The 60948-nt window shown below is 47.3% G+C and overlaps 6 protein-coding genes and 1 long non-coding RNA gene across 10 annotated transcripts; 2 read left to right on the top strand and 5 right to left on the bottom strand.

The window, feature by feature from the left end:
- Nucleotides 1-3486: 3486 nt before the first annotated feature.
- On the top strand, nucleotides 3487-6144 carry LOC112889967 (acid phosphatase 1-like). Of its 2 annotated transcripts, none has more exons than XM_025956779.1 (3): nucleotides 3487-4487; nucleotides 4695-4904; nucleotides 5783-6144. In XM_025956779.1, the coding sequence occupies exons 1-3, from the start codon at nucleotides 3805-3807 to the stop codon at nucleotides 5958-5960; spliced, it is 1071 nt and encodes a 356-aa protein (XP_025812564.1). In that variant the 5' UTR covers nucleotides 3487-3804; the 3' UTR covers nucleotides 5961-6144. The 2 variants fall into 2 exon arrangements, with proteins under 2 accessions (XP_025812564.1, XP_025812563.1); XM_025956778.1 differs by having other exon boundaries at nucleotides 3487-4493; nucleotides 5783-6142.
- A 1955-nt stretch (nucleotides 6145-8099) lies between these two features.
- Nucleotides 8100-11580, bottom strand: LOC112890739 (proteasome subunit beta type-6-like). The gene is made up of 8 exons (XM_025957589.1): nucleotides 11306-11580; nucleotides 10347-10423; nucleotides 9897-9952; nucleotides 9665-9737; nucleotides 9440-9551; nucleotides 9143-9216; nucleotides 8971-9045; nucleotides 8100-8388 (listed from the first exon to the last, which is right to left on the bottom strand). The coding sequence occupies exons 1-8, from the start codon at nucleotides 11442-11444 to the stop codon at nucleotides 8257-8259; spliced, it is 738 nt and encodes a 245-aa protein (XP_025813374.1). The 5' UTR covers nucleotides 11445-11580; the 3' UTR covers nucleotides 8100-8256.
- A 92-nt stretch (nucleotides 11581-11672) lies between these two features.
- LOC112890740 (receptor-like protein EIX2) lies at nucleotides 11673-14577 on the bottom strand (the record flags this gene model as incomplete). Its single annotated transcript, XM_025957590.1, has 3 exons — nucleotides 11673-11804; nucleotides 11947-12042; nucleotides 12143-14577. A coding segment is annotated over one exon (1140 nt), but the record flags the coding sequence as incomplete, so codon positions are not given.
- A 4786-nt stretch (nucleotides 14578-19363) lies between these two features.
- On the bottom strand, nucleotides 19364-25597 carry LOC112888527 (receptor-like protein EIX2). Of its 2 annotated transcripts, none has more exons than XR_003227832.1 (4): nucleotides 25517-25597; nucleotides 24370-25375; nucleotides 20071-24226; nucleotides 19364-19986 (listed from the first exon to the last, which is right to left on the bottom strand). XR_003227832.1 is itself a non-coding variant. In XM_025954751.1 (4 exons), the coding sequence occupies exon 4, from the start codon at nucleotides 22699-22701 to the stop codon at nucleotides 20317-20319; it is 2385 nt and encodes a 794-aa protein (XP_025810536.1). In that variant the 5' UTR covers nucleotides 22702-22766; nucleotides 23392-24226; nucleotides 24370-25375; nucleotides 25517-25597; the 3' UTR covers nucleotides 19364-20316. The 2 variants fall into 2 exon arrangements, 1 of the variants encoding a protein (XP_025810536.1); XM_025954751.1 differs by having other exon boundaries at nucleotides 19364-22766; nucleotides 23392-24226.
- A 1724-nt stretch (nucleotides 25598-27321) lies between these two features.
- LOC112889440 (leucine carboxyl methyltransferase 1 homolog) lies at nucleotides 27322-31696 on the bottom strand. 2 transcript variants are annotated; one of them, XM_025956079.1, is made up of 13 exons: nucleotides 31492-31696; nucleotides 30586-30674; nucleotides 30353-30489; nucleotides 30209-30256; nucleotides 29992-30073; nucleotides 29356-29458; nucleotides 29039-29159; nucleotides 28915-28962; nucleotides 28576-28659; nucleotides 28259-28323; nucleotides 27900-27951; nucleotides 27777-27815; nucleotides 27322-27685 (listed from the first exon to the last, which is right to left on the bottom strand). In XM_025956079.1, the coding sequence occupies exons 1-13, from the start codon at nucleotides 31599-31601 to the stop codon at nucleotides 27650-27652; spliced, it is 1014 nt and encodes a 337-aa protein (XP_025811864.1). In that variant the 5' UTR covers nucleotides 31602-31696; the 3' UTR covers nucleotides 27322-27649. The 2 variants fall into 2 exon arrangements, with proteins under 2 accessions (XP_025811864.1, XP_025811865.1); XM_025956080.1 differs by having other exon boundaries at nucleotides 27546-27685; nucleotides 31487-31617.
- Nucleotides 31697-34863: 3167 nt separating this feature from the next.
- LOC112890900 lies at nucleotides 34864-36040 on the bottom strand. Its single transcript, XR_003228355.1, has 2 exons — nucleotides 35864-36040; nucleotides 34864-35723 (listed from the first exon to the last, which is right to left on the bottom strand). It is a non-coding gene; the product is annotated as an uncharacterized LOC112890900 (long non-coding RNA).
- Nucleotides 36041-41766: 5726 nt separating this feature from the next.
- Nucleotides 41767-43191, top strand: LOC112890074 (homeobox-leucine zipper protein HOX28-like). Its single transcript, XM_025956920.1, has 3 exons — nucleotides 41767-41925; nucleotides 41957-42319; nucleotides 42437-43191. The coding sequence occupies exons 2-3, from the start codon at nucleotides 41975-41977 to the stop codon at nucleotides 42902-42904; spliced, it is 813 nt and encodes a 270-aa protein (XP_025812705.1). The 5' UTR covers nucleotides 41767-41925; nucleotides 41957-41974; the 3' UTR covers nucleotides 42905-43191.
- Nucleotides 43192-60948: the final 17757 nt, after the last annotated feature.

Raw genomic sequence — 60948 nt, 5'->3', positions numbered from 1 at the left:
AATAATTTAGAAGGGAAAATGAACATAGAATGACATGTAATTAATTTGGTAACTCTCGCATCCACGCACGCTACGAAAAGCAGAGTAGATCGCTCGATCGGGCTACGCCGTGGTGATTCTCGACCCCTACCCGACCTGCAAAGCGCTACAACACCCTCCGCGTGCACCGCGAGAAGACCGGGCGGTGGCGCAGGAAGATGGTGTCAGCTCCACCAAGGTGGTCGATCGGGCTCCGCGGATCCACCGTCGCCTGGGCCGACCTCCGATCCGGGGCGCCGTCCTCCTCGACGCGGTCGCCGACGACCCCGTCGCGCACTACGTCCCGCTGCCGGCCGGATCGGAGCCGCTGACCGACCGCGACAGGGAGCGCCTTGCATGCAGATCACACGCAAACTCGATCACACAGCAGCCATGACACGACGACGAAGCCATTCATAAGTATTCTCGCCATGGATCGGAGCCCACAGCAGCTGATCAGCTCCATTTCTATCTACAGCGTGAACCTGCTGCATATATGTGAACGAAGCACACACTGGAGAATAAATAAAATGGATACAACTCATAAGAAATTATTCTTTTAAGTCAAAAGCATTATGCTGCATGGGAAGAATAATCAAAATCAATAGAAGATGGTCCGGCCGGTCCTCTATATATGCATTGATGATTTTAATCATCAAGATATATTATATGAGAGGACTATCACTACTACTGCAGAAAGGATCTTTTGTTTTTCACATTTGTCCCGGTCAGCTTTTGACCCGGGACTAATAAAGGCTTTAGTCCCAGATCTAACGGCGGCAGGGAGCTTTAGTTCCAGTTGGAGCAACCAACCAAGACTAAAAGTCACCCTGTGCCACCAACTAGGACAAACATTTAGTCCCGGGTGGTAACACCAACCAAGACTAAACGATGACCATTTAATCCTGGTTGGTGACTCCGACCGAACTAAAAGGGTCCTTAGTCCCGGTTGGTGGCCCCGTCCGGATCCTTCACGGGTTAGTTTAAAAGGAAAGCATCTCATTTAAAGTTACATGTGCTATGTAGGTAGGGTGGTAAAGAAGTTGTGCGCGAGATAAGATGTTTTGAGTTCGAATCCTATGGACCGCAGGGTTGATTGTGCCTGCGCCAATTAATTTTTTACGCTGGCAGATCCTTTAGTCCCGGTTGCCAGACCCGGGACCTTTAATCCCTGATTCTTAGTTGCGGTTAAGGAATCGGGACTAAAGAGCTTTAAGAATTTTGTAGAAAATAGGGCAGAGTTGACTTGGATACAAGTTTCATACCGTCCGTTTGTGACATTTTGTAGCTACGCTAAAAGTTGCATGCATGTTCTGATTGGTACCTTGACTTGAATTTACAACAGGGCACAATGCATGATTTTACAAGACTGTCATAACAGAACAAGTATAAATCACATCGTCATTGGTGCGAGTAGTTGTTAACTATGTAACTTATCTTAAAGAGTGTAATGGCCAACTACTAAGAAGCTTCATTATTTAGCCTTTTGACTACTCCCTCCCATCCGGTTTGGTGCATTGGGCGCCGAGGCCATGTATACAGATACCAAGAAGTAATTGATTGATTAGCCATAATTATCTGGCCAGCAGATTAATCACACGCGGAGCATCGTACTACTTGACTAGCCTCGCGCCTGATTGGCTTAGCGTCCTCTGCATGCATGCAAGAGGAGCGCTTGATTTAGTTGCTGCTAGCCATGCCTAACATATCGGTCTTTCTACAAAATGCTGACAAACCGGATGGGAGGGAGGGAGTATTTCATTGTACACATTGTTTTTGCAAATATGAGTTTTGACCTTGCTTGTTGCGCCATTAATTCAGGGGTTCTATGTAAACTCAATGGCAACTTGGAAGTCTTATTCTTTATTTGGAGTATTATTTCTTTTAATTATTTGAAAGTCTTAACATTTTTGATTTGACCTATGCTGCTGCTGTACGTATCTGTCTGTCTCTAAAAATCAGAATAAAAAGTGCCTTTTAGCACTCATTCACTGCACTTCATGCATCTTTTACCAGATTGCATTGCTTGCTTGTCATATATAGATGCATGAAAGAGGCTCACGTACAATTTGCTTTTCATCAATATATCCTTTGCTAAAAGATGAAGTCCGATTGTGTTTCTGGATTGTGTCTAGCTCCTTGTGGGACATGCCCTTTGTATTTGTGTTTATTTTACTTTACTTTTGAACAAAGCTTAAAAATAAATGAATACATAACCTCCGCCTAGCTCATTGAGCCTAAAGAAACAAACCTGCTGGGCTCACTTATGTACTGATGAACAGTATCAGCTCTCCGCTGTTTCAGATATCTGCTAGCTTTTGTGTGTGTCAGGTGTCTGTCCGGCTCGGCAGGCAGCTCGGGGAATGTGGCCGGCCGTGCGTTATACTCCCGTTTCAAATCAAATGATATTGTCCTAATAGAAAAACATAATAAACACGTAGGATAGATACTAAACAAATGCACTATAACCCACGTGATAGGCGGCGCAGGAGTTCCAAATGGATGATGTGTGTTGTTTCAATCTTTCAATGGTGCAGTTTTTCACACTCTTTCTGTGGATGAGAAACATCTGCAGCTTGTGGTTAAACTATCCAATTTAACTCCGAGTATCTGTTTATATATAGTTGACACCCATCAAATAGGCTGGCAGATAGAATAGTGGAACGAAAACACATCCACTTCACGATGTTATGTTATTCACGATTTTTTTTCTTAAATTTATTGGATGCAAAATTGAGCTGAGCATATATCAGGGGCAAAAACGTGAATTAAATTTGGATGTAGTGTCAAATAGAGAAGATCCAAATTTTGAGGGTTAAGAAAGGAATTCGCAACTTTGGTAGTATTAAGGAAGAAATTTTCTCATATTTGTAACCTGCTAGGTGAAACTCATGTTTTACTTAGCCTGCTAAAAGGCTCCAATAATATATTGGTGGGGATTCTCTTCCGCGTTACCCCTTGAAAAAAATATGATGAATATAAGCTTGGTTAGTGGGAAAATGAAGTTTATATGGTGCACAGCTCAACGTGGCGTCACCCCTGTCCCCGAAGCAACCTTACAAAAAGATTGGAGGTTGCTCCCATTCACCGTAGGTAAAAAAGAGACGGTCAAGTCATCGGAGGAGAACTGCCGAAAAATCTCAAATCGAACGTTCAGATCCATGTGAAATTTCTCAAATCAAGCCGATTTTGGCCGGTAGTAGGCATAGCGTCGGTTTCCAACACGCGAGCGAGCCTGGAGGTCATCCAATGGACGCGGCGGTGGAAAACCAATGGCCACGTCAGCGGCACGGCTGGTCCACCGCGCCGGCGCGCCGCAACCGGCCAACGAGACCTCGCCCCGGCCGACGCGCGCGCACAACCAACCCGTGGCCGCCACGTAACCACCGACCGCGCACGGGTTGCCTCACTCAGATTCGAATCCGCTCGCCTCCCCGTCTTCCTCTTTCCCCTCCGCCACCCACCCTGCCCGCCTCGGCCTTGCCTTCCCTCCCCCTCCAGCGCGAAACGAGAAGCACGCCTCCCCTATTTAACCTACCGGTCGGCGCCCTCCCGCTCCCTCCCCCTCGACTCCCGCCGAAGCCGCCGGAGCCACGCATTCCCCGCCCCCTCCTCCTTCCCAGCTTCGCTGCCAACCGGGACGCGCCCGACGTGACCAGCCACCGCCCCCGGCCTTCGCCCCGCGTTCCGCCCGTCCCCCGACACCGGGGGGGGGGGGGGGGTGGTGGCCCACGCGACGCCGCATCGACGACGCGCGCGTGGCCGAGCGGTAACGGCGAGCGCGTCATGGCGCGCCGCGGCGGCCTCGTCCGCCTGCTCGTCACGCTGATCCTCCTGCTGCTGGCGATGCTCCTCGCCGCGGCCTCCGCCGTGGCCGAGGCTGCGACGGCGACGGCGGAGGTCGAGGTGGAGCTGGCGCCGGCCACGCCGGCGCAGAACGCGTCCGAGGAGGCGGAGCAGCCGCAGCACCTCCTGCCGCGCCCCCTCATCATCGAGCCCCCGTCCTCGGCAGCCGGCGCGGAGGAGATGCTGGGCGAGGTGCCGGCGGATGCCGTCGCGGCGTCGCTGGAGGTCCTGGTGCCGGCCGCGCCAGCGCAGGACGCGTCCGAGGAGGTGGCGGCGGACGCGCAGCAGCACCTGCCGCGCCCGCTCGTCATCGACCTCCCGTCGTCCTCGGCGGCGGGGCCGCGGGACGGGGACGACGTGCCGGTGGACGTGCGCTGCGCCAGCTGGCGCCTCGCGGCGGAGGCCAACAACCTCGCGCCGTGGAAGGCCGTGCAGGCGGAGTGCGCGGCGCACGTGCAGGACTACGTCACGGGCGTCGCCTACCGCTCCGACCTCGAGCTCGTCGCGCGGGAGTCCGCCGCCTACGCGCGTGCCGCGCCGCTCCGGGGCGACGGCCGCGACGCCTGGGTGTTCGACGTCGATGAGACGCTGCTCTCCAACCTCCCCTACTACGCCGACCACGGGTACGGGTGAGTGCTCTCGCCTCACGCATTCCCGTCGTGAAAAGGAGCAGAAATTTAGGCATGAGATCCCCAATTTGTTAGGCGACGAAATCCATCGCGGAATCAAATCCTTTGTTGACGCATCTCACCCAAAATGGCAAAACGTTATGCAGGACAGGACAAAAATTAGGCATGAACTCACATGGTGCTCTTGATTTCGAACCGCAGGCTTGAATTGTTCGACCACCAGAAGTTCGACAGGTGGGTGGAGAGGGGCGAGGCGCGTGCGATCCCCTCCAGCTTGAAGCTGTACAATGAGGTTCGTGAACTTGGGTTCAAGACCTTCTTGCTCACGGGCAGAAGCGAGGGGCACCAGGGCGTCACCATGGAGAACCTCAAGAAACAGGGGTTCCACGATTGGGACAAGCTCATACTCAGGTATACCTCGCACATTACTTTCAGTCGACTGCTTACTATTGCAAGTGCACACATCAATCTTGCTTGCTAGCTGCCCTGCTCTAGTACCGAGGTTGCGTTTGGTTCACCTTTCTGAATCTGAATCTGCTTCTGCTTTCAGAAAGCAGAAGAATCAAAGGGATTTAGCTTCTCTGCAGCTGCTTTGAAAAAGCTGTTTTTCTGTAGGATAAATTTGAAAGCAGATTATACCCTACTTTTGCTGCTTTTCCGAATCTGTAAAAACTACACACCTACTATTGGTCACATATATATCCTTTCAATTCTTTTTTATATATAAAAAAATAAAGATTTTCATATATAGGAAAGTAAAAATAAAAAAGAATACAAAAAATTTAACTTCAAATATTTTCATATATATATAAAAATAAAGATTTATTGGAAAAAATTTTGATCATCACAAAGAAATATTGTATACTGTCAATTTGCATAAAGACAATATATAAATTTTTCACAGTCGACAACTCACAGCAGTTTGAACCAAATGACTTTCAGCTTTTTCATAGCAGTCATCTCACAGCAGACATCTGACAGCAGCTTTTTCACAGCTCATGGCTGAACCAAACGCACCCTGAATAGTGAAGGAGGTGCTTGAGATCCAAATGTTTTACCACTATGCTGTTGATGTCCCTGTCCAACAATCCATTTGATATTATCGCTACCATGAAGTAGCTACTGTTAGTTAGGGGTCAAAATCCTTTTGATTGAATGCTGAACTTGACATCTTCTAAGCTCAGTCAAATTTGTCGCCTTGGCACTTTGTATGAACTCCAATGGACTCCAATGTTCATTGTTCATGCAATCATGCTGGAACTCTGAAATGTGTCTTTCCCAATTTCCAGGGCGGCATGTGACCGCGAGAAAACTGCAACAGTCTACAAGTCAGAAAAGAGGAAAGAAATGGAAGAAGAGGGGTACAGGATTCTAGGCAACTCTGGTGACCAATGGAGCGATTTGCTGGGATCGCCCATGAGTGTTCGCTCCTTCAAGCTCCCCAATCCAATGTATTATATCTTATGACAAATACTGAAAAAAGGGCGGGTGAAAGATGCAGTGTTTTATTTGATGCATTTTGCACCAGACCCAATTGAGAAACTGAGAATAATCTGGCAATGGAATTTCAATTGTACAAAAGCTTCACTAGCTCAATGTAGTATACTGCATACATTACCTGTAAGTTCGAATGTAATGGTTGAAATGCGAAGAGTTACTCTATGGATAATTGGGGGTTCTGGGATTGCCCTTCACTGAAAAGTCAAAACTACAGGGTGACAGTTTCCGCGGAGCTTGCAGCTAGGGATGAAAGTAGTCGGGAGAAGGGTCTAACCACTTTCGTTTACGTATTTTTATAGGGGAACGGGAACGAAATCGGTAAAGCTCGGTCGGAAATATGAAATTGGATATACAGGATATCAGAAACAAACGATTCGATCGGAAGCATGTCGGTAACGGTTGGGAACCGATAATCAAAAGTGGGAACAACAAACTAATAAGTACAACTCAGAATAAAGAATACAACTAAAAAGGGCACAACAAAGATATTACCAACTACCAAGTGCATAATAGATACCGCAATACACCTAGCAAATATCTATATATTTTTAACCAGTTATCTAGTTAATCCTTATTTTAAAACATTAACTAAAATCAAGAAACGGTTTTGAGAAAGAAATAAAAGAGCTAGAAAAAAAAAGAAACACTCACCGGAACTTCTCTCACCTTGAATCTCACTAGGCCGTTGTTTGCCTTCTTACGGGTTGTATTGGGCCTGCAGCAGCAGCATGCAGGTCTGCAGCTCGCATGCGTTCGTGTTTAGTCCCATACTGGAACAGGAGGTGGCATCAAGGGTGACTATATAAAATGGCTTCACTGCTCCGCAGCGAAATGCGGTGGATGCCTTTGGCACATCCCGGAAATGTAAACAGAAACATCTTGAGAAAAAAACGGGATCCGCTGGGAAAACCATCCAACCCATTCCGCTCCCCATTTTTCCGGATTTCTTCCAAATTTTTGAATTTTTCTGTAAATATGATATTTGATCGGTATATATGGGATACGGTGCCGCGGTTCAGCTGCTCGTCGAGCTTCCATCTAGCACTATTGCCTCCGGTAGCTGTCAGAGGCTTTCCTATCCTCTAGGCCTCACTGCCCTTTGTAAATTGACCATGTGAATTTGTCTTGATACTTTAATAAAATTCAGGCAACCCCAGCATTGCCGTAGTTTTCCAAAAAAAAAAACAAGAATACTTTTTATCACTATATGAGCTATTGGGCACCAGCTGGCCGTGCCGATGTCTGCCTCCGCCGTGCAACTAGCGACAGTGCAAGTGGAGAGCGAAACCACGTAACGCGTGCTGCTTGTGTCCACACAACAGAGCTACGATGGTTCAGGAGCTGTCGCAGCCAACCAATTTTGCCGGTTTGCTCGATCACATTTTCAGTTTCAGGGAGTAGAGCTATGATTCCTGTTGCATCTCACTCCCAGGAACAATATGACCCGCTGCTCCCATTCTCGGCTTGGCAGCCTGAGATGTTGGAGACAAACAGAAAAAGAATTAGTTTCCTTTGTACTAGCTAGCAGTCGCTGCTGATACGCGCACAGCTTTCCAGTATCGGCTGACTTGCAGCTGCCACTGCCAGAAAGGGAGCTTATGTTTCTTGATGCATCTCTTCTAAGGAAAGCCTATACTGAAAATGCTGCTGTCAGTCCCTCTATATCTTCAGTGTATACACAGCTCTCATGCATATTTGAGAAAAAATATATATACACAGCAGTGAGTGAATTTTCAGTATTTGCAATTTGGTCATGTCTCGTAATGGTCAGGTCATCCCTGTTTCTAAATTCGCACGGCTGCATCATTTTCGCTCTAGTGTTTCAACGAGCAGGGTTGCGTCCTAAAACTTTGAACGGTGACACAGCAATGGTAACTAGCACCATTGCATAGGTGTAGCAGATGTGCTGCACGTACACACTAAGCAAAGCTGCCCAGCACCAGAAAGCGATTTTCAGATTTTGAGGGTAATTTAGTCAGAACGCGCCTCACCATATGGCTGCTAATAGGGAAGGCACCGTTGATACCAATAGGCTCATACGCAGCACCCATATGCAATTCCGCATCACCCACCTTACATGACCGCTGGGCAGACCACAGGATGGTATTCTCATCACAGTAAACAGCTAACCATTTAACTAAAGTCACAAGTCACAACAGTCTGATTTACCAGCAGGAATTGTTTCAAATTCTTCACTTAAAATCTTGAACAAGTCATACAGTAGGAAATTTCACAAAGGTGTGTGTGAGACTGGAGAGCAAATTCACTGCACCATGGGGTCAGGGTTCCCAGCAGCGAGAATATCAAGCAATGAGTTCTGGGCCTCCAACTCTTCGTGCCACAGCGGAAGCTTGTCACCAGGGTAAAAGTTCCTCTTGACACCATCCGCATTTATCTGTGGCATAACCAAGTCAGTTAGTTTTGAGCTTAGAGAAAATCAGTTTAAAATATCTGCGCCCACCAGACACAGAACAGTAGCAAAAATTTGAGAGAATAAATGAAAAAGAAAAGACACTACTTTCAAGTCCCTGCATTCTTACAAATGGAGCATAATTTTTTGCAAGGCAAAACCTCAAAAGAATATTAAAAGAGCTTACAGAGAGAATTCATTGAATGGATGTTATAAGTGAATCAAGTAACAACAGTGTAAAAAGGATGCAGCACTTAGATAAAGCATTCCAATTTCCCTTGTAACACCATTCAAACACATTTCGGAAAATGCTACCAACACACATCAATTTTACATGATAAAGGACAGTATATCGCACCATGCAAGATGTTGAATGAACAGTTACAATTTTCAATTAGAGTTCATTAAGTTTTTACTTTTGAAAGATATCACAAGACCCATTGTGCTAGATACAAGTGCCAAAAATAACATGAAAGAAGAAAATCCATGGCATCAAGTTTAGGTGTTTCACTGTTTTGTGATGTTTCAGTATTTCTCAACAAAGGTTACTACAATCTGAGAACTTACAGTAACTGTACGAACAACTCCTCCACTAGCACCATCACGGGCCATAGCAAGGGAAACTACCTTCACCACAAATTTCTGTAAATATGAAGATAAAGAAAGATCAGTTAGAAAAATAGGTCCAAATTTTGTTCTATTACCTTGTATTATTCAGACAAGGAACTCATGGACATACCTCTGCCTCTTCCTGGCTCATTCCCTCTCTCCATTCATGATCAAGAAGCGCATATAGGTAACTGGAACCCGAACCTGCAAGGAGTCAGAGATAACATCATAATAGTCAAAAACAGTACCCGATATAACACACAATAAAGAGGATTAGTAAAATAATATTGTTCATATTTCTCGGCAAAGCAAGGTTTTTCTTAACAAGATTTGGAGTATGAAGATTCAAATTAATGCAAAAATGCAAACAGTAAGTGATTTGGGAGAAAATGGTAAGGCACATCAAGGGTGCTTGCTGGAAATATACCTCCAATTGCAAATGGTTGCCGCAGAATTGTTCCGCCAAGGGGAACTGAAAAAATTTGGCCTCCCTCATACTTGTCCCATCCTCCAATAATCATGCCAGCTTGCAACATGTTCTGGACATTGATAACAAATATTCATAGTGAAATTCAATGAGAACTTAACATCAAACGGACAAATGATGCCTAGCATTTTAATAATCTGTGTGCTAGAAAGCTATGAAGCATACCTTGTTCTGATAAGCTAGCAACCTAATCAAGTTGGCTGCAACTTTAACAGTAGCTGGTTGCCCAAGCTGAATTCTGCACAGGGAGGCAACTTTATCATCAGCTACCTTGCAAGTCAAATTTCAAGAACAGCATACCATGTATTTATCAAAGAGATTAAGTCTTGTTCAGTTTATTAAATTATTCAACAAGAAAATTAAACAATATTAGGTTATGTACGAAGAACAAACTTACGTGTGTTGGTGGAGGAAATAACGCACATAGTCGGAAATAACTTGTGTATCAGCAGCCTGTGAGAAAATGAAAATACTAAGAATTTTACATGTGAAATGAACAATTTACAAACAGAAATGTGCCATCTCTGGCCCTACGCAGGGGACCGTGGATGACGAATTCCTTTCTACTATGATAATAAAAGACAACACAGGATAAAAAACATCAATATGAATAACTACTATCTTAATGTTGCTTGACTGGGTCAGACCAACAATCAAATATAAGCAACTGTCCTGAACTTGGTGCCATCTAAGAACGTGCTAACGTGTTAAAGGGACCTAAGCAAAAAGGTCCTACTCGGACATATTAATATGACAGTTAAAGTTTCTTCTCAAACATCTAAATGACAATAACATGATAAAAGAACAAGTAAAAGGATTCAATCTAGAAAATAACATGGGCACTTACAGATCCAGAGCGGCAGACATAAACATTGTCTGTCAGCTGAGTAATCTTGTCTGAAGCACGGTTGGCCACATACATTCCTATACATTCAAGCAGGAAACAAAAAGATGTTAACATGATGCTAAAAAAACAAGAATACAGCATCTTATTATTGAACTTATTCTGTGTAAACAGGAGCAAAAGCATTTCTCGGAATTACTTAAGACACCACATGAACTTACAGAAGCATCTTCCCAGTAAACACTACCTAAGTTAAATTGCAAGAATACATGACACAAAACACCAAAGGTGTTCTTGAAGCCAAAGTAGCATATAATCTCATCTTTCATTATCACAACTACTACTATCATGGAACGATGGACATTTATTTGAGTGAATCACCAAATTCATCCCTGAAACAAAAGTGAGCACATCATCTCACCGTTCGTTGTCACAACAAATAATATCACAGCAAAAAAAAGTTAATTGTAACCGTGGATGTCATTTTTAGTAATACAACAAGTCAACAAGGTACTATTCAGAGACTCCGATTTGGACTATTCGACAAGGTTTTTCTTAGGAACACCAAAATTCTTCAATCAACAATGGATGTTTAGTTTAAGTTTAATCACAGATGCAATACAACAAGGTACTGCTCAGAGTTAGGCTACTCAATAAAAAATTCCTCAGAAACAAAGAGCAAAACTCTTCCACCAATGATCTGACGACTCAAACAGGCTGCAGAGAACAGCCAACTACCCCTCAGCATAGCCTACTACTAGCACCAAAACTCCTCTAATCTCGCAAGTGGAAACTAACAGTGAACCTAACAGTCCAAGTATAAAGGAAGCACACATCGCCTGAATTCGCAAACGATCCAAGCGAAAACCTAGGCCCGCAACGCAATCCCCACGTCAAATCTACCCCCCATCCGCGGCAGGTCCTCCTGCGGCATACCCAGATCGATAGGAATCAGTACGTACCAGTGCTAGTCCTGGAGTCGGCGCCGAGGACGACGCCGCCCTCGTAGCAGACCCCGACGATGGTGGTCCCCATCCGGTGCTCCCCGGTGGTCGGGGCCTCGCCGGCGGCGGCGGAGGAGCCCGAGTGCTCGGCATCCATGGCGGCGCGGCGAGATCCGCGGCGGCGAAAAGCTAGCCGGCGAGGCGACGCGGAGCGGTGGCGGTCAGGTCTGGTTCGATTCAGCAGGGCAGAGGTTGAGAACTTGAGACGCCCCCTCGGCTTCTGCCTCCCTCGCAAGAAAGAAACCGAGACGAAGACGAGGACGTGTTTGGTGTGTGGCGCGGCCTGTTGGGCCGGGCCCAAGCATCAGCTCATGTGCTAGTCGGGCTCGGCTGGGCTGAGCCGCGCTCGTTTGCAGCCTCCTGAGACTGGAGGAGATTGGGCTATATATGACGCGGCCTAGGAAGAGGACTGGGCTCAGGAGGACTGGAATCATTCTCTGCGCCTCGTAACTGAAAACTGCCAACACAAGTTAGAACACTGACACTGACAATTGTTACTGAAACAATGGTAACCAGGAAGAGATTGGTGGTTACATAGGAGGACTGAAACAATTGGGATTGACGGAATCGCAATTTCTTTCCAACAATTTCCTGCTCACCTTCATAGCCATCTGCGTGATCTTCATCATCAACTGGATTCTCCTTGTGTTCAGAACAGCTCTCAGGAACAAGAGGGCTGCAGAGGTGTCTGTTGCCTGCCAATACATATGGATCTTTATCACCAAGAGTTTGAAGCTGAGAACCTGGGGATATCTTCCCAGAAAGATTGTTCCAGGATATGTTAAGGTGGCTTACCAGGTACAGTGATGCCATGCTCCGAGGAATTACTCCAGAAAGTTGGTTCCATCTTCCATGAGAGATCAAGGGACTCCAACAAACAGTGCAATTTGTGTCCGTTGAAGACCAGAAAGAATAAGGACTGCATGAGAAACACAACTCCTCTTTTTTTTCTTTTCTCAAAACATATCACAATAGTCCATAGCACAAGCCAAACTCTGAATCAGATGTTCAGAATCTGATCAAAACATTATGTAACTGAACATACGTAATACTTGGAGTTGACTGAATATGTAAATCGATCTTCATGCTTTATCCACACAACAGTACACCACCAATCATGTGTATTTGCTTTGCAGTAGTAGGAATCTCTAATACTTTTTTCTCGTGGAGGAAAAAGTAACACTGCCAGATCACATGGTACAAAGTCAGCAACAATCAACTGATATCAGCATCGGAATGGTTCCTGATTGAAACTGAAATACCATTCAAGTCCACAATCCTATGCTTAGTCTAATCCAACCAGTCACCACGTATCAATCTTTAAGGGTGTGTTTTATAATCCACAAAGTTATTACACCGTACAGAATGCATAGAATTGTTACTAGACGATGTTGGCAACATGGAGTTTTTTAGTCAGATAAATGGATGGAATGAACACAAGCCAAAGCCATCTGTCTACTCTGTGTTCTGATCGAGTGGTTTGCAATCTATAATTATATGCACAAGGAGCTAACCATTTGATCTAGAGACGGGAACATGCACGGATTCTGCTGTATGGTAGTGTGGTTGAAGTTTGAAGCGGGTGGACCTGAAACAACGGAAGGTGCTGCTGGCTGCACATCGACGCAATCGTCGCCACCACCTATCGATGATTCCTCTGCGATGATGTGGCCATACAAGTAGTCAGTAGTCCCTGTTTCCTCTTCCATCAATATAACTGCTCAAGGCTTCCAGAATTTCTTGTTTGAACCTTTACAACAAATGCCACTGCTAACCACAGCACAACTGCAAATCACATATTAAGAAGCATCGAGTAGTCCGACTGCTATCAGTGCATCATCATATCTATAGTTCAGACTTTGCGCAACATAGTTCTTTTGCACACAGGCGATACAAAGATTCAACACTCCACGCAGAAAATAATTTGAGACCGAAGAAAACTGCACATCGTACATGGACACTGTCAGCTTCCATCTTGATCATGCATGGCACCTTCTTGCCTAACCATCACGGATGCATAGGCTCTGCATATTGAGAAGCAATCATCACTGCATCACTCCACTTCTTGCCAGTAGTTCAAGCAAGTTCAATCACCTTGGTTCTGGGCTCTGGTTTCTTCCCATCAATTTCACGTTCACCTTTATCTTCAGTAGGATCATCCAATCACAGATTTTCTCACATATGGAGTCGATGAACTGGAAGTAGCCCATGCTCACTGCCTTGCTGAATATAAGTACCCACCATACAGCTGCCAATCTAACTCCGAAGCCGAGTCCTGAAAATACATACAATAAGACATCGTGGATATCTGTGTGTTCTTCATGACCAGCTTGTTTCTCCTTGTTCCCAGCACAGCTCTCAGAAACAAGAGGGCTACAGAGGTCGCTGTTGCCTGCATATATGTATGGATCTTCATCACCGAGAGTTTGAAGCTGAGAACCCGGAGGTATATTCCCGGAGAGATTGTTGTAAGACATGTTGAGATGGCTTAGTAGATGTAGTGATGCCATGCTCTGAGGAATCACACCAGAAAGCTGGTTCCATGAGAGATCCAGGGACTCCAACGAACCCATTCGGCTAACTGTCTCCGGGATATGTCCGCTGAGGCGGTTTCTTGATAGATTCAGGTTCTTGAGTTCCACAAGAGCTCCAATTTCAATAGGAATTTCTCCAGTTAGTTCATTGCCAGAAAGGTCAACGCTCTTCATCAGATAAAGGATCCTAGAATATATTCTTTCTTCTCCTTTGGTTGCAATGTATAGACTCTCATTATAATAGGCAACACCATAAGAACCAAAAGCAAAAACCATCAATGGTAGAATAGGTTCTTGTTTCTTTGAAGCCATTCCGGTGAAGTTTCCAATACTTCGCGGGAGGGGCCCTGAGAGCTTGTTATTGGCAAGATCCAACACCTGAAGTTCTTGGAGTTGTGACAATCCAACCGGAATATTTCCAGAGAACTGATTTGATCGCAGCCTAAGCATTTCAAGTAATTTTAGACTATTTCCTATCCATGCAGGTATAGAACCCTTGAAAAGATTCTCTCCAAGATCAAGTAAGCACAATTGGGTGCAAGAGCTTAGAGAGGTGGGTATCACTCCAGATAACCTGTTCTTGTTTAAATGCAATGAAAGAAGTGAAGTAAGAGAGCCGAAGCTGGATGGTATTTCTCCCTCAAGGTTGTTGTTCGAGAAGTCCAGCCAACTATTCTTGAGCTCTGCTTCCAGCAGTTAGGGAGTTTACCTGATAAAATGTTGTCTGACAGGTATAATACCTGCAACCATGCCATGTTGCAGAAGTACGAAGGTATGCTTCCATTTAGATGATTATTTGACAAGAAAGCGAAGCGTAAGCTGTTCCCTAAATTATGGGGCAATGGTCCTGAGAAAGAATTGTTGGAGAGATCCAGCACGTCAATACTTCTTGGCATATCAGGAATCTGACCTTCTAATTGGTTTGAATCCAGCCTCAAGAAACGAAGTGACTTCATATGCACTACAGAGGCTGGTAGCTTGCCTGTAAGCAGATTGTTGGACAGATCCAAGCTAGAGAGAGACATCAATGAAGTCCCAAGCCAATCAGGCAATGGGCCTATAGTTCCTGTGTTGTGCAAATCTATAGTCTCCACTCTGGTCTGCGTCCGGAGCCACCTTGGGAACTGAGATTCTAGTGGACAAGAATGTAGTTTGAGTTCATACAGCTGAAAGGGTGGCACCCAGTTTGCACCCACAGAAATTTTAAAGGAATTAGAGGACATAACAAGGCTAGACAGATCGAATAGATTGTCTAGGTGTTCTTCAGATAAGACGCCTTGGAGAAAATTGTGAGAAATGTCCAGCTCATTTAAGCGTACAAGCTGACTAATATTGGAAGGTACAGAACCTGTCAATGAATTATGGCTGAGGTCAATTGACAAGAGTCTGCTGAAGGGCCCCAACCATCCAGACAGACTTCCAGATAGATTATTACTCCCAAAGTCGATCACAATTAGTTTCTTCATGCAGCCTACCATGGCCTTCCCCAAGTTGTCGATATCACCAACAAGATTGTTATCGGACAAAGATAGGATCTGCAAGTTGCACAATCGACCTATTGATTCTGGAATTGCCCCTTCCAAACTGTTCTTGTACAAAAGGAGGTCTGTGAGGGCAGTTAAATTTCCCACAGCTTTAGGAATCGACCCATGAAGTCCACAATAGGCCAAGTTGATCTCTGAGACAGTTTGTATACTAGTTAACCAATATGGAAAGGTAGAATTGAAGCTGTTGCTTGACAAATCAATTTTATCTAGAACTGTGAAGTTGGACTGGGATAGAGAATTCAGGTCGGTAGGCTGAAGATTGCAGAAACGCAAGCGAACCTCCTGAAGGGAAGCAAGCATGTTCAGTGACTCCAACCAGTCCAAAGCAGCCGAAAGATTCCACCATGACAAGTCAAGGTAAGTCAATGATGAAAGCCCAGAGAGCCATTGAAGACTGTCAACAGAGCTACTAGAACTAATTTCGTAATTTGGAAAGTTAATATCAAGGTAATTCAACTTCGACAAGTTTCCAAGTTGAGGGGGGATTTTCCTGCCAAAGCCAGCACCATGCAAGTCAAGATGCCTCAGGTTCTTCAATGATCCTATGAACTTAGGGATACTTGCACCACCAAAATCATTCCTACGAAGATCAAGGTACTCCAGATGAGTCAAGTGAGTCAACGATGGGCTGATGTCACCTGTAAGAGCAGATTCCTTGCTGAAGTTATTGTTGCCAAGGTCGAGCTTGATAATGTGCCCAGTCTTTTTGTGACATGTCACACTATACCAGCTGCAACAATTTAGACCCCTCCATGATTGCAGTAGGCCCTCAGAGTCTTTAAGGGTGGCCTTCAAGTCGAATAGGGCATCTCTTTCCTTCTCAATACACCTGCTTAGTGCTGTGGTTTTGGTGGCTACTAGCAAAAGGAGCAACAATGGAAGCAGTGAAAGGCGCATGATGCTCTTCATGTTGGAAGTGTTGCAACTTTGGGGGTTTATATGTGAAACCAGTCTGGAGAAGACACCTGCCCCCACATTAGCAAGAAAAATGGTCCACATTCCAAAATAGCCAGCTCCATCGTATGATAATATTCAAAATAGTAACGAACCATTAACCTGCGGATGCATTGTAATTGAGGCCTAGTGCTACAAGATAAGATTCTTTTTTGGATGAGGCCAACTACCATAAGAAAGTTGGTACTACAAAATTTTCATGGTTGAAGTTCATGACAGTTCAATAGCTTTGAAGGCTATGGCCTAGTAGACAACATGATTTAATTACCCCAGAAGGAATAAAGAGGAAAAACTTGCTCTTCCTAATACTGGACCCTTCACTCCTAACTGAAAGCTCAGGATAGGCAAAATGAAAAGAGGAGGCTATAGTATTCCATTGATGTCGCTTCTTATATGCCTCCTGAATCAATGCAACTTTACTTGGTCACCTCACTTGATGGAACACTATAATATTTGATCTTCGTTTGTGTCTAAAATTCTTCTTAAGTAAATGATGCGGCATCATCAGCAAAATTAAGAAAACAAAAACTTACGCGGCTTTGGTGTGAAGTGTAGAGGATGGTGTACAAATATTAGCAACTGGTTCGGACGACGTCCCTGAGCTCCATCCAGTCAAAATAATCATAGTGCCACCGCTCAAAGCCATATGTTCCCAAATTTTAAAACATCTGGCAAGACTAATGGAATTAGGCATGAAGAAAAAGGAAAAAATAAAATTACATCGATATTGATTCAAGCCCAGCACCGTACTATGGAAAAAAACAAGTAGTTAAGCGTCCTACCTGAAGGGCCTGAACAGAATAAGAACCACATGATAAACATAACTCCGTCTCACCAGAGCTCAAGTACCCCTCCGTTTAAGACTTTTAGAGTAGATTGGTACATATATAATGTACCTGAAAAGACTTATACTTCCAGTTGATTGAACTTGTTTATCGATCTACAAACATATACACAACCAGCCATGTGATGTTTAATTCACAGTTATTGCAATCTAAAAAACACAGCCATACCACATGGTTTGAAGCCAGCAGTAATCAACTGATATCAGCTGTGTGCTGACGATTCCTTGATTAAATACTGAACATTGTCCAGGTCCCCAACCCCAATCCTCTGGTTAGTCTGATCTGACCATGTATCGTTCCTTACTAGTGTGTTTCATCCATAATAAACTCAGCATAATATATCATGCAGTATGATTGTTGTACCCACCCATCGGGTGGTGGTAGCGATGTCAAGATTTATATCAGACAAATGGATGGAACGAACACAGACCCACCTGTATGAATTGCTGTCCTGATCGACCCGTCAGAAATCTATACACGGAAGGCAACACTTGATCTACAATCCCGTCAAATCATTAAGATAGTAACGATGCACCGCACTGCAACAGAAACGGTAACATTTGATTCGTGGGAGCTTAGTTTAAGATAGCGGGGAGACCTGAAACAGCGGAAGGCAAGGCAACGGCGCGGCGCATCCGCGGCTAGGTTCGCCGCTCGTCGTCTCCATCCGCGGCTCCGCGCGTCCTCCTCCGCAGAAAAATGCCACGCCTTGCAGCGCAGCCACGGCCCCGACCTCCCCGGAGCGTAGGGGTGGCTCCGCGCCGCCGAACACTTTGACTGAGGAGTGCTGCGGCCTTAGAGTCTCCTTGGCCTCTTGCCGGAACAGGGAGAGGAAGAGGATACTATGCGGATGCACATTCCCTAGTCCAATCCCATGGCCACCTCGCACGGGAGGCAGGCTCGCCGGAGCTCCGACACCGTGTTCATGGGGAGGGGACGAGAGAGAAAAGAAGGGGCCCAATACAAAATAAATAGTACTAAAGCCTATTCTGCAAATTTCTACCTGTTGACTGCCTCAGACCTCCATCTGAGCCGCACAGATCGATCGAACGGTCAGAAAATATTAAAAACCGTTTCGCGATCCAACATTTTAAAAAACAACCCTAATTTAGATTGCGATTATTAATTGCGGTCCAATATTTTACATCCAGGACCCTGATTCGTATCGCGATTATTAATCGTGATCCAAAATTATGCAAATTTTTATAAAGAAAAAAATTATGCAAATTACCCCTTATCTCGGTCGTGATTTTCGCGGTTTAGTCCTCCATTGTGCGGGCACCTCTCTGGCCGGCGCCGGCGCCACTGCTTCGTCGCGGACGGACTCCTGGCTTCTGGAGGAATCCCCTCGCCGACACAGCGACAGCGTTGATTGAGCGTCGACGGCGAGCGGTCCAGTTCGATCCGCGACGGCCGCCACCCTGCCCACCCTGTCCTGCCGGAGCACTTCACAGGCAGCAGTGAAGCACGAAGGTCATCGTCGTCGTTCTCCATTGTCAATTTTATCGCCGGGGCTAGAGCACCGAGAAGCTTGAGCGGTAACTGGTGTGTGCGGCCGTCGCCGCCAATTCTGCCCATCGGATTTGGCTGGTTGTCCTTCGGCGAGGTAGCCGAGATAGGCACAGCTGACCCTCGCCGTGCACGCGGCACGCGCGCCCCAAGCAGCTGTGCAATCAATTCATTCGTTTTAATAAGCCATATAGTCATGGGCATATAAGGACATTTCACCTTCACATCCATTTTAAATAATCCATTTTACAAAATATAGAAGAAACTGTTTTGCCAAACAATTTCCAAACAACTTCAGGTCTCGAGGAGCCCTGCCAAACAGCACAGAAAAGATGCGCCCCTCATGCCATGCACTGATGCGTCAGCCCTCAGCCGCCATGGCTGCGCAGCACACGACCACCACCATTGGCCCATTCCTCTGAAAATGGGTGTTGCAAGACTTCCGCTTTCGCATTGCACAGCACATCAAACTCAAAATTCTGAATTTTGTGATCACAATTTCGAGGCTACAGTTCTGAACTTTGTGCAAACACTTCAGTAATAAATTAGTAACACGGTTTAGGCTCCAACAGGGCAAAAGGGTACATGGCACATGCATCAAAAGCATAAAGCTTTTTCGAAACACCGTTCCATTCTTGCCAAAAGACACTTACAGTTACAGTACACATAGAACAACACTGTTCAAATCAACCATGACCTTGCACACACACATTATGTACAGTATAGTAGGCTCCGTTCCTTCTTCCTTGGAAAATGCTAAAACTTCAAGCACAGAAGACTTCAGAATTTCTAGCTTAAATCGTCAGTGACAACAAGTACCACTGCCATCCACAGTACAATTGCGATGACACTAACAAGCATGTTTCAACACAGGGCAATATAAAGGTTCAAGACTCCATGCAAAAAGAATTAAAAAAGAAGGATTACACATCATACATGTGGAACTCTCAACATATCCATCTTGACCATGCAATGCACAATGTTGCTTAACCAGGGCAGATGGTCTCTGCAGATAAGAAGCAAGAGTATCACTGCATCAGTCCACGTCTGACCAGTAGTTCGAACAAGTTTAACCACCTGGATTCTGGTTTGCTCCCATCAATTTCATGTCCATATTTATCTTCAGTAGATCATCCGGTCACAGATTTTCTTACATATTGAGTCAACAGACTGGAAGTAGCCTGTGCTCACTGCCTTGCTGAATATAAGTAGCCACCATACAGCTGCGAATCCGATTCCGAAGCCGAGTCCTGAAAATACATACAACAAGACATCGTGGCCAACTTTGAGTTCGTCATGATCAACTGGATTTCCATTCCGTTCAGAACAGCTACCTGGAACAAGAGGGCTGCAGAGGTAGCTGTTGCCCGCATATATGTATGGATCTTCATCTCCAAGGGTTTGAAGTTGAGAACCAGGAGGTATCTTTCCAGAAAGATTGTTGTAGGACAGGCTTAGCAGGTGCAGCGATGCCATGCTTTGAGGAATCGCACCAGAAAGCTGGTTCCATGATAGATCAAGGGACTCCAATGAACCCATATGGCCAACTGTCTCTGGGATAGGTCCACTGAGGCGATTTCTCATAGATTCAGATTCTTGAGTTCCACAAGAGCTCCAATTTCAACAGGAATTTCTCCTGATAGGTCATTGTCAGAAAGGTCAATGCTCTTCATAAGATAAAGGATCCTAGAATAGATTCTTTCTTCTCCTTTCATTGTAATGTATAGACTAACATTGATACTCACGATATAACCACCATTAGTGACAGTCATGAATGACGATGTACTGTATTTTGACTGATGTGAAGCCATCTTAGTGAAGTTTCCAATACTTTGTGGCAGGGGCCCTGAAAGGTTGTTGTTAGCAAGATCCAACACTCGAAGGCCTTGGAGTAGTGACAATTCAGCAGGAATATTTCCAGAGAACTGATTTGATCGAAGTCTAAGGATTATGAGGAGTTGCAGATTATCTCCTATCCATGCAGGTATGGAACCCTCCAACTGATTCTCTCCAAGATCAAGTAAAACTAAACGGCTGCATGAGCTTAGAGAGAAGGGTAACACCCCAGAGAGTTTGTTCCTGTTCAAATTCAAGGAACCAAGTGAATTAAGAGAGCCAATGGTTGAGGGTATTTCTCCCTCGAGGTGATTGTTTGAGAAGTCCAGCATAAATAATCTTGTGTCATGCTTCCAGCAATTAGGGAGTCCACCTGATAATCTGTTGTTTGAAAGGTCAATTATTGATAACAGTTCCATCTCACAGAAGTACAAAGGTATGCTTCCATTTAGACTATTCTCTGACAAGAAAACAAAGCGTGAGTCATTGCCTCCTAAACTGTGGGGCAGTGGTCCAGAGAAAGAATTTCTCGAGAGATCCAGCAATCTAATACTTCTTGGCATATTAGGGACTTGACCTTCTAATTTGTTGGAATCCAGCTTCAAGTAATAAAGTGACTTCATATGCACTAGAGTGGCTGGTAGCGTGCCTGTGAGCAGGTTGTTGGAGAGATCCAATCTAACGAGAGATGTCAACGAAGCCCAAAGCCAATCAGGCAAAGGGCCTATAGTTCCTGTGTCGTGCAAATCTAAAGTGTGCAACTTGGTCTGAGTCCGAAGCCACTGTGGGAGCTGCAACTCTAGTGGGCAGGAATGTAAACTAAGTTCAAACAGCTGAAATGGTGGAAGCCAGTTTGTGCCAACAGAAATCTTCAAAGAGTTAGACGATAGAACAAGGGTAGACAGCTCGGATAGATTGGCTAGGTGCTCTTCAGACAAGACTCCTTGGAGAAAATTGTAAGAAATGTCCAGTTTATCTAATCTTTTGAGCTGACCAATATTGGAAGGAACAGGACCTGACAGCGAATTATTGCTTAGGTCAACTGAGAAGAGTTCTTTTAAGGATCCGAGCCATCCAGGTATACTTCCAGATAGATTATTATTCCTCAAGTTCATCAAATATAGTTGATTCAAGCATCCGTCCGTGGCCTTCCCCAGATTATCAATATCACCAGCAAGATTGTTGTTGGACAAATCCAGCACCTGCAAGTTGCACAATCTACCAATCGATACTGGAATTGCTCCTTCCAGACTGTTCTGGTACAAAAGGAGCTCAGTTAGGGCAGTTAAATTCCCCACAGCTTCAGGAATTGATCCATGAAGTCCACAGCGACCCAAGCTAATATATGACACAGTTTGTTTGCTGGTTAACCAATATGGGAAGGTAGAGTTGAGGTTGTTGTCTGACAGGTCAATTTTATTAAGAACTGTGAACTTGGGCTGGGATAGAGAATTGAGTTCAATGGGAGGAATACTAGTATTAATCAAACGAAGCTCCTGAATGGAGGTAAGCATGTTTAGTGACTCGAGCCAGTCTGAAGCAGCAGAAAGGTTCCACCATGACATGTCAAGAAAAGCCAGTGAAGAAAGCCGAGACAGCCAAAGAAGGTTGTCAACAGAGCTATTGGAACGAACAATAAAGGTTCCATTAGGGAAACTAATATCAAGGTAATTCAGCTTCAACAAGTTTCCAAGCCGTGGGGGAATTTTCCCACCAAAGCCAGCAAAGGACAAGTCAAGATGCCTAAGGTTCATTAATGATCCAATGAACTCAGGGATACTTGCACCACCAAAATCATTACCATGAAGATCAAAGTACTCTAGGTGAGTCAAATTAACCAATGATGGGCTGATGTCACCTGTAAGAGCATACTCATTGCTGAAGTTATTGTTGTGGAGGTCGAGCTTGATGATGTGTCCAGTCTTGTTGTCACATGTTACACCATACCAGCTGCAACAATTTAGACCCCTCCATGATTGCAGTAGACCATGAGGATCTTTGAAGGTGGCCTTCAAGTCGAGTAGCACGCTCCTTTCTTTTACAATACACCTGCTTGCTGCTGTGGTTTCGGTGGCTACTAGCAAAAGGAGCAACAATGGAAGCAGTGAAAGGCGCATGATGCTCTCCATGCTGGCAATGTTGCAACTTTCGGGGATTTATATGAGAAACAAGGTCAGGAGAAGACAGAAGACACCTGCCCAACATTAGCGAGAAAATATGGTCGGCAATAGCCAGCTATATCTGATCATATTCAAATTAGTAGTGAATCATTAACTTGTTGATGCATTTAATTGAGGCTTAGTGTGATCAGGATAAGTTTATTTTCTGGAGGATACCAATTGACCAAAGACCCGAGAAAAGTTTGTCCTAGAAATATTTCAAGGTTGAAGTTTCTCACAGTTCACTAGATTTGAAGATAATGGTCTAGTAGACAAGTTAAAAAGAGGAAAACGTGCTCTAGCTAACAGTAGGTCTTCCCTACAAACCTTTTCTTTCTCAAATAAGGAGTCAAGGAGAGCCACACATAATTGCATTAAGAACTATTCATCCCAACTCAAAGTGAAAATGCTGATCGATATTCTGGTTTTGTTTGACTAAACACCTGCCATGTTTGTTATTGGTGCTTAAGCCATTCCTCCTGAACGAATGCAACTTGGTCATCTCCCGTGATGGGGTAACATATTATGTGAATAATATGATCTTCGTTCTTATCTAGGATGCTAGTTAAGTAAATGATGCTGCCTCAATAGTGAAATAAAGGGGGGAAAATATGCACAGCTTTGATGTGAAATACAGAGGCAGATATGGAGGATGCATACAAATACTAGCAACTGGCTCCAATGACGTCTCCTGGACTCCATCCATGCAACAATCATAGTGCCACGACTCAAGGCCACTGGCTTGGAGACGCTGGCGCATGCTAGCTTGATTCTGTAACGTTCTATTCACAAATCTGAAAACAGCAAGTGAGACGAATTCATTAGGCTCATCAGAGACTCGTCTCTACGATCAATGAACAAAGTTTAAGTTCAGGTGAAATACCGTACTATTTGTATAAACATCCTATAATGCAAGCTGTGAAGACTGAAAAGAATAATACATGTAAACACAATTCATCCTGTTTCTTTTCTCAAAAAACATGTCACTAGAGCACAAGTTTCCCTTTGACTACGAGTTCTGGAATAGCTGGGTACAAATAAAATGTAACTGAGAAGACTTACTTCCAGTTGACTTAATATGTTAACCGATCTTCAAATATATATATACGCCATCAGAATTCAGACATATGATGTTTGCTTCGCAAATCGGAATCTAAAATTATTTTGCTGAGGGAGGGGGAAAAAATAACACATCTAGATCACAGGGTATGAAGTCAGAAATAATCAACTGATGTCAGCAGTGCGCTGACGATTCCTCGCTAGATACTGAAATCCAAGTCTCCGCCCTTTTGCTCATTCTGATGACATCATGTATATTATTCTTTAGTTTATGGGTGTGTTCCGTAACTACTCTAGCTAATTATCAGTTTATCACTCAATAAGGTTCTTGAACCCGATGGTAGTTCTGGTGATGCAAAAAAGTTTCAGATAGATGGGTGGAATGAACGCAAGCCCTTTGTCTGCAGTCTGTTCTGATCCTGAACCCGTCTGTAACCTGCAATCCAATTCAACAGGAGGTTACCTTTTGCTCTACGCCCTTATCTGCCATCACAGTCCCGGCAAATCAACAAGAGAATGAACGACGGGAATATCAGAGGATTTTGATTTGTGGGAGCGTGCCTGAAGTTCAGAGCGGACCTGAAAGCTGAAACAATGGAAGGCGACGGTGCTGCGTACCCAAGTCAACTCTCGCCGCTTGCCGTCTTCATCCGCATCTCGACGTGCAGTCCTCCGAAACAAATGCCGCGCCTGTGAAGCGCGGCCACAGCCCCGATCTTTTCGGAGCGTAGGGGGAGGTCCGCTGCTGAAAAGGCGAACACTTGCCTGAGGAATGCCGCGGCCGTAGGGTTCTCCTTGCTGAAGCTGCGGTGGCCATCTTCCGGAAGCGGTAGAAGAAGAGGAACCTACGCAGATACGCATTTCCTAGTGCAATCCCGTAGCCTCCTCGGGCGGGGGCGGCGCTCGCCGGAGCTCTCCGCAGCCGCGACGAGGGGAGGAGGGTGAAAAGAAGAGGAACTGCTGCAAAACCAAATATCATTACCAAGGCCTATTCTGCAAATTTGTACCTGTTGACTGCTTTGCAGCCACTGATTTGGTGTTGGTTTTATTCGATGCTTGAGTTTTCTTTCTTCCAGACTTTGGAGCCTTCCCTGATCTTGATGCAGTTCGTACAGCAGTAGAATTTGATTCAATAATTTCAACTTCTTCACCCTCTGCAACTGGCCCTTCCAAGTTCTCAGTAACCAAGTTCTTTGCATTTGCATTTTTCATCAAGTAGTCATTCATCTCTTTCCTAACTATAGCAGATGCTTCTACACCACTGGATATCCACCAGCAAGATGCATTTTGAATCTTAAAACCCCACCATGTGGCTGCTTTCCACAGAATATGCACTGTATCTTATCCTTTTTCCCTATTTCTGGCCAAAAACCATACTTCCATCCTGGGTCTTTGGAGGAAGCCTTCCTCTTTGGATCCTCAGCTTGGGCTCTAACATCTGGTGTCAGAAGAGTGATTGCTTTAGCAATCAGGGATGCAGCAGCATCCTGGTTAGTTCCAGTACCACTAACAACAGAGGCTGCAGTTTCTTCCACTCCCATCTCTGCCATGTTACAATTACCGCTTCGAGGCAGAGTTCCTACTTCTGCAAGTTAAAATTGGGAAATACAAGCAGTCAGGTAGAGCACCAAGGCACTATGCTGTATAAACAAAGATATAGGATCCAAGTAGTAGGCTAAATCGAATGGAGGCGTGGTGTCTGGTATTCATGCACTCAGTCACTCACCACCAGAAGAGGAGGAAGACTGGCTCATCTTTGTCGCGCTTCCACTTTTGAAGTCTTCCACCTGAGAGCAGAGGACAGCGGCAGCGCAGAGTGGGAGGGAGGTGACGTCGCGAGAGGGAGGCGGAAATGCTAGAGGCATGGCGCGCTGCAGGCAGAGGCAACGGGCGGGAGAAATTTTCCTCTCCCGCTCGTGCTCAGCAGCTGTAAATCAGGCTAGGTCAAAACTGAAGATATGCTTTTAAAAAGCCACATGTTGAAAAATTTTATTTTTCATGTTGTTAATATGAGATATCCTATTTCATTTTTCATAATGATATGTGAATGGTTGGTATAGATTCAAACTAGTGTTGGGTGTAGTTCGTAATCCATAGATATGCTTTTAAAAAATTTGATATTGAGAAAAATTTCCTTTCTTTCCTGTTGATATGTGACATCCTCTCGACTCTCGTTCACTTTATTTCATTCAACTGATTTACAGGTGGCCTGTGCCCATGCCATGTTGGCGCCATCCTGACTATTCGGATGAGGATAATCTGATGACGACGACGATGACGACTGACTTTAAATACACCTGCCAAAATGGAGAGAAATTCATGCTCCGTTAGATGCAGTCACACACTTATGTCTCGCAATCTCCATGTTGCTGCTGGTTTGAGGTGGCAGAAGTAACTTGTGGCTACATGTTGCCGAAGTCTTGTAATATGTGCTGCGTCTCTAGTGCTACGTTGTGGAATTGCATGGATCGGCAGTTCCAAGTTACACTGTCGTGCCCACTAATTAATTAGCTGCTTTGAGTGCTGCTTGACGAATGCTGCTTTGGGTACAAAACAATGTTTCGCGTTGGAAGCCTCTGCCTGATACTATTGGCCTCCGGATCCTTTGCAAGAGATGCAAAGCAAGTTGTTTGGTTCCTTATCATCTAGGCATTTTCTACGGGTGCATCCTTTTAGCATGTTTATGGCTCAGCTTGGTGTAGGCAAGCACAAGTTGCACAGCAGCAGCTTGTTTGGTTTGTTTGCTCAGAGAGTAAAGTGCTGGAAAGTTGAGCAGAGACTCGAACGAAGCGATTCAAGATTCGATCGATGAAAATCTAGAGATTACCAAATGGAACAATTGAGAAAAACATTTGTGTACGAAGGCTCGTTGTGCAGACAACATGAAAGAGACATTGCGATCCCAATTCACCCACAAGCATACATGGGAGGCATGGCTGCAGTCTCTGACTCTCTGCACTCTGCTGAAACGCTTTCAGGCAAGGAAGCCTATGCTCCAGCAAGGCACATGCCAACCATGCGCACCTGTAGTTTTCCAACAGAATATTTATAATGCTTGGCACAGTTGCTTCTTCCATGGAAAATATGAAAAGTTCAGACAAAAATTGCCACATATGAGCCGTTGCAGAAATAACAAACTAATATTAGACACTTATGAACAAACCTAGTACCATAAAATATTTTTATAAGATGAATGTTTTCTGCTTATTTATATTGTATTGTACCGGTTATTTCAATATTTCTCTATATTTTTCTAGTAACTCAATTAGTGCACACCTCCTGTATGGCTTGTAATAAGTGCCATGTGTACAGAGTTGATCATGTTGTCTACCTTAATTTGTTACGAACTACTCCTTTTCATTGGATTATGTCTAATGAGCTCCACGAGTGAGAAGAATTATGAAGTACTTTGGCTCATTTTGGAAGAACATACAGTAGTAAGATTTTTGAACCCAATGGAGCTAACCCTATTGTCTGACAAAATTGTTTGCATATCCGAACAAATTAAAAAAATCAAAAATTAAGCCTATGGGATCACACAAACTTGCAAATTACAAAATTGATAAAACGTGCACAGCATAGTATATATTACAGGCATCATCATCACAAACTTGAGATGGAGTTCCTCAGACCAAACACCATACCAAGTGTCATAAAAGGCTAAATAAGCACAACGTTGAGAAGCTATCAGGCAAGCCACGACATTAATAGTTGTAGGTACCCTGTTCCTAATTTTTCTGGAATGATTCACACTTCATTCACAGCAAAGTTCCTCTGATGTACGCTAACGACGTCTAGCTTAGAACGTATCAGTTTACAACTGCCGCGGCTACCAACAAAAGAAGGTGCATAAAAGACATTATTCCTTGCCGAACCCAAAATTGTGAAATATGCCCTAAAAATGAGTAAATTTAGCTTGAAACACAATTATAAACAGAAGGGTTGAACTGTTCAAATGCAATTTGATTCCATAAGAATGCAATTACCTCAGAATCATTGATTCCATAAGCCACACAGTAGTGTTCCTGCAAGTTAGAGCACAGATCATTTACTTTAACTACTTCTGGTATTCCTTAACCACCAAACACGCCTTCAGAAATAATTCTCACCTGCATCATATGCCACTCTTCAAACTCATCAAACAATTCTAATCGTTCAATCCTGCATCCAGAGCAGGCAGTCTTGTGAGTTGTGACATAAATGAAAGGTGCAACGTAGCACAAGCTGGAAACTGCTTCATCCAGGAAGCTCAAAATTCAAAACTCTAGAGCACTTAGAACATTGCTCAATGGAGGTGAAAATTCATTAAATAGGTAACATGCTTTTCAGTTCACATAATCATACCAGTTGGGATCACCCAACCAAAATATTTTAAATAAACAAAAAACGTTAATCCTACTTTAGATTCAGAATTCGGAACATTATTTTTGTATCTCAGTACATTTTCAGATATTACCAGAAATATTACCTGCGTCTTTCTTGGCTGTCAATGAAGTCATTATAGATTCTCAGCATATCCCATGCAACGGCTCTCTGAAAAAATTACCATAAGAACCCCAGCAACTAATGTTTTGACATGTTAATATTTTATTCATGTTATAGATACAAAAAAGTAGTTATTGTAATCGTAATATATTTTCCTAAACCACCCATAATAATCATATTCTGATTTTTATGAGTTTATCTGGTGAATATTCAACAAGAGGTTCCATTGAATGAATAGCAGATCCGGATCCTAAGAACAATAACAGCTTTCGAATAAGTATGAGTGATCAAATGGAATACCTGCCATCCATTGTCAAGGAAAAGTTTCTCTTTGCGACTCAGGGTCGGTGTAGCATTTATACCGAGGAGGGGGCATCCTCTACTCTGCGTCAGAAGGACAAAAGATGGCATCAGGTGATATACTAATGCTATGAATAAAAAGGTAGCCCCGTAGCTATACTGAACAGTGCAGATAAGAACAGAAGCTAATCAAATACAAGTACCAACTGTGTAAAATATCATGAAGGGATCATGCAAATTTAACCCAAAGCTTCAAATGAACCTCAAGCCAAATGGTTCATGTGCCACTGCGAAATAAAGTTCAAAATGATGTGTGGAAATACAGATTTAAACAGGTACCTCAAGATTTCTAATCATTTGCTCCCCAAATGCATCATCAGGATGAATCTGCATCAAAACATAGTCAGCAATTCCAAAAGGCTACATATAGGAGGCAAAATAGAGCACTATGGAATGATTTGACCTGCTCATATAAGAAAAAGACGGCAGTGGAGAACTTTTCAGAAGCCCAACTAACAATGGCACCCGTGGCAGTTGGGTCCAGGTAAATAAGTACACACTCTGCAATTATAAAGGTCGGCAAGCTGATGACAACAGAAAGTTATATCAAACATTTGAAAGTTTGGTTTACATTAAACTATATAAGAGACAAACAAATGCATAATGCCAGTATCCTACTTGATGGTGCCCCTATATCATGCAGCATAATTTCTAGTTCAACATATTTTCATATCAGATGAGTTGAGTTAAAGATATACATTGTGTAGAAAAGAAGCTCACCTAGGATCCATTTCAGCCATGCGAATAACTGAATCCAGTTTTGGTATGTCACGAATATCAGCAGGAAATAGCTTGTAGTGCGTACTTATCACTTCACCTTTTTCTGAAACAGATGGATCAGTTATTGCACAGGCTACAGTCAGATTGGGGGGGGGGGGGGGTGATGCTGAATTCTGTAACATGAAATCATCACTTCAAGTTGCAATTCTGGCTGAAGTCTGAACCGGTATTTGGAAAAACCCATTGTCCCTTCAGTTTAACTTCTAAACTTCTAGCGAAGAGCCAAAGAGAGTTTTCTTCCAAAAAGGATGGAACGGCTGCATCTTAATCCAAATGAAATGGAAACTTTTCTACTATGACAACATGGCATGCTTATCCAAGAACCCTTACTTGCAACAAATCAATGTAACATGTCAGCCAATGGCCATTACAACAGATCCAAGAGCTTCGACAGGAATGATGAGAAGAAGCTATAGAAAACATGACAAAAAGTTGACCTTTCTGTAAGGAATGTAAGACTTGATTATTACTACTAATCGGTAAACACCTCTTTGCTTTAAACACAGATCAATTCCATTACAAACAGACCCAAAAAGTAAAATGTGGTGGTACAAATATAGTAAGTGAGAGAATTACCGATCGAAATTGAAGCTTCTGAGCCTAACTTTTCCTTCATTTCACTGTAGTGATTAATGATGGCGGCTTTTTTGCTGGTTACCTGCCAAACATTAAAAGTTAAGAGACATTACTAGCGTGCACAAAGGCAAGAGATGCGTGTGGGGAAGATTCTAAATAACTAGCATTCTGAACCTCAACACAGGCATTACATTTCAGAAATGAGAAATTCCATTACCTCCTTGAAATCCAGCTCTACGTAAAGGTGTGGAGCAATCCCTTCATCCTACAAAAAGAAATACAACACAAGAACGAAAAAGTGATCAATCAATCACCAATCAAAATTTATGATCTGAGAGAGTAATGTAACTAAAAGACTAACTTGCAACTGGAAGAATGTCGTATCAAAGCCTGCACCAAAAGACAATATTTGCTTTGGCTTCTCTTCATTACTATTCTTCCCCGCATTAAGAAACTGATGCAGAAGCTTCCTAAGAACAGACCAACGTGCATAGTACCCTTTGCAGTAATTTGGACAGGAAAAGGTTCAGATTTCCCAGATACTTGGTATTTCGGAGCACCAGACTAAAGAAAATACACAGAGACAGTCCCTACCACGATTGATTATTGGTGCCCTCCTTGTTGCACGCCTGACAAAAAAGCGCACGTAATCATCCTTCATGTATCCTTTGTTAACACAAGACCTGCAAAGTAAATCAATATGTCTTGTTAGTAGCTGGCAAATACCAAATCTGCAACTAGAATGGCATCTAAGTTTAGAACCAAATATCCCACATTTTGCTGCATAGGTTGCAGATGATTTGCAGGGTTCTCTAAGATTGATTTCATCTCATTATCTAAATAGCAACAGCTACAGCCGCAAATTAGCCTGCTGAAGTGTTCATGGTCTACATTGTAGTCACTTCGCATATCAAGTATCAAGGCCAAAGCCAGCTCACATAAGTACTTAAAGCTTTGGTTTTAGCTCGCTATCCACTAGCTACTATGCAGAACATAAATTCACTCAGAAACTTATTATAAGCAGTCAACCAGCCACATCACGAGATAGTTCAGTTGGCAAAAAAAAAAACCATAATTCGGGCATAACTCTTTCTTACATTTACATTCGTTTCTTGAGGAGAAAAGAATTGTATTGTTTCTATGACACCGTGTGATCTATTGCAGCAAAGAGACATAGAACTTCATACGAAATTTGGATTCACAAGCAAGCCTACTTCGTCTTCTTAAGAAGAGAACCGCGCATCGTGCTACGTGTTTAGTAACCCTGCCCTAGTGCTTTTCTAGTTTTCACCTCGATTCATTACAACAGAAAAAGAAGAAGAAGCATATGAGTACTTAACACACGAATCGGCACAATTAACCAGCCGCGCGTCTTGTACGCACCAGCCAGTTGCAACGGAGAAAACAAAACGAAACGAAACAAGCGCACAACGGAAACCGGCCCTCGCGGAGAGGGGGGAGAGATGCGGGTGTCGGGGAGGAGGAAAAGGGGGGCCTCACAGCTTGCTGGCCGCGGCGTCGTCGTTGGTGGCCTGCACGGCGGCAGGGCTGCTCCGTGCAGCGGCGGCGCCTCCCCCACCTCCTCCTGCTGCTGCTGACGCCTCCTCCATCCGGCCGGGGCACGGCGCTGGTCGATCGGTCAGGGCGCCGGCGGCCGCACGCACGGACGGGGCGGGCACGAGGTGATGGGGGTGTGTCTGGGACAGGAGAGCCGGTCCCGGGGGCCTGGACGCGAGAGCACCGAGCACGACACGGTGCCGCCGCATCGAACAGAAACGGGCCGTTGGGCCTCGAACCCAACAGCCCAAACCTCCTCCTAATGGATCAGACAAAGGCTGTACAGCCCAAGAACCGAGCGAAATGCAGGCCGAAAAGATGACCCCAGCCCAGGATCCGAGCGAAATGCGGGCCGAAAAGATGAGCCTGCTAAACGACCCACTCCAGGCAGCAAGTTGCTTCACACTTCACAGTGAGCTAATCCGAAATGTACTCAACATTAAATATTTTTTGGACCTTTTTTTTATAATAATTTTTTGGACCTTAGATTGATCAAATATTTGCAGTATCGATACCACTCTGTTCATCTTAAAACCAATGGTTCAAATGTGTTTATGATTGAACTATTAGTTAGAGATACAGAGTTTAATTTGAATCGAGTAAATAATCACAACAGCTATTTCGTGAGCTGAAGACATGGGCTTTTATTTATCTCCTTTTTTTCACATTTTGAAAAGCTTGCACTTTAATGTTTCAGAGAGCACGGCCGTGCTCTTAGGGAATTCACGGGGCTTTGTGCAACAGATGACCAACCATCCTTTACTGAGGTGCTTGTACTCTATGGTCATCTATTTTTGTGTCTTGCTACGCAAACGCCAACGGATATATAAATATTTTTTGGATCTTAGATTGATCAAATATTTGCAGTATCGATACCACTCTGATCATCTTAAAAGCAACGCTTCAAATGTCTTTCTAATTGAACTATTGGTTACAGAGACATCTTAAAAGATACAAAGTTGGTGACATTATCGAACTGTCATTGGGCCACGTCGCCTACCTATTTCCTCCATCAGATCTCGAGCAATGCGAATCTCAACCGTCCATAGTGAGTGTCAGAGTTTCGCGACCCTTCGCTGAGCTCATCGATTTTCCGATCGTTTTGCCATTCGCGTCGTGTACTCCCATGCACCAACGCCATCGCTAGTCACCACGGTCACGGCCGCCATTGAGCTCGGAATTGCCGGTGCTGGTGCTCCATCCACGGCTAGAATCGAATCGGCCATGTCATCTGACCGCCGCAACAGCGTGCTGCTCAAAGAGCCCTCCGCCGTTGCCGCCATGTGTCCATTCGTGGCGGCATCGTCCAGTCGCCCGCCTCCTAGCCCCGTGCACCATTCTGACATCTCCGCCTCTGCCTCACTCAAACATGACGCCGGCAGCATTGAGACCGCAGGCCGTCTCATCGATGATGCGCTCGGCTGTTTGGCCGATGCCGAAGCCCCGCTCTTCTGCCCCTCACGGCCATCCGTCGTTGGCTACTCTATCCAACATGTGGCGAGCGACAGTCGAGGAGAAGATAAGTGTGCGATGGGGTCACAGCCACGGCCTACCAGACCACGGAAATTTGGTGATTGACTACGATTTGTGAATTTAGAGGTAAGTTAGAACTGAGAAATTTTAGTTTAATTGAATTTTCACGGGTTCTTGATTTGTTTAGAGATGAAAATGCAGATACAGAGACTCACATGGAACAAGTTGGAGCTCAAGTGGCCAAAGAGCAAGAACAAATTACAGTAGATGGAGCTCCGAATGTTTTAAACCAAAAACGATGGTTGCTTGTATTGTATGTGCCTATGCCTGCACCAGCAGTAGATGGAGCTCCGACTGTTTTAAACCAAAAACGATGGTTGCTTGTATTGTATGTGCTTATGCCTGCACCAGCGCTTGCCAGAATGCCAACCCAGAGATGAGCCCCAACTTCAGTCGCCCAATGACCCAATAGCTGGAACTGTCATAATTTTCCGTGTTGTCACTACCATCTTGTCACGGGAACGTGGTGATGACCCTATGGTCATATATGTTGTGCCGAAGGAACACGTTAAGAGTATTTTGCTCTAGAAACAATGCAGGTAGCTCCATCCAGTTGACTCTACTTTTCTCAAATTGATTTAAAGAATCAAGTAGCTCATGATTTGTAAGGAGCTAGAAACTAAATTCTGCTTTCATATTACGGGAAATCGTGTAAACTTGTTGCTTTGTTTGAACCCATCCGATATCGACTCTCATTATTGTGGAACAACTGGATTACTCATTTGTTTTCTATGGTTACCTTTCAACGTCGGGTGATCTCAGTTATTTTTTTCTTCTTGTAACCAATGGCAAATTGTAAATAGCTTCTTTCCTTATGCCAATATAGAAGATTAAACATATCTTATGATTTCTATAAGAATTAGAGATATATGATTTCACCTAACTACGTAAAGCAAATTTTGCTATTGTAATAAAACTCCAGTGTGCACGTATATCTGCTATCTATTTATTTCGTCATCGATATTGTTCATGTGAACTGCAATATTCAAATTTTTGTCATCCCAATTGCTCTTTAATTTTTTGGTGCATTTTTTTTGCTAATTGGTATAAATCATGTGATATGCTTTGTTTGGGTTTCATTTTCTATAACTTCAAAGGTTCAAATTTCTCAAAACCACATGAAAAAAATAGATGACTTTCTAAGAAAGTAAACTTGCCAATGCTACAAAAGCGCGCGGTAAAAGCGGCGCCAGGATTTCTAGTACTAGAGTTTAATTTGAATCGAGTAAACAATAGCGAGAACCATTTCGTGTGCTGAAGATATGGGCTTTTATTTATCTCCTTTTTTTCACATTTTGAAAAGCTTGCACTTTAATGCTTCAGAGAGCAGCACGGCCGCGCTCTTTGTGAATTCACGGGGTTTTGTGCAACAGATGACCAACCATCCTTTTACTGAGGTGCTTGTACTCTATGGTCATCTGTTTTTGTGTCTTGCTACGCCAACAGATGTATTTGAAGCATTTGATTCATAGTTTGAATTATGTATTTTGATCTTAATAAAAAGGCTGTTTTGAAATTATGTAATAAGCTTCCACTTCCCCTACTAAAAAAGAGTGACGTTGTGGGCATCCATGCTGTTACCTAGAATACAGCTATGACCCCCTGCTTCTTCCCTACCATGATAAACAAGTAAAATCTATAATATTGTAATATTGTGAGAGTAGATTAGAGTACTCCTCGAGAAAAGTTCATGCGCCTGAGTTTCATATGTCCAACTTTAATAATATTAAGATTAAGATATCAGTAGGTAAATACCAAAATTGTTCCCCACAACACAGAAAATTGTTCCAAAATGTCAATCTTCATTGGTAAGGCCATAAAATGAGTAGAACATTGATACTCGCACAGGAAAACTAGAGTTTACAAAGAAAGAAGACATCTTGTTATACATGGCCCATCCTTCTCCATCCCCGGGTACCATTTTTACTTAGACGACGGCTAGCCTGGCTTGGTTACAGAGAGGGCATCACAGGCTTCGGATCTGAAGGCTCCATGGAGCACTTTTAGTGACATGGAGCTGGGGACCCAAATTCCAACTCGTAGCAAGTGATTGAGTTCTGGTTGCAAACACGCCTTGCGTCGGATTGGTCTCTTCCTGCCTTGGCTCTATTGAGCTCAATCTGAACTACAGCTCGAAATTCATCCAATTTACTGTCTGTGAACTGAAAGTGTGTCTTTCTTGAATTTGTGCTGAACAGGAGAATGACGGAAACAATGGATAGTCCGTACGCAAGCCCTAGCATCGCACATAAGTATGTCCCCCTGTCAATCTTGTGTTGATGACTGATCTTGTGCTGAGAACATTTTATAGGTAGTGGAGGCCCACAAAGATCTGCATTACCCAAATAACAGTCCTCCACGAGAGTTGAAAGTTGTGTGCTTGTGTGGGTATCCTACCTGACAGACCGTTCGTAGGACAAATTTAGGATCGACAGATAACTCAAGTTTCCGAAACTCAGAGGAATTGAACCTGACAAAGCGTTCCATGAGAGATCAAGTCCTCTAAAGACCCTAGGTTCCCAATTTCCTCAGGGATGCTCCCATCTATGTGGTTTCCTGAGAGGTTCAAGGCTTTTAGTGAAGACAGAGCTCCTATTTCTTTGGGGATATTTCCAGTAAGTTGATTCCTTGAAAGATCAATACTGTTAAAGAGGTAGAGTAAAATACCATCAGAAATTAAACTACCTGTGAAAGTGGACCATCATAAACTGTAGTGAATTTGATCGTTGGAAATTTGGCAGCATATTGCCGAAAATCCTCCAGATATAAATGCCAAACTAACTCTGGTGGATGCCGTGAAGGAAGGGGCGGAATGGGGGCGACGGACGAGACGGGCGAGACGGGGAGACTTTTCATGCTTACTGGACGCGGCGTCACTGATGGTCTGCGCGGCCGCACCGCGTCCGTGCTTCTCCGAGCGGCGGCTCCCCCTCCAGCCCCACCCCACCTCGGCACCTTCCTGTCCTCCTCCTGCCGCCGCCATTCGCTGGCCGGGGGCACGGTGCGAGCCGACGACGAAACCGGTGGTGGCCTCGCCGCCTCGCACGCGCGACGCGAGGGGACCGACGAGGAGGGAGGAAATAATGGGCCATGGCCGCCCGAGCGGTGGGAACGGTCGGGCCGGAACGCGCTCGTGCGGGAGGCCCAAACTCCACGGCTAACAAGGAAGCCCGTTTGTGTGTGTGCTTTGGACATGCGGAGGAGGACTTGAGCCGCGGCCCGGTGCAGGGGACAAGGGCGAAATGAACCAGAATGGACAGGATGTCCAAACTCGTGAGCTCTCGCTCAGGGACGAAACAAGAAGGTTTGGTTGTGTCAACACTACAGGGGACGAAAAAAAGCAAGAAATTTTGCTTTTTCTAATAAGCGAGAAATTCTCTTCATACCCAAAATCGGTGAAGAATTACACTGCTGTGCTGGTGCCGCAGATCACGAGCACGTAAGGGTGAGGCCGGTGGGAAACCGCAGTGGGGGAGCAAAGCAAAGCCTGCCAACAACGCCAGAAAATTTCAAAGCCGCCGACGTCGAGCGACCGCCGCGCATCCATGGCCGCCGGCTGGCCGGCGCGCTGAAGAACCGGCCTCGCCTCGGAACTGGGAAGCCGGGCCCCGTAGAGCGGAGTATCGACAGAGTCCCGTCGTCCTCGGCGATCGACACAATATTCTTCTTCTTCTTCTTTTCTCGTTTTGCGATGCTGTCTACACAAGTGACAAGCCTAGCTATGACTAGGTGAAGCAGTAGGAGAGATGGAGGGAGGGAGTGACTGACCAACTCTAATCTCCCGTGATACGGAGATCACCCGCCAAATCTTCGGAAAGCTTACATTACGAGTATCGAACCCCCCTTTTCGCGGGGAGAGATCATCAGCCAGCCAGTAGAGACTAGAGAGAAAGCTAGCAAAATCCTCGGCGAAAAAAGAAACAGATCGACGGATCGGAGATGCCTCTGAGTCTGACCGCACGCACGGGGAGATCGAGATGGTGGTCGTACGACCGCCCACCTGGCATGTCGGGCGATCCCGCCCCCCGCCCACATGCGCCAATCACGGAGGCCCGCCCCTCCGTCGATCGCCGTCACGGCTTGCCCCGTGCGGCAGGCGGCCGGCGGCCGGCCACCGCTGCGCCTTCACCGCCTCCTCCGGTGTCACTGAACCGCGGCGGGCAGACAGATCAGATCGGCCGCGCGCGCGCGCCCCACATGAGCTGATTGGGGGAACCGCGCGCTGTGCTCCGTGGGCGCCCTGCCTCCCTGTCCGCGCGCGCGCCTTTTATCGTCTTGCACTCTTGCTGGCTGGGACTAACTGCCTACTAGCTAGCACCATCTGAGATGCGGAATCCATCGTGCTCCAAAGTGCGCAGACCTCCAAGTTTAGCTGCTAGACACATACTTCAATAATACTATGTTTTCGGATTTCGGCCACATTATTATGCAGCGTGGTTTTATCTTGGATGAAATTAAATCCTTTCTCCTTAGAAAAGAATTCTTTTATACATACGTGGCTACTCACATCGCATGCATGCACGCACACACCTCCGGAAGACTGGATCGACAGATTTTTAAGATTGTCGAAGTTATGCCAAATGCTATGCCAATTGCCATTGGCAAAACAGAAGTACCATGCAAGGTCCACCGCATCATCCCTTTTCTTTAGCCATAGAGGGAGAACTCCTGAAAGAAAAAAAGCATCAAGTTGCCAAGACGACCTCCTCTCCGATCCATTTCGCAACAACACGGTTGTGTGGGCATTTTGGGGAGTCGTTCATGCAAGTACGCAGCAGCAGCACAATCATGAGCAGCCACCGGAAAGCCATGTGCGGCCGCAGCGCATGATTCAGCAGTTAGCTCTCGCGCTAGCGAAGGCGAAGCTGCTGCGAGCGATCGATCGATCGATCAGCTGGTAAAGCCTGCTGCCAGACCCGACCCTGCCGCCCTGCTGATCGGATGAGTTAGTTTGTTAGTTAGTTACAGGGCTGGCCTGATGATAAGCAAATTATATATTAATAAACTGTATTTGCCCGCACCGTTGCCATGATTTGGATAACATGCCCCTGTCGGCCGGCCCAAATGATAACTTGGCATACTAGTAAATACCAAGTAGTAGATCGATACCGGCCATCAAGGTTAGGTAGGCAGGGAATGAAGCTTCTAGGATTGCTACCTAAATTACTAGCATATCGCGTCAGATGGATCGGAGCTGATAATTAATAATTTATAATGCAGTGGCCTACCACTAATCAACTGTGTGTTCGTGCAACTTGCAACTGAAAACCTACTTGCTTTCAGGTATCTTAACGGCGGCTGCTAGTATGATGCTCTCTCCAGACGCTTCATCATCAGCTGATAGAGCCATAACGTACATGCAGTTACAAGCTGGACCAGAGGATCAGGATATTGATCAAGTGATGATGATGAACACGCATCTAATTAATCAGCCGTAAACAGTAAATCCAGGCCGAAACGTCACATTTTTTTTTGGCAGATGGAAATCGATCTGCTAATAGTTTCAGAGCATCTTCTCATCATCGCACCAAGCTCGAGTGTCATCTGATCCAACGGTCGTGATAGCTCGAAATGGCTCCGGGTCATCAGATACGCAAAGTTAACCTCGCTCGTTCAACAGTATTTTTTTTGGAAGAATCATTTTACAGGTTTCTTTTTAGCAGCATTTTTTTTGAAATAAAGCATGAGCACTGCTATGGCTTTTTTTCAGCAGCATTTAACGGTTATGACCAACCAACCATTCGTTCACCCAGACGTAGGAATAGGAGGGCTCCAGACCTCTGCTGCGCCAAGATTCGGGGGCTTCCCGGGCCGGCGGCCGCGCGATCGACGTTGACAGGCGACCGGGCTCGCGAGGCGCGGGGCCCGCTGACCAGCCGGGTTGGGCCTGCACGTGCGCGCGACGCGGCCGTACGCCCGTCCGCGCTGGCGTGCCCCGGGATTCCCCGGCGCGCGCCACGCCGGAGCCACGTACCATGATCGAGCTCGTAGCCGCAGCCATGGCGTGCACGTACGGACACGTCAGGTACCCGCTGGCCGCTCACCTAGCTCACTGGCGCAGTGGCATGGCACGGCTCCGTCGCCGCCAATAATTGCTCATCAGCAGCAGCTACTAGCGGAGGGAGGGAGGCAGGCAGGAACGACGACGAGCAATGATTAGAGCTAGAAGAAGAGGAGGGGGGAAATAGCTAGCGTGTCCTTGGCTGTCGCGCCTTCCATTGATTGAATACCCCTGCTGTCCTCTCCAGATCTGGACCGTGGATTAATGCATGGATCCATCGGAGGCCCAGTCCAATGATACATTCTTCTCAGGGATCGGGGTGCGTATTTTTTCCTGAGATTCCTAGATAATTAAATTATTAAATTCCCAGAAAGGAATCATTTGGTACGACGAAATAATTCATCACCAATAATAAGCAGTAGTATATATATATTTTCTCATGAGATTCCTAGACAATTGAATTAGTATAAATTCCTAGAAAGGTACCATTTGGTACGTACTAATTCCATCAGCTGCACCAAGGGTCGGTTCGTTTCACCCTCTAAAGCCTGAAACATCTAAACTTTAGAGGCCCGGCACCGAACAGTCCTCTAATCCGGCCTCTAATAAGACCGCGATTCTTTAGAGGGAGCGAGCACTCTAAAGTTTTTAGAGCCCTCTAATGGGAAACGAACACACCCTAAGTAGCATACTTCAACACATATAGTATCTAATAATTGAATTATCAAATTGTGCTGGAAACAATTTTTTTTAAAAAAAATCAGTACTAATTCTAACTGCATTATGTTATTAGTTGCACGTACGCTCGCAGCGACTATCAACACCACAACCAAGTTCTTTCCCTATAACTAAGTGCACCTAGTGGTATAAAGTACTCCATGATTAACCTAACCTTAGGCGTTTGATTACTGGCATAATGAAGTACGGTAGCTGAGAGCACAGTGGCCGCCGGCCAGTCTTGCATGCCAGACAGCCCCGGAACCGTGCATGTGAGATGTGAGCTTGCCCTTGCTCCTCGCGCAATGATTCGGCCGAGAGCGGGACTGACAGTTCGTCGTCGTGGCCCCCACTCGACCCCCTCGATTAATCAATAATCAACTAACCAGCAAAAGCTAATAACCCTCTAATTAACTTTCCTGCATGCCCACACGCACGTACGTGGTGGCCGGTGCGTGTAGCGCTGCTGCTCGCCTTTACCCGCTGCAGCATCATCTCCACAGCACGGCGCTGTCGGGGCAATTATGCGGCTCTCATTAGCTACCGCTAGCTATAGGCGCATGACTAGGCTACTGGCAATCGGCATCTAGGGCATGATTAGTTCAGCGTTATGTTGCTTACGATACACTGATGAACTGATGATGACGATGATGATGGTGCCGATAATAAGCTGGCTTTAGTTTTGGGAGAGGTCGTAGCACTGCTCTCTGTCTGCCTGATCATCAGGTTCTTTTTCATGCTATTAGTACGTACTGCACAACTGTGTGTGTACGCGCAATTAACGACTAACGGAAGAATAAGAGTAGAATCTCGCTCGTGCACGTCCAAAGGAAAGATTATTGGAGCTGATTAAACAGCTACTAGTGGCTAATAATGGACCACTTAATTATTATCATAACGCAGTGGCCGGGGTGATAATTAGGGCTGCATTTGTGCTGCCTGTTTTAAGTATGCACCAGTGGAAAGAACTTGGGAAGTGGGTGCAAACCGTCGTCTGTGTACATCCATCATTGGATTCTTACCCCCAAAGCCAAATAAAAACCATACTAAATAACTAGATTCGTACTTGAAATTTTCTCACACGATACTGATTATGTGGCTGTAAACAACGACATACTTTCTGAAAAATGCAACAATAGAAGTCTGGCATTGATCAAGATCATCATCGGCAAAAACAAAAATATAACACACGCTGTATTCTTGGACAGAGGCGTGTACGAGCATGTTGTAACCACTACTACTTCAGTACTTCGTCCTGCTGGCTTCTCCTGCACAACCTGCCGGGCAGTCCTACCGGTGCAATCACGCAACCGCATCATTATCCATATTTAGCATAGCATAGCTTCAATTTCTCCTAAAACAGCTTCTGAAGCAGCTTTTCTGGAGGAGCAGTTTCTCTGGTGAAACTGAATTTGTTTTCAAAATCGTTTGACAAAATATGGGCCTGCATGAGAAGTTGGGCGAAGCTACGATTTCCGACTTCTCCTCCCCAGTGTAATACGAAAATAACTTCACCAGGTGCTTCATGGATGAAACTGCTAGAAAAATACCCATTTAGCACAGTTTAATGTGAAGCTACTTTTGAAAGGTCTTGTTTTCACGCAGGTCGAATGATCTTACCTGGCTGCAATCGTACCGCGCCCCGCACAAAAATATTCCCCCTCGGTCGCCATGTATCCACCACATGGAGTATATCCAGCGTAATCTCTCCTCACCTGGGGGCCTGGATTAACCACCAAATTACCTAACCCCGGTTGATTACTAGCTCCGGCAACGCGCCCCCGCTGCGGCCTCAAGGGTCAAAAAGCCCCGGGCGCCATCTCGAGCTCCCTAATCAAAGAATCCCCCCCACCATGGAGATGGCGGCCGGAGGAGATCCACCCCCACGAGCGCCCAGCTCATCATTGTCGACCACTTGCATGCGCCATCTCCTCCGCTCCAACTGATGGTCTCGCTCGGATCCCCTCTATTTATACCCCGCCCTCCCGCACATTCCTTCCTCACCAACTCCGGCGGCCGGCGTGCAGCTAGCGGTGCTCGCTCCTACTCGTACGTATCTTACGATCTGCTTCCAGGCTCCAGCTCGCTAGCTAGTGCCGTCTTCGGACGCAACGCAAAGCATACAAGGTAGCTTACGCAACGCAAAGCATACAAGGTAGCTTAGCTTTGGTGAACATGGCGCCTCAGAGCTTGGACCTTGGGCTGAGTCTCGGCCTGGGCCTGGCGGCGCTGCAGCCCAGCTTCTGCTACTCCGGCAATGCCGCCGCCGCCGCGGCCGAGCGGGAGGCAAGCCCAACCGCGGCGGAGGAGAGGGAGAGGAGGTGCTCGCCTGCCGGCAGCCCGGTGTCGAGCGGCAGCGGAAGTGGTGGAAAACGTGCCGCGGCGGAGAGGTCGGCCGGCGCCGGCAGCGGCAGCGGCGACGAGGACGACGACGGGGCCGCGCGCAAGAAGCTGCGGCTGTCCAAGGACCAGGCCGCCGTGCTCGAGGAGTGCTTCAAGACGCACCACACCCTCACTCCGGTACGCCTCGATCGATAATCCGTGTTCGCGGAAAGAAATCAATGGGTGTATATATATATATGCTGCTGCGGAACGCCATGGCTGATCCATCGGTTGCTCGTTCTCTTGTATGTGCAGAAGCAGAAGGTGGCGCTGGCGAGCAGCCTGGGCCTGCGGCCGCGGCAGGTGGAGGTGTGGTTCCAGAACCGCCGCGCCCGGACCAAGCTCAAGCAGACGGAGGTGGACTGCGAGTACCTCAAGCGCTGGTGCGAGCAGCTGGCCGAGGAGAACCGCCGCCTCGGCAAGGAGGTCGCCGAGCTCAGGGCGCTCAACGCCGCGGCGGCCGCGCCGGCGCCGGCGCCCCCGCTGACCACGCTCACAATGTGCCTCTCCTGCAGGCGCGTCGCGTCATCGTCCCCCTCTAACGCTTCGTCCAGAATTCCCGCCACGCACGCGCACGTCGCTGCCAATGCTGGCGGCATGGCGTCTCCGGCGGCGGCGACGTTGCCCGGACACAGGCAGTTCTTCTGCGGGTTCAGAGACGCCGGCGCGGCAGCGTACGGGACTTCATCTGGGCTCGCAAAGGCTGTCAAGGCGGCCAGATAGCCGTCCGCTGATCTGAAATTTGCTCTACTCTCAGAGTAGCTCCGTCGTCCGAGTCATGGAAATGGCGAAGTTACAACTGCAAAGCAATTGTAGCTAAAAAGTTTGAATCTTTCTGTATCTTTTGAGGGAAATGCAAATGTAGTTTTTAACAAAGTTAGGATCGGTTTGTTGAGTTCCCCTGAGGATCGATGTAAATCCATGTGAAAAGCTGTGGAAATCAATAACAGTAGACGAAGCTAACCCTCTGTACCAGAGTTTTGATTATCTAATACTGATGGAACGCCCCTTTTTTCTGTCTTCATCGGAATTCTTTCTATATCTTCTCTGAAACTCTAGCTGCTGAATCATTTGAATGCAAGTGTATCAGACAATTTTAAATAATCCCTGTCTTTAGCAGGAAATGCAAGCTAGTTTTACGAGAAAAGCTAATGTGATCATGCAAGTGTGGATTCAAATTTTTGGTGGTTTAAACCGCTCCATCAACTTTGGACAAATCAACATTGGAAGTTAGTTTAAAACTAAGTAAAGCTGGAGTACGTGCCAACTTTGAGATGGCAAAAAAGTTGCAACTTAGAACCCTGTAAAAGAAAAAATGCGACTCATTAAAGATGACTTACGACAGATTGACAGTAATTAGTTGGCTCATCTTCTAGCATACGTAGTTTAGTTAGTCTCCATTTAGCATGTATATGGAAACAACCAACCGCAGATGAGATGAGCAATATACAACTAAACTGATTCAGAAAATGAATTACAGCAGGCCTCAATTCCTTCCAGAAATAATAAAAAAAGGCACTTGGCCCAATTCAGTACTCCTAGTACTGGAAACTGATATGGCAATGCCAATATCCCTGAGAAAAAAAGGGAAATCCCTGCATCAGTTGAAACACGGCATTCCTAGCAGCATACATGTCCCATGCTCCCATCCCCCTGACTGAAAGTCCGAAACCACCTGTTGGTGTGTCTAAACCTTTCAAGCGATGATGATTGCGTTCATTCTAGAGGACAGCACTGGAGAGGCTGAGAGTGAGGCTATCTCCAGCGACGCGCTGTAAACCGTTCGGTTCCGTATGCGCGGAGGATACTGTAGCCCGCTAGCGCTCCATCGGTGTACTCCAAAGCGTCCGGTAAAATGGAGGAAGCGGTATGCGTCCCGCACAGAGGGAGGCAGGAGCGGCGTCCTCCATCGGCTTTGCCCGCCCTGTTGGCGCTCGTGGCGGCTCCCGCGCGCGGGGCGGCGGGACGGCGCGCGGGGCGGCGGCGCTGCGGATCGGGGCGGGGCGGCCGGCGCTGCGGGGCGGGAGGGACGGAGGAAGGGGCGGCCGGCGCTGCGGGGCGGCAGGGGCGGAGGAAGGGGCGGCGGAGGGGCGGATGAGGGGCGCGGCAGGGGCGGAGGAAGGGGCGGCGGAGGGGCGGAGGAGCGGAGGGCGCGGCGGGGCGGAGGAGCGGAGGGGCGCGGGCGGGGCGGGGCGGAGGAGCGGCGGGGCGGAGGAGGAGCAGGGGCGGAGGGCGCGGCGGGGCGGGGCGGAGCAGGAGCGCGGGGCGGAGGGCGCGGCGGGGCGGAGGAGCAGCAGGGGCGGATGGCGCGGCGGGGCGGGGCGGAGCAGGAGCGCGGGGCGGAGGAGCAGCAGGGGCGGAGGAGGAGCGGAGGGGCGCGGGCGCGGCGGGGCGGGGCGGAGGAGCGGCGGGGCGGAGGAGGAGCGGAGGGGCGCGCGCGGCGGGCGGAGGAGCGGAGGGCGGCGTGCGGAAGGGGCGGCGGGGCGGCGCGCGGGAGGGGCGGCGGAAGGGGCGGCGGAGGGGCGGAGGAAGGGCGGCGGAGGGGCGGAGGAAGGGGCGGCGGGGCGGCGCGCGGCAGGGGCGGCGGAGGCGCGGAGGAGGAGCAGGGGCGGAGGGGCGCGGGCGGAGGAGGAGCGGCGGGGCGGGGCGGCAGGCCGCGGGAGGCAGGCCGCGGGAGGCATGGCGGCGGGGCGGAGGCGCGGCGGGCCGGAGGAGGAGCGGCGGCGCGGAGGAGCGGCCGGCGGCGGAGGAGGAGGGGGGGCGGAGGAGGAGGGGGCGGGGCGGAGGAGGGGGGGGGGCGGAGGAGGAGGGGGGGCGCGGAGGAGCGCGGCCGGGCGGAGCAGGAGCGCGGCCGGGCGGCGGGGCAGGGGCGTGCGGGCGGCGGGGCAGGGGCGCGCGGGCGGGCGGGGCGCCGCGGTCGGCGGCGCGGGCGGAGGCGTGCGGGGCGGCGGGGCGGTGGAAACGGCCGTTGGAAGAAAGTAAAGAAAAATAAGATTGTGGGGTATGGAGGATGCAAATAGAGGATATCGTTGGAGCTAGGTTTGGTATAGGGAATGAAGTTGATATGGAGGATGGAAATAGAGGATGGAATTTGGAGGATATCGTTGGAGATAGCCTGAGGACCGGGGGCAGTTCAGATGCAGAATGTACGGCCTAGCTGATGCACCTAGATGATGGGATGGCCACAGGTTAATACAGTACATAACTGACGATAATCCTGCATGCAGCACGCCCCAGATGATAGATGGCATGCCACCCCCCAGCATATGCACAGTCAGCAGACTCATGAACTCATCCTGTCAGTGTCACCCTGCACGCCTCAATCAACCAGCCGGCCGGGGCAACCTCCGGCCCCGGCCCCGGCGGCCGGCCGGCTCGGAGATCGGAACGGTGCGGGCTACTCATCCTCCGCGGCGGCGGGGGGCGGAGTGGCATGCAGGTGGCTGCAGACGTGGACGCCGTGGCCACGACCACCAACACGGCGCGCCAGTAAGGCCCGGCCGGTAACATGCCATTGCCAGCCGGACAGGAGCTGCCCGCGTGCCCCCGCAGTACGACGGGATCGTTGTAAATTCCGCGCGCACGTGGACGCCTGCCCCTGCCGCCGTTACCATCATCACCGGTCGTGAAGACGACGAGCTCGATCGCCTGACGATGACCGGCCGGTGAACACATGACCGGGGCGAATCGGATGCCGGCGGGGCGCGCGCACGAGCGCGCATATGCGGACGCCGACGACGACGCACGAAGCCGCCCGGAAACTGACCATGTGTTGGAGCTCATCAAAGCAAAGGTTTTCTTTTTTTTTTTTGCGCCCTTTTTTGTTTCAGAAAATAAAAACCGGCCCCTAGCAAGTTGGTCATAATATAATGTAAATCGCTGGCCGCTATTGTCCCCTTGTCGTTTAGGCCCATTCGTATAATCTGCAACCATATATAATCACAAGTTTTATTTGTGGTCATATATATGGTTGCAGTTATAAAGCATGAACATCTTTAATTTGATAAAGATTCTACCAGTCTTCTATATTTTTCACGATCGTGTCTGGGCACGTTTTTCATTAAGAGTAAATCGAGCTTCCCGTATAAAAACAACTGAGAGAAAAATCTACTAATTTATTCATTAGCGTGTAAAATAATCTAAATCCTCTTGTGTGCTACTGTTAAGCAGCTATTAAGGTCTTAAAAGTGATGATTAGGCACATTATATGATTAAGATTCTATTTGGATCCATGCGCTAATGGATAAAAGTGCTAAACTTTAGCACTAGTGTATCCAAACGAGAGTACTAATGAGTTGGGCTAAACTTTAGCTAAGACTGTTTGGTTGCATAGAGGTTTATTTTAAGCCCATCACATCATATGTTTGGATGCTAATTAGGAGTATTAAATATAGACTAATGATAAAACAAATTCCATAACCCCTAGATTTATTCACGAGACAAATCTATTAAACTTAATTAGTCCGTGATTAGCTCATGTGATGCTACAATAAATATGTGCTAATTATAGATTAATTGGTCTTAATAGATTCATCTAGTGAATAAGCCCTAGGCTTACGCAGTTAGTTTTATAATTAATTTATATTTAGTTTTTTTAATTGATATTGAAATATTCGATGCGATATGGTTTAAAATAATCCTGGATTGACCAAACAACCCCCAGGACTCAAAAACTTCAGCTCCTCCAACCACGCGCTAAGGCTGGTGCCAATGGGGGCGATACCGCCCCCCTTCCGCCCCAGCCCAGGCGAGAGCGAGGCGAGAGGGAGAGAGAAGGCGGTAGCACTACCGCCGGGCGAGAGCGGGCACTATCGCCCCGCTCTCGCCCGCGTTGACAGGCGCGCGGGCGGTAGTGAGGCGGTGCGCTGGCGTCGGGCGAGAGGGGTGGGGCGGGAGTGACGTGGCGCGTTTCTATTGGTCTACGTGAAGGTTGAAATAATTAAATTTGGAAAAGAAAAGCTGACGTGGAGAAGAGAGAAGTGAGAGCTGTCACTGTAGCATGTGCATTGGAGGGTGTCAGACCGGGGCCACGGGACTGAGTACATAATGTAGTTTAAAGAGGTTTAAGAGATTAAGTTTGTCTTATCTCTTATTCATCTTGTTTATCTCTTATTTATTCTGTTTAAATAGGAGATAAGGCTAACCGATACAGGAAGAATCTACTCGAGATATGTTCTGGTACGATTCCTTAGCTGGTGTTGGTTAGTATCTTTGTAACCCTAGCCTCTCGGATATATAAGAGAGGATAGGGACCCCTCTCAAAACACGATCTCTAGATCATTCTGCACCTAAGGCAATACAAACCACTACAGGACGCAGGGTATTACGCATCTAGCGGCCCGAACCTGTCTAAGCTTTGTACCTTCGAGTTTCTAATCTCGGCGTTCCCTAACCCAAATCCTACCACCTTGGGCATACCCCTCGGTGGGCAACCGGTTAAACACCGACGGAGGGGTGAGGTGAGAGTGAGGGTGAGAGCTGACGTGGCGGGGCGATATCTCCCCCGCCACTGGACTCGGCCTAAGTGTTCTGTCGCTACGTTTGCCAGTTGGATCGGAGGGCCTAGGAAGTTAAAGAAAAGAAAAGAAAGAGAAAAAGAGCTATGCGGATAAACTAGTGGCCTGCTGACAGGGCCGAATGTTGACTGGCAGATAAAGCTCGATCGGGGGCGCCGCTGACCGGCGTTGCACGTGCGGGCGACATGCCCGTACGCCGGGCCTCGCTGGCACCACCGCCTTGGGATTCCACGCAACGGCAACGCCCACATGCCCGCCCGCGTGCCCCCTCCGATCCTCGTCCCCGTCCCCGTCGATCGATCGCCGCCGCCGCCGTGCCCGTGATTTGTTTAGGGTTTGATTGGGGCCATGTTGTCGCCTACTTTAATCTGCAGTCCCCGCAGCTACGCCCCGACCTGTTGCGCGCGTTGCTTGGCGGCGACGACGACCCATGCGCCACTGGCCATTGCTCGAGCTGGCTAGCCGGTCGCCGAGCCTCGTGAACCGGGACCCGGATTTGCCGCGGCTGTCCAAGAGATCTCGCGTGCTAGCTAGGGCAATGGCGACGTGCGGCAGGAATGGGTGGGCGCTGGTTTGGACGCTAGCGGGACCTCGACCGACGGCTCGGATTGGATGGGGGCATGGGCATCGTTCAGCATGTCCATCTGCTGTCCTCTTTCTCGGTTCCTCCCTCTGCGTATAGGACCATGGCTGATGTGCGACGATAATTCGGTGGATCTATCCCTTGGACGATGCATTTCTTGCCGTGATTCCCAAATGTACACACTACCAATAAAGAATGCGATGTGTGTGTGTTTGTATCGTGAGGAAAAAGGAAATAAGAAGAAGGAAAAAGCAGAACACAAAAGGTAAAGGTTAGGGAATGGACCCTTTTTCTTGCAAATGGCTGATTCTATCGTTAGCACATTGTACATACATACTTTGATAAGCATCTGAAGCATATACATAAATTCTCCATATATATATCTTCGAACACCATTTCCATCGATCCAACTTTCAGCAGAAGAAAATAAAACCAGGCGTAATAATCATGCTGCTTAATCAAGAAGAACAAGAAGAAGAAATTACTCGGTCCGAGCAGCTAGCTAGCATCAGCACTAAACAAAGGATTAAGAAGCGGTCAGAGGCATGTAGCTAGCTTCCCACGTACACAATTATTGGGATACGCGTAGCACACATGCGCACTGTCCTCCATCTTCCTCCAGCATACATCCCGATCCACCCACGATCCGTCGATGACCTGGTTTCAGGTTCAGGTTCAGGTTCAGGTTCAGGATGGCCGAAATGATTACCGCCAGAGGGGGAACGAGGGGGGGTGGCCGGCCATGTGCGCCCCCGGAACATGCAATTATTTAGCGGCCCGCAGCATGCACCATCGGCCCAGCTGCCTAATTACATGCCGCGATAGTTAACTAATCACCAACTTGCACCGATCGATCGCCCGCGCGACGCACCGTGCGCGTGGTTTGCTTTTGGCACCACGCACGGCTTTGTCGGGCCGGCAAATCGAGGAGCACTCCTGCAGCATGCGCTCTTGCCTTAGTTTGTATTGTAGTAAATTAATGTAAGCGGTCTAGTGCCTTGACAGTGTTCTGTGTACCGTACCTTCCAGTGCACCCGTTGTGAAGAGAAATCTTTACCGTGTAACACAAACAATGGCCTACTAACGAGTGGAACATGCATGAGTCTATCATGCAACGCAACGTGTCACCACATTCCATGTGTATATATGGTACTGTGGAGCATATATGAACATGTTCATATCCGGTACTATCATTGTACTCTCTAATCTGCACACAGTACGCGCCAATAATTTGATGGTGGTTTTCCAATTATTCGGATCAGATCAGACATTCAGAAGAAGAAGACGATGATGATGATGATGATGATGTACCGAAAGATAGATGGACCAGCAGTCCGGTTGCACAACTGTACAACGACCCCAGAGAGAAAGAGGGCATGATGGTTCGACCGGTCGATCTGCTCGATCGTTACTGCACGCTGCGGCAGCCGGCCGGCCGGTCACTCATTCATGGTTGCAACTGAAAGCTAACGAACGCCCAGCTGGCCGTCACGTTGCGCTGCCGGCCGCCCTCCTGCACCTGCATGCTGTTCTACTCTACCATAAGATCGAGCAGTAGTAGGTCGTCGCAATATGTTAGCATTGTGTGTGTGTGTGTTTTTTGTTTCGATTTTTGAATTTGAAATTCCAATAGCAATGTGTTTCACACAGCGATTTACACGGAGGCAAGTTGGCCAAATGGTCGGTCACGGACTCACTGCGCACATACACACAATCTCAACAGCATGACTGCACGACAACTCGTAGGCTTGGTCTACAAGCAATAGCGTGTCATGAACAAGTTTACATTGTCATCAGGTCAGCTTCAGATCACCATTTCCGCTCCTTTTGGGCAGTACATTCTGTGATACAATTGAGCTGTTTTTTCACTGGAACAAGTCTCGGTTTTTTATGATCCACATGGAAAATAAGATCGACCCCAACAAATCAATGATCTGACGAACCGGCCATTTTCAACAATGCAAATGATGAGTCGACAAACAAACCTGGATTAGATCTGCACATCACATGCATGCCTGAAAGAATGAGCGAATTAACCAACCAATAATCGAGCAGCCAGATAATCTCTCATCAGCAGCAACCCGTCCGATTGATCGGGCCCAAATGCAAGTAGTAGTGGATGGCTGGACGTCCAGCTGATGAGGAAGGCAGGCAGAGAAGGGATCATATGATTGGTGGGGATCCGGGACCTCACAATCATAAGCTCGCTGCTGCAGTAGGTGCCTGCCCAAGTGGAGCGAGCGGAGCGGGGGGTATTTTCGGTAATGCCGAGACTGCCCCTGGGCTGGCACGCCCGGGGCACCGGCCGCGTCGCGTCGCGTCCACGAGGGCGGCACATGGGGAGTCGGGTTCCCCGGGGGCCTCGCACAGGTGGGCCCGCGCCTGGTCGACACCGGCCGGGGGTTGCACGCGGGGGGGAACGAGGCCTTCGAGGAGGAGGAGGAGGACCAGACCGTCGCATGATTGGGCCGCACGTGACCAACAGCTGGCCTGCCAGCCTCACACCTCTTGCCCTTTCTTTCTCCTTTGCCCGTGTGCGATCTCAAGCTAGGGGAAAAAACTGGAACGGAAATACTGCTGCTACATCCACGCCCAAGTGTACTCCTACAGTACTCTCATGCAGTAGTTTTTTTCCTCAAAAACGCAGAAGAGCTGCATTTTATTGTATTAACAAGGTGATAACTTACAACGAACCGGGGCGGCTAACACTCTCCTAACATATTTGAGCACGCGGTTGTGATTTACAGTAAAGATAGACAATCTAAGAGGGCAACGTATCCGCTGCAAACCACAATTTCGTGCAAACTCCGTGCAAACCAACTAACAAAATTTATAAAAAATTCTCAAAAAAATTATAGATGTACTTCGTTTCCTACTCGACCACTCTATAAAATTTCAAGTTCAAATTCGTCATACTTTAAGAGATACAAAAAAGAGAAAATTTAGTAGAATTTTCTTTTTTTGTATCTCAGAATTTTTCTCTTTTTTGTATCTCAGAATTTTTCTCTTTTTTGTATCTCTTAATATATGATGAATTTGAACTTGAAATTTTATAGAGTGGTCGAGTAGGCAACGAAGTACATCTATAATTTTTTTGAGAATTTTTTATAACTTTTGTTAGTTGGTTTGCACGGAGTTTGCACGAAATTGTGGTTTGCAGCGGATACGTGCCCATCTAAGAGAGGTAGAGAGAGGAGCAAAAGATTACCGCTTAACCATCTCCACAAGGTGCTTCGCACCATCATGCAACCATATCCCATTCTTCCTCGGGGATGGGAAGAGCTCCCTGACTGTCTCCATGTATTCGCCGCTAAGATTACCATCAAAATAGTCTGCGATCATCTTCTTGGCCGGCTCTGAGGGCCCTTCTTGCGCAGGCACACCATCAAAACGCTGCATGAGCAACACCTTAGCTCTCTTGGATGACGCAATCTTGACCAAAGGTTGATTGGCAATCCGTCGGCTTCTCTTGGGGAGGTTTGGGCTACCGGCGTCACCACCTTCATCCTCCTAGAGGGGCTTCGGTGCAAGCGGAGTTTTGATTTTGCGCTTGATCTCACTGACGAAGCGTTGGAGTCTGTGCTCCTGGGACCCCAAGACATCGGCTTCGCCATGCGTGTTTGGCGCTGGCACATTGGGCCGGCCCTCGAACTCGTCACTTTGTTGATGAAGATCTTGAGGCGGCGGTTGGCGGGGGTTAGCAGAGGTGTCGTTGTCCACGATCTGGTGGGCATCCACAGGCGGCGTACTGGGAGGGTCAGCATCCACCATGGGCTCAACTAGACCGAAGCCAGGTGGGTAGTCCTCTTTCGTTCCCCGTGGATGCACTAGCCTGTGTGCGCCCCTGCTGAGGCGACACCGGAGGCAAATCCGCTACCCTCTGAGTGGGTTGTGACAACGTAGGCGAGTCCGTCGTCCACTGGGCACCCTTCACCGGAGAATGGGTATCCACCAGCGATGCTTCCACCCCCCAAGAGGTGACCAGAGGAGGAGGTGGGCACCCCACCGCAGGTGCTCCTGCTGTCAGGACGAGCGAAGCGGCGAGCTCCTCCAACATGGGGTCAACCCACACCAAAGGCCCCTCGCCAGTGCACAGCTCTAACACTAGTGGATCAGGCATGGGGGAGTGGTATGCAGCGGAGGCATTGTTGGTGTTGTCGGAGAAGTCGGCAGGTGCGCCCATGCTGACTTCCCCCGGCGGCGTACTCTGGCACCGCAAGCGTCGTCGTCGGAATCTGCCAGCGCCCCTTGCGGCAACCTGCACGGCCCCAATCGAGTCCGGCGGATCACCGTGGGTCACGAGCTGGGAGGCCGATGGGTTGACGCCACGAACAGAGCGTCATGGCAGGTAGCCACCCTTCGCCGCCGACGTCGCAGTCGACCTAGGCCGCTTGCACTCCGCCACTCCCTGGCGAGGTGGCAGAAGCCATGGCAGCGCAGGCAATATTGTGGCAACCGACAAGTCGTGACACGGTGCGAGTTGGAGAGACAGTTGAAGCATCTATCGCGAAGCTCTGCGGGGACCTGCAGGAGCTGCTTTGGCGATGCTAAACCGAGGCGGCCACAGGTTGCGTCTCCAGTAGTGGGAGAATCTCCCGCCACCCATCGATGTTGGGGGTGGAGACTCATCCACGGCGCCCAAGGTGTTGGCGGTCAGGGATACGACCATCCACAGGCCGAGCAGGCAAGCTGTGCACCAGCTGGGGGCGCGGCTAGCTACATCTCCTCTGCCTTCGCCCAGGTTCTTGCTGCCCAGCGTCCGTCCCGCCTCTACCTCGAATAATGACTGGACGAGCCTAGGCGCGCGACGGGGAAGCAGCCATCGGCTTTGCTGGGCGATGAATGCATCAAGGTAGGTTGTTGGATGGTCATTGTCTGACTCCTCGCCGTCTTCATCCGCCCATCGACGGCTCTTCATGCACCCACCGGAACAACTTGGGTGGAACGGGGCCGCGTCCGGCGAGAGAGAGGAGGGGCTGGAGGAGGCCTGAGGTGCCGTAGCGGCCAACGTCGGCCTTGCGTCCCCAGTCCTCGACAGGGACGGTGAGGCGCCGTCAGGCGCGGACAGCCCCTTGGCTTCCCGCGACCTAGCCCCCATCGTAGCTAGATCGAGGTGACCGGTGTGGACGAGGGGGTCAGGGCCCGCCGGTGGCGGGATCTCATCGTGGCCGCAAGGGGCTGAGTCGGTGGTGGCTTCCAGCGCGGCTGGCTACGGGGAGGCGGCCGGCACTGCTGGTGGCGTGGAGGCGCTCGCCGGTGGTGATTGCGAGGCCGTCGTCAAGGCACGTGCGCCCGCCCGCGCCATGGGAGGTGTAGTAGGGGAGGTGAGGGTGGTGGATCCGGGGAAGGGAGGCGAAGTGGAGGGGGGCGCCAGGGCGCCTGCACCCGCGCGCGCCATGGGAGGCGGATCTGGGGGAGGGGGCGGGGTGAAGTGGAGATGGGCGCAGGGGCGGTCCTCGACGACATCGGCGAGGGGGTGGTTTGGAGGGCACGTCTCGCTCCCGGCGACGCTTTGGTTTTCCTTTTTGACATGTAGTAGTTGAAAAGACTAGTTTTTTTCCTTCATATTTTAACGCTTTTCTCACAAAAAGAAAGTAAGGAATAGCTAGGCTGACCATTATATCTTCCTTAAAACCAATCCTTTTCACTTTACATAGCAGCCTATTTGAACCCCGCAACGCAAGCTATAGACAAAATGTCACGAGAATATCAGTTTTCAATTCTCACGCATTTCAAACGGGTCTCGGTCATGACTCATGACGAAGACATTGTGGTGGCTTTCTCCACGAGACTATAGTGCAATCAGTTGGGCAAAGGAATTCTCTTTCACAGCAAAGACAACAGCACGAGCCGGTTAGCAAGAAAAAAGCGATAATGACAACAAATGGCGTCTGCTTGTTTGCATTGCAGATATGCATGAATCTCCCACCCTATTTTTCGTTGATGTGGACATTAATTAGCAGCTGAATCGCATACCAATCATTGGTACCTCATACAAATCCACCATGCATGACCTTTTCGAGTATACATATTTAATTAATTGCACATACTCAGGGCTCCTATTTTCCGAAAACATCTCCCAGGTCTCTCCACCAACCATTTCAGCATGCAGCACCCTGCTATACATCCTTGCTGAACAGTCACACCCCAACTAAAATACCCTTCCATAAGACCAAGTGTGCACTGACCACAAACTATACTAAATCATCATCTAGCATATGCATGCCATGTATGAAATTTATAGCTAGGTAGGGTCAGCTCTAGCACTGCTGCCTCTCTAGCTAGCCCCTGTGCGTGACAATGCAAGTGCTGATTAAAAATAATAATAGAGAGGAGAAGGAACTAAAAGAAGGGCCACTTGACCCGACAACAACATCTAGGGGACTTGAACGCCACCCTAAGTGCACGTCCTACGCCATTATTCAAACACCCCCCACCTGCTTAATGCAGCTTCCAGCAGAAGGCTGGTCCTACCCTCCCTGTCATGTCAAGATACATAAAACATGGGACCGATATCATTGTACAAATGATACATGATCATGCATCGGTAAACAATTAGTTCCCTCCGCAGAAAGGGAAGGCCCAATCCAAAGATAATGATGCGAGAATAAAAATCGGCAAACCTTGTTGCATGACTTTGATTTTTACTGCAAAAAGGAATATTTCCTATATATAAAGTTGATCAGATAAACTATAGGCCGGTCTTTTTAGTTATTTAAAAAAAATCAAGTAGTGGAATAAAGGGACATGCTTATTAAGATTATGAATACTCTTGAGAAGCTTCAACATTTTTACCACCATGGACATAATATATAAGCCAGTGGAACTGTTAGAAATAGCACTATACCATGTTACCAACAAAAGTTCCTGACTGACGATTAATTTGTCTAATCCTTCTTCCCCAGCAAGACCAGCCACTTAATCTTAATGATGTCGCGCCTCATGTAGTCAGTTGATCAAGTGTAACTCAAAGTTTCGTTGGCTTGCTCCAAATCCTGATTCTGATGTCTGGTTAGATTCCGCGGTCATGTTTTCCTGCTGAACATTCCCGAGTTTAATCTAACAAGAGCCGACGAAACCTGATCAGGAATGAAGCACCTTAAATACAACAGAGATTATAGTACATTATCAACAAAAGCTCCTGATTCATGACCAAATTCTCTAATCCTCCTCTCTTACCAGACCACTTAGCCTTAATGATGTCGGGCGGCTTACAATTAGTAGACCAACTTGTAACTCGAAAGTTTGTTAGTTTTCTCTCTTACTCTCCCAATATTCCGAACCTGATGTCTGGTTAGACCGTCCAAGATATGCCCAGACTTGTTTAACATTCCTAGATCACTTGATTGTCAGGAGAACCAGAGAGAGGAAAAAGGTGTATTAAAGCTCTCGGTGCAATCATTGAGTGCATCAAGGAGAAAGTGCGAGGCCCCACGGTGCAAAGAATGGAGGAACAAGTGAACAACCAGTGATGGAGCCGGCCGGGGGGGGGGGGCAGGCATGGCCCAGCCAATAATTCCTCCAACCTGGGTGAGGTTGGTTGGACTGATAGATCAGTTAGAGGAGATGGAGGAACATGGGAAAAGGCCGGGAAAAAAGGGTGATATGTTTTTGCATAATTGCTAGGAACACGTAGAAATTGCACGCGGCTTTCACAAAATTAGCCCCCGCCCATTTTTATGGCAACGAGATATCAGTACAAAAACACCAATTAATACTCCACATGTGGTGGGGAGCACATGATCGTCGAAGTCACCGCCGCAGGAGCACAATTCTTGCAGATCTCTCCGGAAACGTCTATTCATCGCCCGTGTGACTAGAGCTAGCAATGTTTCATAATAAAATAATATTTATTATGAAATATTGTTATTTTCCGTAGACACTTGCGATAATGCAGCGGCTAGTCGCACAACGTCCGGATCCGTTCCTACCTGCTCGTCTCGGCGACGGCTGGTCCGACGTGTCGCCGTGTTCATCGTCGGCTATCTCAGTACGTGCGCTGCGAAATTAGTTTGATTACTTTGGCACAAAATGGAAAAGGTTTGTGCGGTTTTGTTTTCTGTTCGACGGAGAAAAAAAAACTGGGAGGGAGGGAGGAATGATGGGTCCTGGCCTGGAGGAAAAAAAATGATTTGGTGAGGGACATTGGGGAGGGGAGGAAATGATGAGCCGCTGCATAGTTTAAGCAGGGGCTGGATTGGAGGCCAACCAATGATTGCGGGGGGGTTTGTGGGGGTGTCAGGAAAAGCCCCGGCAAAGCGAGGCGCACGGCCGGGGCGGTGGGCCACCCCTGTCCCTGTCTCTCTCCTCCATCCGCGTGGGCCCCGCCCCAGGGCCGTCGGGCAGCGCTGCAAATCATGGGCCCGTGCCTTTGTTCGGTTCGTCCGCGCTTTCCCCCGGCTCGGTCGGCGGCGGCCCCGGGCGGACGAGCCGAGCGGGGGAGCGACGAGCCGGCTCGACCCCAGCCTTTTGCTAATCATGGCCTTGCCTTGCGTAAACTGTCATGAAGGTGAACGCAGCTGGAGGAAAGAAAGAAATAATGTGGGAGAATGATGCAGCCTGAAGATTCACAGTTGTTCGTAATGATTATTACTTGTATGGGTGATACTCATACTCAGATACGCAGGAAATAATGGCGTTGATCGCTTAAATTGGAGAATATAATGGGGGAGAATATACATACAGCTGTCGGCTCAGCTAGCTTTTCTTTGGATTAGATTAATGATTAATCACACTGGCACGATTAATCTTATAGTAAATATTTTTTATTGATATCATGCCTTACTGGTTGGTACACATACTATATATATGTATATATATATATATATATATATGTATGTACATGTGTGTGTATATATATATGCGCTAAACGTACATTGCGAAACGGAATGATTGTTGTTACTTCCATAAGCTAGTGATATATAGCAGAAAATCATCAGAGATATATATATTCCTCACTCTACAATACTACTACTATTAGGGCATGTACAATGCTTAGATACCAAAACGGTTCTCCAAGCATAACAGACAGTTAAGAGACTATGTTGTACAATGGAGCGTCTATAAGTACAGTCTGTTAATAAATGCATATGTATACTAGAATTAAAAACACCCTTGATCAAATGTGCATACATATTTTGTATCAATATATATGTTGTCTTCCAAAATCATAATACTTACATTAAATATATAATATAATATATCATATAGAAGCTAATTTTTCAACTAATCTTGTTCAGCTCAAAATTGATGACCATATCGCCGCCATATATGTTCAACTAAATCATTCTTGAGCTCTATATGCTTTGAGCTATCCCGTATTTCATTATTCCTTCGAAGTACATCCGCAAAGCATAGATTAGCTTCGGTGCTCACTTCAGGGGGTAGGGCGATGGAAGCTCCAGGATTCATGTTCAAGTCGATCGGGATTGCAACCTCCTGTTTTTCATCTTCAACTATCATATTGTGCCAGATAATATATGCTTGAATTATGTTCACCACATCCCTTCTTTTCCACATTTTTGCTGGACGACGAACGATATTAAACCAAGATTGTAGAACACCAAATGAGCACTCCACAACCTTTCTTTCACTTTCTTGACGTTTTGCAAAACACTTATCTTTATCACTTAGAGGACTTGGTATTGATTTCATAATTGTAGCACAATCTGGATATATTCCATCGGCAAGATAGTATCCCGTGTAGTACCTCTTTCCATTCACAACATATTGGACTCGAGAAGCTTCACCTCTCAATTTTTGGATGAACAACGGTGATTTATTTAAGACATTAATGTCATTGTTAGACCCGGTAGTTCCAAAAAAAGCATGCCATATCCTAAGATCTTTTGTAGCTACCGCCTCAAGGATCATAGTGGGCACACCTTTATCTCCACGTGTGAATTGGCCTCTCCATGCTACAGGACATTTTTCCCACTGCCAATGCATACAATCTATGCTTCCAAGTATACCATGAAAACCACAAGATTCACCGTATTCAAGAATTTTTTGCACTTCTTCGGCTGTTGGAGGCCATAAGTATTCTTCACCAAGCATCTTAATAACTCCTTCAGCAAACTTTCCTAGACACTCCAAAGCTGTGCTTGCTGCGATCTTCAAATTCGCATCAAGTTCGTCAGCCGGAGTACCATAAGCTAGCATGCGGATGGCAGCAGTACACATTTCTGTAGAGGTGACAAGCCCTCTCTTCCAACACAGTCGGTTGCAATATTGAAATAAGGTGACCATTCACCAAGTTTTTCAACGACCCGCAGAAAGAGACTTCGTTTCATCCTGTACCTCCGGCGAAACATCTCATCGGTGTAGATTGGAGACTCAGAGAAATAGCAAACATATAGATCGAGATGTGCTATTTCACGGGGCCTTGGAATATACTTTCTACGGAAAAACCGACGCCGTTTCGGTTGGTCTTGCAAATTGGCTAAGATATTGTCACCGATGTGATCAATATAATCTTCTAGGAACTCATCTTCAGCCAGCATATCATCCAGAGTGTATACGTTGTCATCTTCGGCATGCTGAACATCTTCTTCCTAATTTCCTGCTCTTGTAGTTGCGGTGACCTTTGATGATCCATTTCAGTGTGGATGGTGTGAGAGGCTTCTACAGTCTGTGTATATATACAAGCCAGCACTAATTTGTTCACACGGTAGCAACTGAAAGGGCACGTACTTGTTCACACGGCAGCAACTAAAACAATATGGACTTGTTCACATGGCAGTAACTGAAACACTACCAATTTCTAGCATGTTCACACTACCAATTACCAGCATTTTCACAAATCAAATTTTCAGCATGTTCACACTACCGATTACCAGCATTTTCACAAAGCAAATTTCCAGCATGTTCACATGATAAATTTTTAGCATGTTCACACTACAAATTTTTAGTATTTTCACGCATCAAGATAAATTTGAAAACAGTTCATACAGCAGAAATTTCCAGCATGTTACAAGGCAGCAATGTTTCATAGACAATATATAGATATTTCAGCATAGATGACAGCATATACATCATGACAAAATATAGATGACAGCATATATAGTTAAATACCTTGGGATTATAGAACGTCTCATTATCTCAAAGACAGTTTAATACATAGGTAAATATATAAGACAGCACAAAGTTACATATAAACTAGGTCAGTTCTGGAAACAACTTGCTCCTCAAACATTTTAGAGCAGCAACGTGCTCAGCTCTAATATCATCGGGCATTCCCGATGTATCTTGTTTGAGCAGGCTTGAATAAGTTTCCAACATTTTGGCCTCCTTTTCTTCTTTTGCAGCTTGCAAAGCAATTTTAGAAGCCTCAATCTTGTCACTATGAATCTTGCCTTGCATTTCAAGAGCCTTCTTACGATTGGCTGCAACATTATTCTGAATTTTCTTAAATCTATCAAGCTCTTCCACATTTATCGCACTCTTCTTAGATTTTCCTTTTGCTTCAAGTGCAGCTCTTTTAGCTGCCTTTTGTCCAATTGGTCGTGGAAGGTCAACATCTTCTAGTGCTCCTTCCTATGTGCTGCCCTTCTCCATCTCCTTTCTCTTGGCTTGACTATGATCATTATAGCTCATCCACTTCGCCTCGTTACGAATCATGTACCAAACATTCATAAGCTGAAAACGTACTCGGCGCGGCGGGCGGACGGCGGGGGGGGGGGGGGGGGCGAGCACGAGCGGCGCGCGGCAGCGGAAAGAGCGGCGCGCCGACGGGGGGCGAGCGTGAGCGGCACGGCGCGGCGGGCGGACGGCGGGGCGGACGGCGGGCAGACGGTGGGGGGGGGGGGGGGCGAGCGCGAGCGGCACGACGCGGCGGGCGGACGGCGGGGGGCGACCACGAGCGGCGCGGCTAGCGGACTCGAGCGGCGCGGCGCAGCGGGCAGACGGTGGGGGGCGACCATGAGCGGCGCGGCTAGCGGACTCGAGCGGCGCGGCGCGGCAGGCGGACGCGGACGCGAGCGGCGCCGCGGGGCCGGACTCATCGCGCGGAGCGGCGCGGCGGGCTGTCGACCAGGGCTGCGCGGGGCGAGCAGGGAGGGAATGGCGACGACGAGCGAGCTCGAGGATGCCGCGACTGGCGAGCACTGCATGGGCAGAGCGGTGCTCAGCCATGCAGGGCTGGGCAGGGCGCGGGGCGAGCAGGGCATGGCGATGGCGGGCGAGCTAGAGGAGGGCGCGGTTGCCGACCACAGTATGGTTGCCGTCGACATCTCGGCCTCTCCACAATGGGAAGAGCCTCACAGTGTCCTCCTCTCCATGGTACGACGACCCCTTCTCCTCCTCTTGAACACCACGGTGGAAACTCGGCCATGCCTTGTGATGTCTTTTATTTACATAGGGAGCATATGGCAGTGGCGAGGATCCCCTTCTGCAGGGGTACGATGGTCATGGAGACGGGCAACCGGTTGGATCATTCTCTGTTAGTTTCAGTACACCAACAAAGAAACCGTACATTCCCCCAACGGTAAGCTTGAATTTTTCATTTTTGAAAGGTTTGTAAGCTAGTGTATAATAATTATTCATTATCTTATATTGCAGTACTCGCCATTTAAGCCTATATGTGCGGATGAAATGAAGCCTATTGTTGGAATGTCATTTGATAATATGGATGATGTGGAAAAGTTTTATAAGGCATATGCACATGATGG

This window comes from Panicum hallii, chromosome 4, assembly GCF_002211085.1.
Source record: "Panicum hallii strain FIL2 chromosome 4, PHallii_v3.1, whole genome shotgun sequence".
NCBI lineage: Eukaryota > Viridiplantae > Streptophyta > Magnoliopsida > Poales > Poaceae > Panicum > Panicum hallii.
The sequence above is the reverse complement of the archived record's forward strand: the minus strand, read 5'-3'. Positions and strand labels throughout refer to the sequence as shown.

Excerpts from the sequence above, each read along its gene's own strand:
- LOC112890739 (XM_025957589.1), bottom strand. The coding sequence starts at position 11,444 with ATGGATGCCGAGCACTCGGGCTCCTCCGCCGCCGCCGGCGAGGCCCCG. Across the intron at positions 10,424-11,305 it reads CGACTCCAGGACTAGCACTG|GAATGTATGTGGCCAACCGT; the intron begins GTACGTACTGAT and ends TTGAATGTATAG. Across the intron at positions 9,738-9,896 it reads TATTTCCTCCACCAACACAC|AATTCAGCTTGGGCAACCAG; the intron begins GTAAGTTTGTTC and ends CTCCCTGTGCAG.
- LOC112889967 (XM_025956778.1), top strand. The coding sequence starts at position 3,805 with ATGGCGCGCCGCGGCGGCCTCGTCCGCCTGCTCGTCACGCTGATCCTC. Across the intron at positions 4,494-4,694 it reads TACGCCGACCACGGGTACGG|GCTTGAATTGTTCGACCACC; the intron begins GTGAGTGCTCTC and ends TTCGAACCGCAG. Across the intron at positions 4,905-5,782 it reads TGGGACAAGCTCATACTCAG|GGCGGCATGTGACCGCGAGA; the intron begins GTATACCTCGCA and ends CCCAATTTCCAG.
- LOC112888527 (XM_025954751.1), bottom strand. The coding sequence starts at position 22,701 with ATGGAGAGCATCATGCGCCTTTCACTGCTTCCATTGTTGCTCCTTTTG.
- LOC112889440 (XM_025956079.1), bottom strand. The coding sequence starts at position 31,601 with ATGGAGGAGGCGTCAGCAGCAGCAGGAGGAGGTGGGGGAGGCGCCGCC. Across the intron at positions 30,490-30,585 it reads GGCACCAATAATCAATCGTG|GGTACTATGCACGTTGGTCT; the intron begins GTAGGGACTGTC and ends ATTACTGCAAAG. Across the intron at positions 27,686-27,776 it reads ATGGAATCAATGATTCTGAG|GGCATATTTCACAATTTTGG; the intron begins GTAATTGCATTC and ends ACTCATTTTTAG.
- LOC112890074 (XM_025956920.1), top strand. The coding sequence starts at position 41,975 with ATGGCGCCTCAGAGCTTGGACCTTGGGCTGAGTCTCGGCCTGGGCCTG. Across the intron at positions 42,320-42,436 it reads CGCACCACACCCTCACTCCG|AAGCAGAAGGTGGCGCTGGC; the intron begins GTACGCCTCGAT and ends TTGTATGTGCAG.